At 40.7% G+C, this 72,089-nt stretch overlaps 1 protein-coding gene across 3 annotated transcripts; it reads right to left on the bottom strand.

The window, feature by feature from the left end:
• Positions 1-31,709: 31,709 nt before the first annotated feature.
• On the bottom strand, positions 31,710-69,334 carry KCNA4 (potassium voltage-gated channel subfamily A member 4). Of its 3 annotated transcripts, none has more exons than XR_013996398.1 (2): positions 68,928-69,334; positions 31,710-31,774 (listed from the first exon to the last, which is right to left on the bottom strand). XR_013996398.1 is itself a non-coding variant. In XM_081098630.1 (2 exons), exon 2 carries the CDS (start codon positions 65,091-65,093, stop codon positions 63,111-63,113), a length of 1,983 nt encoding a protein of 660 aa, XP_080954756.1. In that variant the 5' UTR covers positions 65,094-65,877; positions 68,928-69,328; the 3' UTR covers positions 61,166-63,110. The 3 variants fall into 3 exon arrangements, 1 of the variants encoding a protein (XP_080954756.1); XM_081098630.1 differs by lacking the exon at positions 31,710-31,774 and adding an exon at positions 61,166-65,877 and having other exon boundaries at positions 68,928-69,328; XR_013996399.1 differs by lacking the exons at positions 31,710-31,774; positions 68,928-69,334 and adding exons at positions 65,782-65,877; positions 66,583-66,814.
• Positions 69,335-72,089: the final 2,755 nt, after the last annotated feature.

Here is a 72,089-nt window from a genome sequence, read left to right as displayed (position 1 = left end):
CCTTACCATACTTCTCTTTCAAGTTTTACCAATAACTTTCTTATTACCCTGTACAGAGTCCCAGAGTCCAGTGGCTTTCTCAGACTTCTTTACCAAGAAGCTTCTGCTATATATGACAGTTCTAGTTAGCCCATTGTTTAGAAATGTCAATCCTTGGTGTCTATAGAACAAGCATTCTGATTCCTACTCTTCACCTCAGCCAGTTCTTCCAGGTATCTCTCTACTTTCTTCTTTTACATCTAACTGTGGAGTTCCCCACGATTCTATACATTATCCTATCCCCCTTATCATTTGCCCTGGAAAAGCCACTTTATCTATGACCTTCTAAATTGTTCCTCCACTTATACCCTTTGACTTGAACCTTGAAACTTTTTTTAAAATATGTTTTTATTGACTCTTATAGAGGGACAGGAAGAGAGAGAAACATTGATGAGAGAGACACATCATGGGCTGCCTCCTGCTTGCCCCCCACCCGGGACCGAACCCACAACCCAGGCATGTGCCCTGACTGGGAATTGAATTCAGGACCTCTTGGTCCATTGTATGATGCTCAGTCCACTGAGCTACACCAGCCAGGCAAGCCTTAAAACTTTTTTTTCCAGAAACCTACACGTTTTCACTTAACATGTCTTGTTTTCATCAAAAACTCATCATTTTCAAAATCCAATTCATTAGTTTACTCTGCCACATTCCCCAAAATTCATCTCTGTAAATTTTTCATGGACCCAATTATTTGTCCAGGAAATTAGGCTCAATATCACAGATTCATCTATGTTTTACCTATTGTTTGGTTTTTCAACAGGATATCCATGAACCTCCCCTAAATTTTCACTGACAATACCCTCACCCAGATTCTCATCATGTCATGGTTTGATGACTTCAATGGCCTTCACGTAGTTGCTCTGATTTCGGTTTTTCTTACAAAATGTTGGAAGACCAACCTTTAATAATATAATGCCTTGAAAACTACACGCCATATTTTTAAAATAAAATTTTTATTAGAGCCCTGGCTTGGTGGCTCCATTGGTTGGAGCATCATCCCATGCACCAAGGATAATGAGCCTTAAATCAACTACCAGCTTCACATCACACGGGTCATTTAAAAAGGGAACTTAAACTTGATTCTCTGGCTGTGCCACCCTCAAGCCCAGAAAGTCACTGGCAGAAAGTCCCCAGATCCTGAGGACTATGCACTCACAAATCAGCAGAAGATAATGTGGCCTATTTTGACCTTCCCAGACCTTACTTGATTACGTCATATTTCTAATGTTGTCTTAATGTACTTTGATGAATTGAATTAATTGTTCAGTTATCCCAGTACTAACCTCTTTTTTTAACCAGATTTTATCAAGTGTCTCTATTTCCTGTTACCCAGTGCTATTATGCCTGAGGAACGGTGACACCAAGGCATCAAGGCTGTTACAGCCAAGTTGATTCCCCCACTTTGCCAACAGACTGCAGTGCTGCACTGCACACCCTGTTACTCCACTGGAGAAAATCTCTGGGTTTGATATAATGCCAAATCTTTCCATGACATCAATGCCTCCTTTTTTTTACCTTTTCCCTCCTACATTGGAAGAATATTCTATATTATTCTAAAGAAAGGTATATTATTTAAAAAAAATAGCATACATAGTATAAAATTCTAGAAAACTTAAAGCTGGCTATGGAAGCCCTAGCCATCTGATCTGAAGAAATGCTATAAACTAAAAATCCCTTTCCCAACATCCTTCCCTCTCATAAATATATGGCACTTCTCTAATTGCCACATCATTTTTATATTTTTGAATAAATCTTCATCCAAAATTATTTTTTTAAAAAACACATAAGCACCTGCTATGAGAAAGGTCCTTGTAAGTCCCAGTGAGAGATTCAGATCTGAGCATGGGCTATGCCTGTGAAGAGCTTCAGATAAAAATAGAGCAGAGGAGCAGGATCCCCAAAACTTATATTTTAGAATTCTGTTTCCTTGTTGATTGAATGCCCCAAATGGAAGAACTACACACAATATACACACAAGGTAGCCCCTGGGGAAAACAGAGAGATTAAGTCAATTTTACCAGTCCTATAAACAATAAAATAATACACTCAGTACCAACCAAGAGCAGACTAAATGTATTCCATTACATTCTCCTGAAGAATTTCCATTAAAGGTACAAGAGAAAATGTCTCTATCCACAAAGTAATCTATAAGCAAAGAAAGAACATAGTACCTTTGCATGGAACACACGGTCTTAAAATATCTGACCCCAACATCTGTGATTTTATAAAGCAGGAGAATGTTGTAGACAGGAGAATTCCTGCTGAAAATAAGAAAGAGACAGAGCACTCTTCATTCCCACCATGTCGGGGGACTGCTCTTACGGGTCAGGAGTCTTCTACTGCAGTGATCCAATGCCTGCTGGACTTCTATGGCTGACTCATTATTCACAGCCTTAATGGACTAAATTTACTATGAATGCAGCAGAAAGAAAAGGGAGAAAAGGAGTTCTTTAACTTTTTTATTGAATTTGTTGGGGTGGCACTGGTTAATAAGATTATATAGGTTTTGGGTATAAATTCTATAATACATCATCTGTCTATTATATTGTGTGTTCAAGTCAAGTTTCCTCCCATCACCATTTATGCCCCACCCCCTACTCCCTTTAGCTCTGGTAATCACCATACTGTTGTCTGTGTCTATGAGATGGATTTCTTTGGTTGTTGTTTTGTTTTTGCTTAATCCTTTCATCTTTTTCTCCTAGGAAATAATCTAAAATAACTCAAATTCTATATAATAAAAGCCTAATATGCTAAGAATACAGTTGTTTGTTCAACAAATTGAAGTGTAACATGCTAATGATATGCTAAGGTTGCTCAACTGCTCGCTATGACATACAATGACCACCAAGGGGAAGACGCTCCAGCTGGTAGGTTAGCTTGCTGGTAGGTTAGCTTGCTGCTGGGTTCCAACTGATTGGGACTGAGCAAGATGGGTCAGACATGTCCTGGATCCTTCCTGTGGTCCCTCCCTGGTTGGCCAACCTCCCACATCCCTCCCTGGCCCCTATTGTGCACCAGTGAGATCCCTCGGCCTGGCCTGCACCCTCTTGCAATCTGGGACCCCTTGGGGGATGTCGGAGAGCCAGTTTCGACCCAATCCCGCAGACCAGGCCGGGGGACACCACCGGTGCATGAATTCGTGCACCGGGCCTCTAGTATTAAATAATAGTCTTGGTAATCTAAATTGCAATCCATCTATATAATAGGCTCTGATGTGATGTTATAAATCATGTTGTAGAACATGTATTCTCAATGGGGGCTTAAAATTGTTGTTTTGCAGGGGTGAAGAAAGTCTTGCTATTTGTATGTACAAAGCACAGATATACAAATAATACATAAACAGATATGCACTATATCTGTGATACTGAAAGTTCATTGGGGGATATTCAGGAAAAATAATCTTTTAAAAAGCTCCTTTGCAGGACAATCATGAACAAAACAATGTTGAGAAATACTATTAGAGAAAAACATTTACCTACAAAGAAAATATTCCTTATAAATGATTATAATAACCACAGTAACTATTGTTGCTATTATTACAATAGTAGTTAATCAAGGGGGTCCAGTGTTATGTGCTTCACATAAAAAACATGGTTTAATTCTCAGAAAGTACTTTATGAAATAGATGTTATTACTCCCATTTTATGAATGAGGAAATGGAAATTTAGAATGGCTATTATTTTACCAGATGAGAAAAAAATGAGGGTCAAAATTATTATGAAATTTAGTCAATGTAACACAACAGTAAAAGATTCAGACCCACGTCTAGATTGGTCTGAATTTAGTCTACGTACTCTTAGCTATTATGCAGGCTTCCAAATGGTGTAATTATGTACAAGCACTTACATGCACACACACACACACACACACAAATAGAAGCACACAAATGAAGTTATAAATGAAAATCCTTGGAAGTGGAAGTGCTTAAATTTCTCTGGCTTTTCTTTGTTACCAAATTTTCTGGATAGAGCATGTATAACTTTTAATAATAAAGAATAAACCAAAAAAAATCGCATAGACAACCCCAAAAAAAAGAATAAACAAAAAATGCTACATAAATAATAAACCTTGCCCTCAAGGAATATTCAGATAATTAGGGGGAGGGAAGACATGGAAGACATGGAAGCAAATAGTTGTGATACTAGTGGAATTAAGTTGAGTTCACTTACTACCCGTACCCGGATTTCTTTGGCAAGTTCCCCAAACTTTCTTTGAGTCTCAGCTAGTAAATAGAATGAGGATACCATGAAGATGGATATGAAAACTGTCATAAGAGAAGTAAAAAATAAACCCCTTCTCCCTGCAGCCTCACTCCCAGGGCCTAAATGCAGCTGCTAACAAGACTTCAGAGGCAGCCTCCCAGGCAGAGCACTGGGGACATGAAAGTAACCTTGAATCCCAAGCTAGGGAGTCCAGGCTAAATCTGGCAAATGTGTTCTTGAATAATCTAATGATAGTGAGCTCCATTTCCTTCTTTCCTTTTCTTATCTTCCCTTTGAACCCTCCACTTGTAGGAGATTTTTAAAGTTAACCTCAGGGTTCATATTAATTGAATTTCTCCTTTATTGCTTGCTGTAAAGATGGCTAGTGATGTCTCCTGTGTTGAAGGACTTATTAGCAGGGAAAATGGCACATTTTGCAGCCTGCCAGCAGAATTCAAAGCAGCCTGGCACCTGCTTTGTTCAATTAATAAGCAAGTAAGGGTTTTATGTGAGCACGCGTCCCCCCTTCCCCTCTCCTCATCCACCTTGAACAATCCTCAGAGCCAGACGGCTCTGTTCTATCTCCTGGGAAAGGCTTCCTCCCAAAGTCATCCTTCTCTGGACCTCCACTTGTTGTGGCCCTTCTTGGGCAGATGGTGTCTGGAAGGCATGATTGATAAACATGTTTAAATATAGAAGGCAATCTTTTCTGTTTGCCAAGCAATTACTCAACATCACAGAGAGGCCTGCCATGAACCAACAAAATAGCTATAGTTTATGATTGAACACGTTGAAGAAATGGAAAATTATTAAGAAACCATCAAATGTCAGGGTGACAGCAGAGTCTGGAAAACATTTACCAGTCACCATTCACCAGCAAAGCTACCAACACATAGCAGTGCTGAAAGTCACCTTGCCTCCTCCACTCACTGTATACTGGTACTCACAGTTTGGATGGAATCATGTCCTTTTAAGAAAAAATGGCTCTACTAAGGACTTATTTTAAACTAGCCCAGCTATGTCTCTTTATCAGAACCTGATTTGTTTTCTTCCCCACACCTGACCTGAATGAGTATAATGATCATGCATGTCATCATGTCTTTGACGTTGCATGTGTCAGGTGTTGTGTTAAGCTCTTAACATACATGGTATTGTTGAATCCCCACACACTGGTGGGCTCTGTATTATCCCCTGTAGTAACTGTGGAAGTTAAAACTCAGGGAGGTTACATTGCTTAACATTGCACAGCTTATAAGTGCTAGAGGCAGAATTCATGCTGAGGACTGTCTGACTCCAACTTGTGTGCTTGATCTGCAGGACTAAGCTGTCCCTCCATTCACCAGAATCCACTCAACTCACTGCAGGGCTCCCCAAGACCTCCTCATCACAAATAGTCAGTCCTACCCTATCATTTCTCTCACTCAAAGTTGTGGCTGGATGACAAAAATAATACATACTGGAGAGGATCTTCTCAGGCTTAGCAATGGTCTCAATTTTGGAAGAATAAATTATGGTCACTGCATATTATTTATTAAAAGAAAAAGGGTAGACTGGCTCATTTAATATGGAATAAAAAATGTCTAACAAAGGAGATCAAAACCAGATGTATGAGTTTTGATGTGGACTAAGTTAGCTGCAATCTAACTACCATGATAGTCATATGTTTATGCTCGTAGTATTAGCTTTAAAAAGAGGAAAAGACATGCCTAGAGTATGAAAAAGAGTCAGGTTCAAATCAACCAGAAAAAAATTTAACATCCATTCTCGACTGTCTTTTCTTCTTGGGGATCTATATTAGTGGAGCAGTGCTGGGTACATTTCCCAGAATTAGTTCAGGAGATATAATCATTGTGAAGAGGTGAGGGAGCAACAGAAATTTCATGAGATTAAAAGAAAAAATCCGGCTGTGCAACACGGTTGTTAAAAAGTTGAAGGACGATATGTATGTGTGTAAGTACCTGCATATTTATGTTATAAACATGGAAAGAAATCGAAATACAAATGAAGCCCTACATCTCCATTTGACTTTATAACCAAAGACGTCGCAGTACAAGGTTCTCCCATCATCAGCTTTTCCGTTAAGCTTCTCTGCATTATCCCCACCAAGAAACATGAAATTTCATAACACGCTGCTCCCTTCATAACTTCATATCTAGAGAAAAAGATTTGAAGATCACTTACACATCGATAGCCCTATTAACAATAGCTAACATTTATTCAACATTTAGTGTGTATCTTTCAGTAGGCTAAGTGTTTGATATCATCACTTACTCACAAACACAAGAGGTCTATGATATACTATTTACTGAACAAAGAAAAGCACAAAACTGTATATGTTGCATGAACACAACTGTGAAAATGAAAGAAAAGAAAGAAAAGCTTGGCTGGAAATATACAAAGATGCCATCAGTTGCCTTGGAGTGGTGGGATTTGTGTTGGAATTTTTTTTTAATATGTATATTTTTATTGATTTCAGAGAGGAAGAAAGAGAGAGCTAAAAAGCATCAATATGAGAGAGAATCATTGATCAGCTGCCTCCTGCAGTCCCCACACTGGGGATTGAGCCTGAAACCAGGAATTGAACCATGACTTCCTGGTTCACAGGTCAACACTCAACCACTGAACCACACTAGCCAGGCTGTATTATGATATTTCTGCTCCTTTATACTGTTTTAATACTTTCAACATTTTCAAAAATGTTATTTCAGGTATTACATATAAAACATAACTCATATAAAAAGCATTCTATACCCTACAATCTTTATTTTAAAATCTTCCCAGGCTTCCATTTTTCATTATTGTGCTGTTATATAATTTGTTTAATCTTTCCTCTTCTACATCAGACAACCTCTATCACGTCCCCAAACTTTTTTTTTATCCCCGTAACAGTGACATATGCATATATGCACATGGAAGTCATACAAAGAATTCTGTAAGGCTAACAGTGTACATAGACTAAAATAATTACAGTTGCATTTTGAGGGTAGATAGATATGATAGATAAACATGGATATAACATTACTTCCACTCTGACCCTGAGCGTGTAGCTATATAATATGAGTAAACACACAATTGAATAAGTTACCTAGCACCTTGAAGGTCAAACAGTAGATTAATGTATGTCTAAGGTATTGCTTTAGGACTGACTTGACCTTACGTGAAATTCTTTGCTCAGATTATTTTGAGCAATCTAAGAATATTCATGCAATTTGTTTTGCTTGGGGCAAAGCTAAGAATGTGCCCTTCCCAAAGTCTGTCAGCCTCCCCATTAGCACACTTCTCTAACTCACTTCTGTTTGCCAGAGAGATCCATTCACTCTTCAAAACACAAGGAAATGCTAAGGGATATACGGACAAATGAATGAGCTAATATAACTCGCAGGTTTAAGGAGGACTGGGAATTCCTGGGCAGCTGAACTCCAACCTTTCAGAGCGCACAGTGAAAAAGGAGATATTTGTCAGCAAAGAAGCCCAATCTGCCTAAATCTAATGATTCCTCTGCTGACCAAACAGATCAAGCACAATTCAGGGTTATTTCAACAAACCATCTACACAGGTAAACATTTTCTGCAGAGTGTGGCTCTTTCAGGCTATTGTGCAGCAATGCTGAAGTAATATCGATATGAATCAAACAATAAAGCAATATTGCGCTTGTGTGCTCAGTTGCCCCGCAGTTGAAGGAGACTGAGACAGTTTGAAGAGCCTAAATATGCTCTACCAAAAAAATCACGTTTTCCTTTAGGACAGTGGTCGGCAAACTCAGTCAACAAAGCCAAATATCAACAGTACAATGATTGAGATTTCTTTTGAGAGCCAAATTTTTTTAAACTTAAACTATATAGGTTGGTACATTGTTATTAACTTAAATTGGGTACTCCTAAGGCTTAGGAAGAGCCACACACAAGGGGCCAAAGAGCTGCATGTGGCTCTTGAGCTGCAGTTTGCCAACCATGGCTTTAGGAGATGCTAGCTTTCTGGTGCTATTTTTAGCAGCAAAATCTCTCTCCCTCTCTTTTTGTTTTTTTGTTTGTTTGCCCTTCTCTACAGAGATTCATACACGAAACCCCAACTTATAAAACGTATAACTAGAGCATTTCTGGCTGACATGTGGGGCCCAGCCATGCTAAGCATACCTTCCTCTCAGGCACTTTCCTATAACCCTAGGATGCATGTAAGAGAGACTCTCCCACTTTTGAAGAACTGGACGAAGGGGCAAAAAAAGACTGATAATGTCAATGTCTATGTCTATCTTGAACTGCTATATGAAATCCATTGGCCACAAAAAATATTCTAGCCCTAACCAGTTTGGCTCAGTGGATACAGCATCGGCCTGTGGCTTGAAGGGTCCCGGGTTCGATTCCGGTCAAGGGCATGTACCTTGGTTGCGGGCACATCCCCAGTGGGAGGTGTGCAGGAGGCAGCTGATCCATGTTTTTCTCTCATCAATGTTTCCAACTCTCTATCCCTCCCCCTTCTCCTCTGTAAAAAATCAATAAAATATATTTTTAAAAAATATTCTGTAGGAAGACTACTGGTGTTTATCTTTTGAGTGTCCTCCCACCTCAATTTCCACAACCACCCTCCCTCCCACCTCCTTCATCCTATACACCTTATCCCCAAAGTAGGAACCCCTGCCACCGAAGGCTTGGCTAATCAGAGCTCCCCAGGCCCATCCCTCACTCCTTACATCCTCTCAGCAGCATGCCCCTCCCACTGGAACAAATAATGGCATAGCCCTTGCCTTGAACATTGTGATGTTGCCACCCAGTCTCCATTCGCAGCTTTTCCCTGATACCATTTCCTTTCCATCAGTGTTGGCAGCCTTGATGGTCAGTTAATCACTGTGACTTGTTCCAGCTAATCCAGGTGGAGGGCTTCTGCCCCAAGATGGGAACATCTGGTCATAGTCTCTCCCCAGGGATTCTGAATCTAGAGCAAAAGTTCTCAAAGATAGAGAGGTGGAACTGGTTCTTCCTGGTGATGGCATCCTGACAAGACCACACAGTTGTTCCTGTCATTTACAACCCTGGTCCAGCCCTGGTTCCTGTACTTCTGTACCTTGTATCCCAGCTTTGCCCTTTAATTTGATGAGTTACTCCTTCTGATAAATTCCTTTTTACTTAAGTTAGATGGAATCTGTTGCTCACATCCAAAGAACCCTAAATGATACAAGCTTTTATATAACAGTTTCAGATTCATTATTTAAGTTGGCCCCCAGAAAAAACTCCTTTGGATCCAGATAGAAAAATACTATCAATCCCATTTTATAGGGAAAGAAATGCAGGTTTGTATTATTTATCTTTTTTGTCCAAAGTGTCATGGTCAGATGATGCAGCACCACAATTATTCCTACTCGAACACATCCTCTTTCTTGTGCCATGCTGGCTCTTGCTTAGAGAAGCACTGACATTCTGGATCTAGCCCTACCACAGAAATGTGCTTTTTTATGTCAAATTCCCTCAGAGCCTCCTGAAATTACCATTAATTCAAAAAGCCAAGCCCCATGGAATAAAAGACTGATAGAGGATTTATGTGTTTTCCTTCTCAGGGTCACTGATCTAAATATCATCAGGTATTCTGTACAGAGCATCTACTCTCAGCCATTATCTGAGTTCAATCTGATGGTTAACCTTATGTGTAACCCAAACTCTTATAAAGAAAAAAAGTTTAAATACATTGGAAAATTAATAAAGGGATAAAAATAAGATCATTAAATTTCCAAGCTTCAGGAGGGAACTAAATGACCCAGGACATAAATTTCTCCTTTGCATCTGGAATCAGGAGGAGATAAATTGTTACTGTCTTACCACGTTTATCAGAGCTACTTGTAAAATATAGTGAATTGAATCACAGAAATACTCCCAGGTTCCTTGCATGTGTGTGTGTGTGCACATGCACACACACACACACCTAGACGTCCAAGGACCTCTGGTCCAAGGTGATGAATAATTTTTCTTTTTTAAGAGGACTTTTTTTCAAAAGGCTTAACTCTAGTTTCAACAATATATCTAGAATTGCTGCCTCTTTTCCAATGAAAGAAGGAACTTCCCTCCATCCACTCCCCTTTCATTCATATTTTCACACTTCAGGTTGTCCCACTGACCACAGAGGAGAGGAGGTCAAATAACACAGTCAAGTCAGAAGACCAAACCTGGAGTCCACATTCCACCACTAACCTTAGTGTGACTTTGGGCAAACGGTTAGTCCCTTCTGAGCCCGTGTTCAATTCCATTTAAAATGGATAAAATAATATTACCTACCCTTCCAACGCATGAAGATTTTCAGATGACCATTGATGTAGATAAAAGATAAAGTTGAATGGGAAATTTGGCTATCATCTGATAGAGACTGGCTAGCCACTCAGCTCTATTAGATATTTTCCTTAGCTTTATAGAGTAATCTGGTTTATTAGTATACTAAGAGAGGCTCTATCTGCCAGGGGTGGCCTTATGTTATCTACCATGTAAAACCAGAATGCCCTGTTACTATTTCACATCAATAAATATGACTGGCCCTCAAATCATTTTAACCCTTCTCTGTGCTTGGTGAACCTATTTATATTAATTCAATATGGGCCTGTATTCAAATGAAGTCACACTTACATTCATACAGAATTTGCCAATGGCTCTGCATTCTCATCTATTCTACTCTTTGAGCAATAGTTCAAATATATTCTACAAATATCTTTCCCCAAAGACCTATAAGAATCTCCAAGCATGCGCATGTGTCCAAGAGCCATTGCTTGTCTCCTGTTTCTTGCCTGAAGAGAGAAACACAGCCCTTAAGACTGAACTTGAGCTCTTTCCAGCAGTTGCCAAGCCATGGGCATCTCTCGGGATAACTGGCACAAGTTCCACAAGACTAGGGGCAAGAGAAAGCCCCATTGCAAGATGTACTGTGCTTTGAAACCGGACATGGGCAACTTCTCCTGGGGCTCTGAGTATTTTCCATGCAAAACAAAGATGACTGATGTTGTCTACAATGCATGTAACAACAAAGTCCCACTAGGCACTTCCCCTGTGTTGCAAAAAGGGGGCCCGAGCTGACTGCAGAGAAGGAAGAATTTTAAGCAAAAAAATGATCAAAGTAAATTCAGAAGAAATATGATGAAAGGAAAAAGAATGTCAAAAGCAGTTTTCTCGAGGAGCAATTTCAGCAGGAAAGCTTCTTACATGCATCGCTCCAAGACCAGGCCATTGTGGCCAAGCAGATGGCTCTGTGTAGGAGGAAAATCATGGCCCTGGAAGGCAAATAAATCCTCTTCCCTCCTATCTTAGCTCAGGTAATGAAGGTGTTTATTCTAAAAAAAAAAAAATTGAACTGACACCCATTAAAATTAGCATTTATATTTGCTGACCCCCAACAGTTCTGTTCGTTTTAATTAACATCATTGTCAGTGTCCGGTGGTGAAGTTGGGCTTCCATCCCCCACCATGATGTTGCATACATTTCCACATTGCTTTTAGCAGAGAGCTCCACAGATTCCCCAGGCAAAGATATTGCCATGATGGGTGGTGGAGGAATAATGCCCTTAGCTTTCAGCTCCACTCAGTCAGTAGTCCCACAGGAAAACTGCCTGATGCCTAAGAGTTTCCATGTTCTGGTGAAGTTCTTTCAATTCAAACATATTTGATTCCCCCCCCCCCCCATGGCATATCCAAGGTGTCTGGGTGGATGTGTAAAAATGGCTCCAGGTTCAATCATTCTGGGCATGAATCAGAGCTTCCTCTCCTCCGAAGCTTAGCCACCTTGGGTCAGGATTCTTTATGCTTCAAATGAGTTGCCCTTCAAGCACCTCTTTGCTCCTCCCACAATCTGGCCTTTATCAAGGTCATCCTAATGCATCAGATGGATTTCAGTATCTTTGAATCTTAAAGAAAAGGAGTCAAGACCAATCTATTTTCCACCTAGAAGTGCTTCTTGCTCATGAAATTAGTAGATGTAAATAAACTCAAGCAAGAGCCATGCTGCCCAACTTCATTTGCAGCATCCAAGCTGCCAGAGTTCATAGATATTTGAGAAAATAATTAAAGCCATCCCCTCCATCAACAAAATTTAAGCCTTCTCCCTTCCCCTCACCACCCCTCCTCACTCTCTCTCTCACACACACACACAGTCACACAGCTATCATCTACAGAAAGCAGTTCAAAAACTGTAGGGCTAATGAAAATGTACCAAATAAAAATCTAGACTGAAAAATAGGATGGAAAATATATAGAGACATCAAATGAACAAGCAGGCTACATAATGAGCTGTTTGATGGAGCTTGGAAATTTAATGAGCAACTTGAAAAGTCATTTAATATTTTGTTAGAAAGGAACTTAAAGATCAGTTAGTCTAACCCCTTCAACTTTCTAGCTGAGAAAATGGAGATCCAGACTGACGAACTAACTTGCCAGAGGTCACACTGCTCCTCTGAGACAAATTTTGGACTAGAGTTTTCACATGATACCCTATGACCTATGATTCTCTATATGTATTATTTGCTTGAAAACTTGTTATTTTGATAACAGACAAAAGAGGTGGAGCCTTTTTTAATCAAATCAATCCAATTTTATTCATCATGATCCAACTCCTTGATGGAGAATACCCAGGGGGAAAAGTACAGAACTCATTCCATCCCAACAGCATGAAACTGTTCCTTACAGCCTTCACAAGTAATGATAGCAGCACTACTAATACTTATCATGCACTCACTATTTCCCACTCATCAGAAACCAGGCCAAATACCCTACAGTGATTGGTTTTCTCATAATAAAAAAAACACATTGGAAATACATTTAAAGAACCTAGGTAACATGTTCAAGGTTACTTGAATACGAAACAGAATATTAGGATTGAGGTCTGGGAAGGTTGGCAATACTCTTAAGGGAGAAGCATACTGAAGCCAGTTTTTTGAGGTATTAAACTGTTAAATAAAATTTTAAATATTCTTTAGACCACTCATACCTGTTTTGCTCTATTCCATGTCTCTGGTCTACACCTTCCTTCCACCAATCTATACTGTACACTGCTATCATATTCACCTTCCTTTGTGCCACACTCTCTCTTCATAACCTTCTATGGCTCCCCACACTCTATTTAATACCTTGGTGTGTAAGACCTCCATAAACTGCCCCAGTCTACCTTCCTAACATTAAATCCCATTTCTTCTCTATCAATTCCTGGCTCTTGTCAAACTAGGTAACCTTCTATCTTCAATATCCATCTTGCAATTTATCCTTCACTCTTCAACACTTACTGAGTGAGTGCCTACATGTGCTTGACATTGTGTTAAACCCTAGAAACAGAAACACCTAAAGCACCACCAGCCCTGGACCGAGGGCTGGATGGAGGTGGGTAAAGGGGGTGGGCAGGGAAATAGGAACATCTGTAATAGTGTCAACAATAAAAATAAAGTTTAAAAAAAGCTCTGAGTGCCCCAACCAGTTTGGCTCAGTGGATAGAGCATGGGCCTGCGGAGTGAAGGGTCTCAGGTTCAATTCCAGTCAAGGGCATCTACCTTAGTTGTGGGCACATCCCCAGTAGGGGGTGTGCAGGAGGCAGCTGATCGATGTTTCTCTCTCATCGGTGTTTCTAACTCTCTATTCCTCTCCCTTCTTCTCTGTAAAAAGTCAATAAAATATATATTTTTTAAAAAGCTCAGAGTATTGTTCCATAGCAGAATAAATTTTTTAAAATGTTTATAGTGTAATAGGCAGAGATATGCAAACAAGTTATTACAGTCAAGGAAAATGATTGCCATAACTCAAGCTGGTCAGAGTGCAGTGGGAACCAAGGAGAGCGCTGAGCTTTCAGGTTATAAATGTGGATTTTTTTGTGGGTTGTGTTTTGTTTTGTTTTGTTTTGTTTTGCCTTACTTGCATCCACAACCCATACTTGCATCTTCATGTAACTATATCCCATAGCATCAAGTTCCAATGCCACTTCCTTCATGAAGGTGTGCCTCATAACAATGTAGATATGTCTCTTCCCCCTTTTTTGTGAATGTCCCTTCCCCAAATATGTAGTGAAAGTTCCTAAATAAAAAATAAAATAAAATAAAAAGAATGTCCTACAATTAATGAGGTAAAAAAAGTTTCTAATAAATGAAATACATACACGTTTTACTTTACATATACGTTTTTTTGCTTTAAAATCTCTAATGTTCATGCTTAGAAAAGCCAAAAATAAATTTGCCAAAATTATGAAGGTAGTTGCAAGGGCCCCAGAGGTTTCAGGCTATTACTTCTCTCTGCATCCTCAGCTATGATTAGGACCTTTTATTGGCTTACAAATGGAATGAGAAATAGAGGGATGATAGAAGATTTCCTGGTGTGAATAGCTAAAAGGGAAAAAAGTAATAAAAAGTGTGTGTGTGATGTGACAGCAACATTGCCCAGAGTGAAACAAACAAGACTGTGGCAATGAAAGGTACACAGAACAAAGGCACCTGGGGAGGGCCCTGAGATAGATCTAGGGATGTACTGAAGAAACGCAAAACCATGTAGTTCCCAAGACCGGCCACTAGGCGTCCCAGCCTACTCAGTCTCTCAGGGCTATCTCTAGGACACAAGCTGATCAGGAGGCTGCTGCCTCTGGCCAGCCAGTCAGATTGCAGTTATCTGAGTACATTTTAGGCTTGGGCTTCTGGCCATAGGAGCCTTATCCAATTCATTTCCTGTTCCAAAGTGTCTAGAACACTCTTGGGCACACAGTAGGTACTCAGACATATTTGCTGAATACAAACAGCCACTTACATGGTTGTAAAGAGCAAATCTAAACTACTTCATAATAAACAGTTTTCCAGATCTTTTCTTCGACATGCTATATGGTAGTGCTTCGGGGTGATTCATTGTCCCAATCAACGAAGCAATAAATCTCTGCAATGTCTAGCCTGCAGCACACCCAAGGAATTTGTTCATACCTTTCCTCTACTCCTTTATATAGAAAAGGGAGTAAAAGATGTTAACTACAAAGTTGAATGAAGCAACAAGCTAAGAGGTGGAATGTTCCAAATGTGTTCCTGGACTTGAACAACTTCCAAGGTTTAACAGCCACTCTAGTCTGGGCTCAGCACACCGTCAAGCAATTATTGCCCAAGAGCTCTGAGTGACGAGAAGGCCACAGTGAAACCACAGCAGGCAGCCTTTTGATCTCCTACTCACTCTATATTTATTGGCTCCAATGGCTCTCTATCCTAAGCCATGAAAACACTTTGTAAAAGAGAATATGATCCTGGAGAATTAACTGGACTCTTCCCTGTGCCCAGATAGTAAATCATGAGACTAGATGGTCGATAGCTAACTAACCCTACTACCAAATTGCCAGCCCTGGTCAGAGGCTGTGATGCAAAGAACAGCACTTTCATACCACAAATAACAGCCAGACAGAGAAACAGACTTTTAGGACTATAAAGAGCCTTACAATCATTCAAGGCCAGTGGTTTTCTTTTCTTTTCTTTTTTTAAAATATTTCTTATTGATTTTAGAAAGGAAGGGAGAGGGAGAGAGAGTCAGAAACATCAATGATGAGAGAGAATCCCTGATCGGCTGCCTCCTGCACACCCCCCACTGGGGATCGAGCCCACAACATGGGCATGTGCCCTTGACCAGAATTGAACCTGGGACCCTTCCGTCAGCAGGATGACGCTCTATCCATTGAGCCAAACCGACTAGGGCAAGGCCAGTGGTTTTCAAGTGGTTTTAGTCATAGAGTTTTTGCTTCAAATAAAAACTGTCCAGAACTTTAGTGTAACTGAGGAAGAAAAAGTTACTCCTGGGGGGAGGAAATGGAAGGCAGTAGAGGCAGAATCTCTAGAGCTTCAGAAACCAGTGTTTGAACACAATCACTCTGGGCCACTCCTGATTTTACATATATGGGGTGTCTGAGGAGAAATTATTTTACCTCCACTTTATAAATGAGGACACTGGAGCACAGTTCATAACTTTTTATCAAGATTATGCAGCTCAGTCTCTTAGGAAAACAGATGGTACAAGCAAATTCGGATAATTTAAAGAGGAGTTAATAAAGAAACAATATACAAAGGTGTGGGCAGGGTTTCCAAAACAAATAAGGATAATGTGATACCCTGGAGTTGGTCATTGGGCCTGAGGGGAGGAGTTAGTTACATGAACTTAAAGAGATGCAATCTATAGTTGAAAGACACAGCCAACCATAGGCAACCCTACAAGGAGGAAAATAGAGGAAGACATATACAATCCCATTCTCCTCCTTCTTCCTTATTTCCTACCAGGGCTGCCACTGACTGAACAAACTGGAAATCAAACAGAGAGTCTATCCATCTATAATAATAAAAGCATAAAATGCTAATTAGACCAGACAGCTGAACGACCTTCCAGACGTCATTCCAGACGTCCTTCTGTACGAAGCCACCATGGCAGGACCCGAGGCTGAGGTGGTTCGGGGTGATCAAGCAGGCAGGCAGGCGAGCGGTTAGAAGCCAGCGGTCCCAGATTGCAAGAAGGATGTCCAACTGCCAGTTTAGGCCCAATCCTGCAGGGATCCCTGTGGGATCAGGCCTAAACCAGCAGTTGGACATCCCCCAAGGCATCCTAGATTGCAAAAGGGTGCAGGCTGGGCTGAGTGACCCTCCCCCCCCCCTCACCCCTGTGCACAAATTTTGTGCACCAGGCCTCTAGTGTATTCCATATATATCGGCCTCCTGGAGCAAAGAGAGAACAGCAGAAAGTGGACACAAAGGGGCAAACTGAAGGCATATGCCATGGTCAGCCAGGGCCAGACACAGAATTATCCAGATATGTAATGGCAAAATCTATATTCTTGATCACAAGAACTGTTTGGTAACAAAATCATATTGAATATTATTTCCTCTCCATTACTCCACAAATGATGGCCTGTCTCCTATTATAAACTAGAGGCCTGATGCATGAAATTTGTGCAAGAGTAGGCCTTCCTTCCCCCAGCTGCTGGCACCGGCTTCCCTCTGGCACCCGGGACCTGGGCTTCCCTCACAGCCCCAGCTTCATCCAGAAGATCATTGGAAGGATTTCTGGAAGGACATCCAGCCTAATTAGCATATTATGCTTTTATTATTATAGACTAGAGGCCTGGTGCACAAATTCATACACAGGTGGGGTCCAGCCAGCCTGCCCTGATGAGGGCTAATTGGGTCAGGCCAGCAGTGGGGAGGGGATGCAGGAGGTTGGGGGGGACCAATCGGGGCCTCGATCAGGCTGGTTAGCCACCTCACTGCAGGTCATAGCAATCAGTCATTCTGGTCGTTCCATTGTTCTGGTTGCTTGGCTTTTGAATATACAGATTTTTATAGATTACTGAGAATGAGGAGATTAAGAATGGTGGCAGGGTAAGTGGATGATGCACGGACATGTTCCCAGGACCAAACTGGTATTACAACTAAAATACAGAAAAACTTCCTGAATAATCAACAGAAAACTCATAGGAAAGAACCCTGACACCCGAGGATGAAAAGTGGAGACTGCATTGAGGCTGGTAAGAGGGGCAGAGTGTGAAAGGGCTGGCCGGGCACCCACAGACAGCAACTGAAGTCCCGGAGAGATAGATATATCAACTGTCGGGGGTTGCCACAAAGAACTCTGGGACCTAATCTCCAAGCTGGGCCCCCCAGCAGAGAACACCAAAACTGAGGGGGGTACCCACATAACATCTGGCTGTGAAAAGCAGCAGGGCACTGTCTGCCAGAGAGTAACATTTGAAAATTCAGGCACTCTCCTAAAGGGTCAATGCACAAAATTCCCTGTGGAGCCACTCACCTTATGCTCTGGCAGAGGGAGGGTGAGGTAGACTGGGGCTGTAAGAGCAGAAGCCAGAACTGGGGACTTTGGAGATAGAGCTCAGAAGGCAGACACCCAAGTTTCCTGGGCTGAGTCATTCCCTCACTCAGCTGAAGACATCTTTCCCACATAGACATCTGCCTTGCCTGGAGGGAGGACAGTTGACACACCCTGTAGGAAAACACCTTGGCCTGAGACCACTTAAAAGGTTAAAAATAACAATTAGCTTCCAGGCAGAAGCAACTGCCCCACCCTGTTGAAAAAAACTCTTGTCACACCTAAGGACCATTGCCTGGGGCAATTCAAGTCAGAATCCTATCAGTCTGTAGGCAGAGGCTTTGGGCCTTTGCCTGATCTAATTTGTCAGTAATAGCCTTTAACACTGTCCTGCACTAGAGATTGAGAGGTGTAGAGGATCTATCTAATACATAATCACAAACCCAAACAGAAATCCAAAATGAGACAAAGAACCCCCAAATGAAAGAACTAGTGAATTCTCCAGAAGAAGAGAAAAATGAAGCAGAGATAAGAAATTTATCTGAAACAGAGTTCAGACTCATGATGGTAAAAATGCTCAACAGCATAAAAAAAAATATATAGTAACTATGAAAAAAGAACAGTCTGATGTGGTACATCTACACAATGTACTATGAATACTACACTGCTATAAAAACGAAGGAACTCTTACCATTTGCTATAGCATGGATGGACCTAGAGAACATTATGCTAAGTGAAATAAGCCAGTCAGAGAAAGATAAATATCAGATAATCTCACTCATTTATGGAATATAATGAACGATATAAACTGATGAACAAAAATAGAGCCAGAGGAAAGAAAATATTTTAGAATATAATAGAAGTAATCCTGTTATTTGTAGGTTTTTAATATTTCCTACAACTTTAGTGATATACTATGTTAGTACAGTTTTGGTAATATTAGTATATTTAAAATATTTTTCTTCAAATATTAATGTTTATTGCATGTAGCATTATATTTAAAATCATTTTTCTTGCAATATTAATGTTTATTGCATGTAAATAGCTAATTATTTTGTATCTACAATCTAGTAATAGATTTATTTTATATATTGTAAAAAATCAAATAAATTAATTAAAATTAAAAAAAGAAATAAATGAAATATACTACCTGACTGCCATCAAGAATTCAAAGGAACTTCAAAAAATAAAAATAAAATAAATTACTGAGAATGGGGCTTCAGAATATTCAGCAATATTTTCAAGTTCTCAGACAACTTTAATCATGTTCTCTGAACACAAATATAGATTACTATAGTTGTCCTAATGTACTTTATAATATTAAAGTGAGATTTCATGTTTTCATAAATACTATCACATTTCTGTTCACACTGCTGCATGTCAGTTCATCTTCATTACATGAAATATTTAACATCCTAAAGAATGTTTGGCAGACACAGGGGACCACGCGTTGCTCAGTCTATGCCTGCAGTAGGCTATTTGAACCATCACTATTGGACAATGGTTCTTTCTTGCTGAGAGCAGATAGCAACTTTGGATCCTTCTCAGCATGAGCAACAACTTCCAAATGACCAGTGAGCACATAATAATAAGCCCATATTTATTCCTTTAGTGAAGAAGAAAGATACGTGAGTACAAAAAAAGTCTGTAAGAATTTAAGAACACAAGCCTGAATGCCCCAGCACATTGAGTGCCATTTTCAAAGACTTCTCTCCAAAGTGAGCTTCTTTTAGAGCAGGCAAGATACAATAAATACACATTGAAACAAAATACCTCTTTGCTCTAGGGAACAAATCTATCCTTAGTTACATTTGAGAATATACCACAGCATGAGGTAAATAGTTTTAAATTGTTACAAAATGAATATAATTTCACAATGAAAAACATTTATCAAAATCTGTTGACTGGACTGTTGAACGTTCTCTTAGGGTCACACTTATTCTGCAGGAAACCTGTAGGAAGTATTTTGATCCAAGAAGTTATTCTTCCTTCCAACAAAGAAGGCAAAAAAGATGTGAACAGAGATGAAAGGAAGAAGAGGGCAAGGGGAAATGGTTGAGTATGGACTTTGCTCAGAGAACAAAAAAAATAACGTAAAGTTTCTATGAAATACAGAACAGAAACAGACATCCTTTCTTTCTTATACCTCACTTTATTAAATCAGGGATATTTAGAAGTCATTCAATGTCTTTTCATGAAACTTTCAAAATAAAAAACTCCTTACCATGATCAACAAGACCCCATATGGTCAACCCACTGTTGAATTATACCATTTAATTCCTTGCCACTCTCCTGTTCCACACTCTAAGCCCACTGGTCTACTTCTAGTTCCTTGAATATTCCAAGCTCTTTTCTACCTCAGGACTGCTGGGCATTACTCCTACCCATCTTGGGATGCTCCCACCCATTCTACTTTGTGACTAATTCCTACCCCTTCCTTGGAAATCAGCTTCAATAAAGATCTTCTCTGAAAACTTGATTTAAAATAAGTCCCTTCTGTAACTCTATAACTCTGTTCCTTTTGCTTGCTTTTTCTTTGAACTTTATAGTTACACTAGAGGCCCGGTGCACAAATTCGTGCATGATTGGGCTCCCTCAGGTTGGACTGTGGAGATTGGGCCCAGCTCATGCCCCAGCCTTGCAGCCCCACAGCCCTGCCTGGAACCCTGCCTTGGCCTGGCACCGCTCCCTCACCTGCTCCACCATCCCGCCTGCGGAGTGGTCAGGGCCACCCCCTCCCTTCCTCCCCCGCCCCCTGTGCCCAGCTCCCTCAGCGTCTGGGATCTGGGCAGCAACCCTGCCCCTACCACCACCACTGGTCGCCGTCTACAGGTTGAGATCAGTGGGACGATCGGGCCCCTGCTCGCACCTGCCTTGGCTTGGTGCCACCTGCTCACCTGCTCCACCAGTGGTCCTGCTCTTGTCAGGGCCTATTGGGGCTGGCAGCGCCTCCACTGCTGCCCGCTGCCACCACCGTGTCGCTGACACCACCATGTTCTGCGCCACCCCCTGGTGGTAAGCACACATCATAGCGAGCAGTCAAATTCCCGGTCTCCCAGGTAAATGACAGCCTGAGGGGACAATTTGCATATTAGGCTTTTATTATATACGGATCTCTTTTGTTTATAATCCTATTTGTCTGTTCTATGTTTGGTTCCTGCACGAGGATACAATTCCTATAAGAGCAAAAACTATCTCAGTGCTACCATTCTATCCTCAGTGACTACTACGGTAGAAACCACACAGTGAACATGCTATAATATTTGTGGAACAAATGAATTATAACTCTTGAGAACATTTTTTTCTAGCCTATAAATCAGTGCAGTCTTACCCCCAGGACCTTCAAATCTATTTTTTAAAAAGCATATGAAATTTTGCAGTTAATAATCACCAAAGCTTATTGAGTACCTACATGCTATATCTAGACATAATTCTAAGCAAATATCTATATATGCGTGCATGTGTGTGTGTGTGTATGTGTATAAGTTTAAATCTTACAAAATCCCAACAGATTATTGGCCCCATTTTACAAATGAAGAAAATGAGGTTCTGACAGATTTAGCTACTGAAATGGAGTGCATTAAAATGGCAAGTGTTGGAGATGTCATGACAGTTGATTTATCAAATTTTTTCCAACATATCAAAGCAACTCGTGTGATTCAGATGTGTTTTTGGGGGTTGTTCCTGAGAGGGAGGCATGATAACAAAACATAAATGGGTACAGTCAAGGACACTGGGATCAGATTCCTTTTTTTCCACTTGCCACTTGTAGGACTATAGTAAAATCCCTCATCTCTCTTATCTGACCTCAGATTCTTCATCTGACCAAGGGGTTGGGACTAGACTGCAGGGGTGGGCAAACTTTTTGACTCGAGGGCCACAATGGGTTCTTAAACTGGACCGGAGGGCCAGAACAAAAGCATGGATGGAGTGTTTGTGTGAACTAATATAAATTCAAAGTAAACATCATTACATAAAAGGGTATGGTCTTTTTTTTTTTTTTAGTTTTATTCATTTCAAATGGGCCGGATCCAGCCCGCGGGCCGTAGTTTGCCCACGGCTGGACTAGAGGCATGATTTGGTGATTTATGTAACTTGGAGACCTGCCAAGAGGTCTAAGAAACAGCCTTAAATAATGAATACATTCTGGCATGATACTGACTACCAGGACCTGTGCTTTGTGATAACTGCTCCTTGATGGGTAATAATATATCGCAATATTGGGTTTTGAGTGTAGGAAATTTAAAATTAATGCTGGCGGGCAAAAGAGGCTGCTGGCTGGGATTAACTTTATAGAAAGAGAATTGGGAATGGAAAGATTCATGATATGTTTGAGTCAACAGAGAACTGAGATAAAAGAAATGCATTTAAATTCAATTTATATACACAGGAGACATTTGTTTTGTATCTCAAACCACCTTAAGTAGGGGGAAATGTAATATTATATCAAAACTAAAGTTAACATGGTGAAAAATAATACTGGCATGCTTTCATAGTCAAGATATGGGCATTGGTGGGAGAAGATGGGGAGGAGCGATTTCCCACCTATAAAACAAAGAGGTTAAAGCAAATAACCCTGTAGCCCTCCTCAGACCTCCACAGCCCTCGGATTCTGCATTTCCTAAGTGCTTACTGCACATCCTCATGGTCTTCATCCCAACACAGGCAGAGCAAGTCACACAGAACAAGAAAACATCAAGCTTCCTTCAGAGATTCCAATCTAACTACAAGATCACCCTAGAACCTAGGTAAAAACAAAATCTATATTTCTAATAAAATAATTCCAATTTTAATGTATCCTTATGTTATTGTATAAATCAAAATATACTAACTAAATGCCCCATTATTTTGAAGTAATGAAAATTTTAGAATTTTTAAGACATGAGTAGCAATAATATTGGGGGATCAAAATAAAAGCAAGTAGTCATTTTTATTCTGTTGACCAGGTAATATAAGCTTGGTGCATTGTAGTGGGAATGGGTTTAGAATGTAATGGGGAAGTTCCATGGGCAGGAAGTAGAGTTCTCTTGTGAGGCATATAATGAGAATGGAAAAGAAAAGAGAACAAATGACTGGTTTAGAAAAGGAGTAAGGTGATTCCTTTACTAGGATTCAAACTTCAAACATAGGCTAAAGCCAGTCTTCTCTGGAGTGATGCTGACCACTGATCAAGTTTCAAATATGAGGGAAAAACTGGAAGAAAAATCCCTCTCAATACACATGACAAGATGGACAGCACAAACAGTAATTGCTAGGAAACAGATTATCCTCAAACATTTTTCTTTTTATGAACTTGTGTTCATAAAATATGAAAACTCTGGTGGAATTTTCCCTCCAGAGACTTTTTTAAATTAATGGGCTGCCAGTAAAATCAAGATTTTGAAAAATAGTTAAATTAATGAAGACAAATATAAATTAAATTTTAAAATATTCCTAATATCTTAATGTAAATATAATGCATATTTTAAAATTAAATCATGCTCTTCAACTATCAAATAGATGAATTAGATTAATTAGGATCTAATTTATAAAATGAGAGAGGAAAAACCTGATCTATATATCATATGACAGGAAGTCTTATTTTGTGAGTAAAAGTAATATTACTTCTTTTGAGAAAAATTTCCCAGACATTTTAATTTTTATAAAAGACATCTTACCCACATGAAAAGAAATGTAAGATTTCAACAAAGTAGAGGTAACAAAATTATATGAATACTGGAAAGAAATAAAAGCATGGAAAATTATTCCTGCATTCATTCATTCAACAAATACTTCTTGAGCATTTCTATGTACTATGTCCAATGATGACATAAAATACAAAATGTATATGGCATGTATTTCAACATCCCAAGGAACTTATAGTAATGGCTAGGGGTGTGGCAGATACATATATGAATAAACATTGAAAAAATCAAAATGAATCTCCTAATAATAATACATACAATAAAGATGATAGGAGATCTAAGTCAGTGATCATTTCAGGTGATTAGAAATTATTACCAAGCAAGTAGCAAATAAGGTAAATGTTGAAGGATGTATAAATATTGAAGGACTTTCCAAAGGTATTGAGAGGATTAGAAATAAAAAAGATGTTAACAGAAGAAACCAACACAAGAGACTAAGAAAGGTATACAGGGTTAGAAAGTCTTGACTGCTGCAGTAAATATTTTATGCTTAAATTTATGGGCAATAGACATAAATTGTCATTTTTTTCCAACACGTATCTGACATAAAATCATGGGATCATAACACTTTCGGAGGCTGGTGGGGAGTGAGGGGTGGGATAGGTAGTGTTAAGAAGAATACTGATGCCCTGGCCAGTTTGCCTCAGTTGGTTGGAGCATTATTCCATACACCAAAAGAGGGCTGGTTCAGTTCCCAGTCAGAGCACATACCCAGGTTGCAGGTTCAAGGCAGGGGAGGCAACTGATCTATGTTCTCTTTCTCTTTCTCTCTCTCTCTCTCTCTCTCTCTCTCTCTCTCTCTCTGTCTCTCTGTCTCTCTCTCTCTCTCTTCCTCTCTCTAAAATGAGTTTTTAAAAATTATATATAAAAAAGAATAACAATCATTCCCTCCTTGCTCTTTCCCATGGATTCTGCATACGACTCCAAAACACCATCTCAACACAATATTCCAAGAAGCCATTGCCAAACTCACTGAGTTAAATGTGAAGTTTGAATCTTCATCCAGAATTTATTGTTTTTACTTTTATTTACCCTTCCACAACTCATATTTGACCAGAACAAGTTATCAACCTAGACTCCATGGTAGGTAGTAGTGGGGAAGAAAATAGAACCAAACTGAAGCAATAATGGGTTTAGAAATGTTAGAAGGAAAGACAGCCACTTCTATTCACTGAGATAGTGTCAGCTTTTGGAGTGTATAATCTTTATATTCTTTTATATAACATTGGTTTCTGGAGTAAGTAGTGTCTGAACCAAGATGATAACAGTGAGCCTGCAAAGGGAAGCAGAGATGTGACCAAATACAGAGCTACATCCAAAGTACTTACTGTATCCTATTATTCCCTTTCAGGTGCCTTGTAATCCCGGCATCTCAGTTCTCCCAGAACATGCCATGCTTCCTCATGCCTATTATATGGGTTACTCCCTTCATCAGATCCCCTTCTGAATTCTTTGCTGCTTGGTGAATTGCCTGCCAATCAAACCTAATCACATGCTGCATCTTCCAGGAAGCTTTACTCAACTGTCACTTCTTGCTGCTTCCTTGATATTTGATATTTTAGCACTTATGGACCATGTTTATTTGCTCTTATTCTTGTTCCTCAGGTCTAAAGTGATCTTCTTCATCTTCATACTATAGATATTCAACGGTGTTCCTACCACCTACTAGGGTGGTTACTAGTATAATTTGATTGAATACATGTATGCTTAAATTGAACTTCAGAATATATGATATGGAGTTTTCACCTGGTTTGTTTTATCATGTTCATATCATAATCTTAAATGTAAAGATTTTAAAGACATCATTTAGTGGGGTTTCTGAAATACGATAGTGGCTATGAGGAACCTCATCAAATGGCAGATTTCCTATAACTAATACCCAAAACAAGTAATCCTGAAAGGTGATATATGAGTTTCTGTACTTGAAAATATATATATGTTTAGTCTGGAAAGTTAGTGTCCCCCTTGAAACACAGTTTTAAACCCACACATCTTTTTTTTTAAAAAAAATCTATTCTTCTAAATATCTATTTCTTTGAGGGTTTTTTGCACTATCTGCATCTTTTTGGCCATATCAATCCGGGGTCATGTTAACACTGGGATGACCAGAGAGATACAGTTCTAGAATATCACCTCTGAAAGCCAGACATCACTGTACTGTGCCTGTATGCATGACGGCTATAATATGAGTGAAAACTGCAAGATCACAATAAAGGATTCATAGATAGCCTCAAGTTCAACTTCAAATAATTTCAATATGAAGCATCCTTTGGCTTGATGGCTTTGGCACAATGAGAACCTACCATGATCCAATCTATTGTTGAATTTTATATGTCACAACTCTAAGAAAGGGTTGTAGTATCGTCTCTGTTTTAAAGATGAAGAAACTGATATTGGATATGCTAAGCCCTTAGCCCAAGGTTTTCAACCTGGAAATAATGAAACCTTGACCTGAACCCAACACCATAAGAAACTACCAGCCAGAGATAATTATTATTATGTAGGAAATTGGTATTACTAGATAGCATCACTGTTATCACCACTTCCACCTAGCCCCCACACCCCTTTCCCTCTGACTATCACCACACTGTTTTATCCACTCATCTATGGATAGGCACTTGGGCTGTGGCCAGATCTTGGCTATTGTAAATATACCTTCTCATTTAAAATACTTGCAGTACTCTCATCCTATCCATTTGGGCTGGTATTCCCTTCTGACTTTTAGGCCCCTTTTCTAACAATGCAACAACAGCAGAATTTAACTAAGCACACTGATGACTAGAGACTTTTGTGGACTTTATGAATTAGTAATAAAGTGGAACAAATCTGCAAAATAAAGGAAAATAGCTCATCAAATTTATTCATTTATTTTGACAAGAGTAATTTTGTTTTAATTACTTACGATAACATCTCAGTAAATGTACTGTGGCATGTTTTTTTTCAAATTAATTAAGCCTGTTTTCCCACCAAAGCACTCTGCTTATACAAGAAAAGTGAAGAAGAAAAAAAAAACCACAGTTTTCGTTGAGATATTCACTCATTTTCTGGATTCTTTTAGCGGGATTCATAAAAAAAATTAAAAATGCAGTATTTGCTCCTTTTAAATACTAGTATATATTCCATAAGCTCATTTGGAGAGATAATTAGTATTGCTTTTAAAAGATAAATTTGGATATGAATTAAATACGGAGCTGAATTTGCTTCTCTATTTGAAAAGTGTTTTGAAACATGTTCCAAGAGAAAACAGTTTCAACTAAACAGTTTTTACTAATTCATTCACTTTCAGAACTTTAAGCAATTTAAAAATTGTCTAATCTAACACATTAATAGATGCAATATTTTGTATTTTACACCCCATGTATCAACTTAGAAAATAACTAAATCTTAATGATACTGTTGTAATTAGCTAATTATTAATAACAGGAAAGGAGCAAAGGGAAGGCCAGACATTATATGCATGTTCCCTGCAAAAACAACAAAAGTAGGGGAATGGACAAGGGGAAGATAAATGCATGCTCAAGTTGTGATGACTAGGGAAGGTGCTTGCTGTCAATCACACCTGGAGACAGTGATGATTGGCCAGAATGGGCGAGGCCACTGCAAGCCCAAAATGATTTGGGATGCTTAGTTCCCTGAACAAAGAATCTCATGTAAACTCCTTACATCTTCCCCTTTGATTCTTATGTATATAATAAGTGGTTAAAACTGCTATTTTCCAGAGCATTTTCTCAATCCATTGAGATTTTGCTTCCCAGCAATTGTTGTCAGTTTGGCTCAAATAGACTCATAAAAATTCTTATAGGTTTGAACATTTCTTACATGGACACTAACCAAAAAAAAAAGTCAAGCCTATACCAGGTGAATTTAAAGATACCATCAATGTCCAGAACTTTATCTTACAGCACACAATTATAATATATATTACTTTATTTTGTTCATAGAATGAACTACATAATCTTCACTGGTGAATAAATAGCATATTTAATTAAATTTATTGGGTGACATTGATTAATGAGATAATACAGGTTTCAAGTGTACATTTGTATTATACAAGATCTGTATATTGCATTGTGTGCCCACCACCTAAACAGCATATTTTAACTCATTAAAGCCTTTCTCTGACCTTGGGAAAAGATGGTCTGAATTTTGTGTTTCAATTAATGTGTTAGCACTGGTTCAAATAGACTGTGAAACAGTTTTAAGGAGCACTTTAGCAAACTTAAGATTCATGGCGAAAGTTCCACATTCTAATGTCATTTTCCCATCATGCTCTTGGAGCAAACAGAAGACAGCCATGTTATGGTTGACCACAAGCATTAATTTTATATGCATGAGTAACCATCTGGCATCAGGATGCCTTGTGAAAATACCTTCATGTTTGCATACTGTATTACATAATGATGCTCCAAAACCCCTTTTGTTTCTCTTTAAGGCCCCAAACTCCCATTTTGTTCACAAATGGTAGTGAGATCTGGGTAACTGAGAGTGGATTCTGCAAGTGGATAATCTATCTGTCTTATAGCTAATTCTCAGTACTACCTAAGAAACAGCCAGCCTGAGCCTAGAGAAGTAACTCAAGCAACAGGAAAAAAAACAGACCCGAGAAAATCATGGCTCTTGCCAGTGTAGCTCAGTTGGTTGGAGCGATATCTTGTGCACCAGAAGGTTGTGGGTTTGATTCCCAGTCAGGACACATACCCAGATTTTGGGTTCAACCCCCCATTGGGATGCGTGCAGGAGGCAACTGGTCAATGTAACTCTCTCAATCAATATTTCTTTCTCTCTCTCCCTTCCTCCCTATCTAAAATAAAAAGAAATTAAAAAGACAATTATGTATCCATATCTGACAAACTAAAGGAGATTTGCATTTTCTCTTTTAAAATAAGATTTTAAAACCTGAACAAATTCAAATAGCCAACATCTTATTACAATAACTGATTTAGCACTTGTTTTGACTGAATTGATGCTTTTGATCCTTTTTATCCCCCCCTCCCCAAAACATAAATAACTTTTGATGGATATTTTCCCTTGAATTGTTTCATGTTATAGACCCGTCTTATTGACTTTGTCTGAATTTATGCTTGCTTACAGCCCAAACACAAATAGACATAATTTGGGGATTATATAATCAATATATTTGCTCAGTGGAGAGCCCATTGCAGGGTGTATAGGGAGAGAAATATAAAATACATGGTCCCTTCTCTCAAAAAGGATTATTCATCATGCTATCATCTCTTCTCCCTAATGCATTAGACAATATGATTTATATAAAGATACATGAAAGCAAGTACACAAAAGTAAGAATATAAGCATAAGCTTATAAGTAACTCTGACACAAATGTTCCCTTTTGTTTTCTTCCTGGTAATCCACACTTTCATTTTTCCTAAGCCATGAATGAGAAAACAATATTCTGAAAACATATTTGAATTAGTTTTTTATTTTCTTCAATTGCAGTGTCATAATTATACAGCAACAGGCGCTGAATTTACAGTAGTAAACTATGATAGACTTTGCATTCTTATATTATATAGCTATGATACATACCTTGTTATAACAGTCAGAACCAGTCATCCAAATTTACGAAGAGGTGGAAATAAGAGTAGCCCAACAGATTATGTACAACTCCTAAAAGAGGGATAGCTTATTCTGTTCTCTATCCTGATTATTAACTACCAAGTCAGAAAAGCTCTTATTTACATTTATATATTGGGAACAAAGCAAAACAATATATTGCATCAACAACACAAGAACATAAACACAAGAATATGCACAATTGCCAAGGCTATTTTATGCCACTCTTTAAAAAACTGTAGCTTATAGTCTAATAAATGACTGGATAATTTGAATCTATATTGTTTTACAGTGGGCATCTATATTACATTGAATCTCTTCTGCTTCAACAAATTGAATGTAACACATAAAAGAAGCATCTTCATTGTTACTATTGTTAATGCTTTATTACACGAGTCTAGGAACATAATATAATCATTATTCAGATTAAATTACTTTGGATTTTTTTTTTTATATGACCAAGGATTAGACTAAAGCTTAACTCTGTCACAATGACAAAGAAAATGTTTGTAATCAAAACTGCAGAAAATATGTTTACCCTACAGAAGACTTTTAATGACTCCATCAATTGTTTGCAAATAGGAGTTTCTAATTACAAAAAGAACCTTAATTTTCTATAACAGGGCCTCTATTAGGAAGAATTCATTAGCCAGGAATTTAAGGAGTAATCAATCCAAGCACTGAGAAGGGGCTTAAAGGAACAACACTGAATTTATTTTTAGCACAATCCAGATATTTCACTGGAAACTTGGCCCATTAACTCTGAGTACCCAGCCTACACAGCAAATCTAGTACTAAAAATAAATAAATAAAATGGCACTTGAAGCAATGATTTTTATAATAGCTTTGGCCAATATTTAGTTATTTGACAATGGATGCTAACCAAATCACAGGGTGCAAAGACCATCTGTTGACAATGTGGTGTCAGCATCACCTAATGCAGTGGTTCTCAACCTTGGCTGCACATTAGAATCACCTGGGAATCTTTTTAAAATCCTGATTTCTGGACCTCATCCTCCTGAAATTCTGTTTCTTTGTTATGGTGTGGGGCCACAACATTAGTAACAAAGAAACAGAATTTCCTGAGGATAAGGCCCAGAAATCAGGATTTTAAAAAGATTCCCAGGTGATTCTAATGTGCAGCCAAGGTTGAGAACCACTGACCTAATGCCTTACCTGGTACATCAACTAAACAGCTCAGCTCCTGGGAAGATCCCTGCCCTCCCAGGCCCAGCACAGACCTCACCAATAGACTGTGTTGCTCTTTCCCAGCAAGCACAGACCATGGCCTTGGACCCTGTCTACAGACATCCCATTGGGTATCAAAAACAAATGAATGGAGTTAGCCCAAAAAATGAATCTTACTTGTTACCTCAGCCTTAGATTAAATGATTAAAACCCCTTCTGAATCACCCACAAACTTTCATATAGTCTGTTAAATCTTTGCTCTAGGCTGGATGTAAGAGTATTGAGAGAAATAAGGGGTTAGATGAGTCAGTCTAAGTAAGAATTCTAAATGTGTATTTAACATTTAGAATTATTGTTTGCAGAAGACAGACCCAAACTTACCCACTGGGGACTTCTCAAAAATGCCATAAAATACTTCAGACACACACAGCAATTGTCAAAGCACATAGCTATTTACTATTTTATTCTAAATCTGTGTGTGTGTGTGTGTGTGTCCCTTGTAGCCAGGCAAAATTATAAAGAAAAATAAACAGTGTACAAGTTATCTACAAGTAGACGATGTGGCATAATAACTACTTACTCAGCTCCAACTTCAAGTCCCACACGGAAATGCCTCTCTAACCAGCTAACCTCAGGGATTCCAGTAACAGAGAGCTTTTTAACACTTTTCACCTGGGAATGCCCTGAAGCCTTCAAAGTGTGTTCCAAAGGCCCTTGGCCTTAATATCACCTGGGAGCTTGTTAGAAATGCAAAATCACTACCCCCACTGAGACAAACTGAATCAAATTTTGCATATTAGCAGGCTACCCAACAAATCTGCATGCACATTAAAGTTGTAGACGCACTGATCTAAACCCTTAGAAGCCCCGACACAAGAGATATGTCACAAAATTCTAATACATTTTTAAAAATTCTCTTTTCTAGATTCTATAAACAGTATTGACCAAATTCTGTTCTGTGGAACAAAAATCCAGGGACATGCGCTACAAAATAAGGGAGGTAGAGGGTGGGTATTTATGTTCATACTCATCTTCTTATGAATTCACTGTACACAATAGCATATTGTGCTATGATAAACACTATCACACAAAAAAAACTACTTCTACTTTAACTAAATCTTTCAAAAACGACCCATCTTTTCAACTGATAACCATTAACTGCTTATGAGACCCTTTTGGAACTGCTACAGACTGTAATTTCCTCCAGCCCACAAAAATACACAGCACCTGGAGGCCTCCCTCAACCTCACCTTTGGGATCCATATTATGCTGAGACTGAGGAGCAGTGAAGTCCTTTTGGCATATTGGGTTAAAACTGAAAGAAAAGAAAAAAAGAAAAGAAAAATGAGAACTTTGGGTAGGACCCCAGAGTAACCTGTATGAAAGAAAATTTTTGCTCCACTAGACTGACTTCACAAGGTTCCTGTACACTTGCCTAGAGTCAAAATACAGACAAAGATCTAGAGTTTGAAGATGACTCTTGTCAATAAAGCAGTCCATGCTAAAAGCTTGGCAATAAAAGCTTTGGATGCCCTCAGCCTGATGCTTTAGTGTTAGAAGTTCTTAGAGTGATATTATTGCTTAAGATGATACATAAATACTAAGAAGAGTTCTTTCCTTGCTTGTGAATATCCTTAAAGAGAGTAAAAATGTTGTTCTTCAAAATGGGATCATACTTAACCTGTTATCAACTTAAAATAGACTGTTACAGATAAACAGTTGTTATACTAGTATGTAAGTCCATTAGTAACCACAAAGCAGAAACCCATAGTAAATACCCAAAAGATAAGGAGAAAGAAATATATCTGCATAGCTTCACAATAAGAATATCATTGCTCTCTGAAAACTGTATCAATAAATTAGTCAAAAGTAGGGTACTTCCCAACACTTAATTGGACTAACCATTCAGTACCACCCAAATCCATATATTTAAAGGAAGTGGACAGAGTTTAAGACAAGGTGAAACAAGAGCTGAATGAAAAACAACAGATGATAACAGGATGAAGAAAACCACTCAGGGTCCTTAGTCTCCCCACTCAACCCTTCCACCCCCATACATATCAAAACGTGGTTATAGGGACTCATATATTCTTGTCAAGTTTTCTGTTTCCATCTCTTCCAAAAGACATATGATGTGGTTCTGATTTCACAAAGCCCCACTCTTTTGTTGAGTTTAACTTCAACCTGTTGTTGAGAGTCTAGTCAGGGTGCCCAGAGAAACCCTATACGCTGTAACCCATGCATCACTAATCTGCCCACTCAGATGAGGAACAACTGATCATGCGATCAAGGGTAGAGTCCTTTCTCTCCCCACAAAACCTCTATCTGTTTGAACCCAAATTCAAAGATAGGAACAAAATAGTGCCAGAGCTGGTGCCTAGGGAGGCAGATGTTGTTCCTCTGAATCTTCATCACCAAGATCTCAGAGACTATGGTTCCTTTTAGGGGTAGAGGATCCCAGGCCACAGCAGCAAAAATTGTTTGACTCCAAACCAAAATTAATAGTGCCCTCTGATATGCTTATCTAGGAATAAACAACCATATAACCACTTAGCTGAACATTCCCCAAAATCTAAACACATACTCCTATATCATTAATAGCAATTAATAATTAAGAACTCTTAATACCTTATACTCTAATCAGATTTACCCACTTTGCGGCCAAAAGTTCAGTGCTGCAATTTAAAGAATACCAGACATTTTATTAATTGAGACCTGAAGAGGAAAAAAGGCCAAGTTACTAGTAATAAAGGTACAGTAACCAACTAGGTTTGAGCTCCACACACACAAACACACATACACACACACAGTGTATATATGTGTGTATATATCTGTATATATACAGGGTGGGGCAAAAGTAGGTTTATAGTTGTGAGTACACAAAACACAGTTTATTCTTGTATTATTATTTATTAATTATTGTATTATTTTCCATATGAACAACTGTAAACTTACTTTTACCCCATCCTGTATGCATATACTGAAAGCTTTGGATGCCCTCAGCTCAATGGCATGTATTACATACTAGAGGCCCAGTGCACGAAATTCATGCACTCGGGGCAGGGGAGGGGGATGGTGTTCCCCAGCCTGGCCTGTGCCCAGTCACAGTGCAGGAGCCCTGCTATCATCACCCACAAGAGGTAGGCCCTGCCCACCCATCCAGGGCTCATCGATGGATTGCCCCAAAGAGGTAGGCTGGAGCTGGGAGTCCTGCTTCTGTGCAGCGCAGAGCAGGGAGAAGGCAAAACCCCCAGGCAGGCCTCACTGGACCCTCAGGCAGGCCTCGCCTCACAGAGCCGGGGGACCCTCCTTGACTCCCAGGCAGGCTCTGTGCAGCCCACGCAGCATCAAGTCCAGCCCCGCCCACCTGTGTGCGCCCACTGTGCACACAGCCATCTTGTGAGGGCATCACAGTGTGAGGACCACTTAGGCTTTTATTAGTATGGATAGTAGGCTCCCAAATTGGATCCTAAGTCATACAATATATCCCAACCTTTGATTCAGAAAATATGGTCACTCTAACACTAATAAGAGTAGGGGCATGGGAAGGATCGTGACTCAAATTTGGTAAAGGTTGTCTGACTTTGCAGGTAAATAAGGAAGGAAAGCCACATGTGGGACTTCAATCTAGTTCAAGCCGTAAGTCACTGAAGGCAGTACCTCCAAATAGCTGCTCAATAGTGTGCAAAATGAGTCTATTTTCTAAACCAGGTCTTCAGTGAGCTGCAGTGGCCAATGGAGGTCAGACTGCTATTAAGATGGTCACACAGATGGAACCAACTGTGTGGGCGACTGTGGGAGACAACGGCTTCCAGCAACACACATCTTAAACAAACACCTGACAACTGCTTTTTTTCTTTGAAAGAAAATCTTGATTCCATGGGTTATAATTAATTCCCATCAAAGGCTTCCCCCAAAACTAGCCTAGATCTCTGCAAACCAACAACATGAGATAACTTTAACTGGAACCATCTTACTATCAGAAGTTAATTGCGGGGAGGGGTATAACTTGCCTTAAAAATATATAATTATTCTATTTAAATGGCATATACTGAGAAGTGTAAAAGCATCAACCCAGAGTGCCCTTACAAGAAAGGTTAATTAAGCCTCAACGATATATGAGCATAACCAGAGTCAGATTAAAAGAGACAAGACCTGAAATCCCAACACTGATAGTGCACAAGATACAGCACAGGAAGCCAGCTAGTGGGAAGATCAACCAGGAGATGGAAGCAAAAATCTCAAAACCAGTATCTCTATACGTCTAAATCCTCTTCCTCTTTTAATGATGAGCTAAAATGCCATGAAAATGTTTTAGGAACCCTTCTCTGACACCTTTCACACAATTCATCTCTAAACTCCAACAGCTCCTTATCTGGACCTCTCTCATGCCACTTATCACCTTTGCCTGGTCCTACAGATATTTATAGATCTCATCATTCCCACTAGGCTGTGAGCTCTTTGAAGCTGAAAACTAACATATATGAGGCACCTGCTCTGCATCAAGCACTATATTTGGTGTTTTCACACACCTTACCTCAATTTAATTCTATAACATCCCTGTGTGGTGTCTTTCATTTGTCCACTTTTGGAGGCAAGGAAACAGGCTCAAAGCAGTTAAGTTTTTGCTCAGAGTCAGATTTTCACTAAGGACTAGAAAGGAAATAGGAACTAAATTGAATCTGAAATTGATGGCTTCCCCGCTATAAAAGATTGTGTCTAATTCATCGTGCTATCCCTAGCATGGTTCTTTGAATATAAGAGATACTTAATAAGTCCTTGCGTTTTGGTTAGGTAATTTAGATATGTCCAGTGAATATGAATGACAAGATCAGCTGTCTATGTTTCAGGTCATCTCCTGAAATGCAACCAGGAAATAGAGCAACCAAATGACCAAATGTATCCTCTAGATTGTAAAAAATCCAAACTGCAAAAAGAGAAGAAAAGAAAATAATAGAAAAGAAAAGAAAAGAAAAGAGGAGAAAAGAAAAAGAAATAGAGGTAGTGAGCCAGTTTCTAATTTAACCTTGGGTCAGCTCCATAAAACCAGATATATTGTACCAGGACATAAGAACACGCTGTTCTAATTGACTATAGCATCGAGGCACACTACACAGATGAAATGTAGAAAATTAAATGGTACCGTGAGTTTGCTCAACAGCCCATTAAATAGTCTATCAAAATAAGCCACAGCACAGCTCTAATCATGCTCTCTGTTCATAAATACCAATTGTTTACCTTTTCACTATGGAAATTTCTTAATTGAAGCCTGAGTAAGAAGTATTCACAAAGATCATATGTTCTTCCCCTCTGAGGAGGAAGAATTCTGGGCTGCACAATTTCAACTGGAGCCACAGTTATAAATTTTATAAGCTTCTTGGAGAGCCTTAAGGTATTTTTCACTTTTTTTTAAAAAAAAAAAAAAGTCACTGAACTAATTTTGAAGTATCCAGCTCTTTTCTTAAAGTGTGTCAAAAATGAAGTCCAAGTAAGGAGACTCCCTTCAAATTTCAGAGTGGCCTCAAATTCAATTTAAAACTATTATTTATAATTTTATAATACAGTATGCCCTCAGGTTACATTGGAGATTCGTTCCTACGGCGCAACGTAACACAATTTTTGCCGTAAGTCGGAACCCACCTACATAAGCACCTAAGTTGCTCACATGGACGTAGTAAGGAAGTGAAACAGTAAAAAAAAAAATTTAAAAGAAAGATAACAATTCCTGGCCTTTACTTGTGGTAAATAAATAATAAAAAACATAAAGCACATATGTACATATGTTGAAATGACGGAACTTTTTTTTAATAAATAAATGGGAGATGGTGACGTAACCACGAAACAACGTACGTCGAATCTGACATAATCCGAGAACTGTCTGTATAGGCTCTGAATAAAAAACTAATCAATTAACAAGCACAGTTTTATGAAAAGCTGCATAAAAAACACTGGGAAAGTAATCTGATTAAGGATCAAAAATCTGTGCTTTTTTCACCAGGTTGCATAATCATTTTCTGCTATGTTTTAGTTTTCTCATCTCTGAAATGAGTGATCTACTGTGCTTTTAAGTTCTGTGATTTTACCCAGCAAGTAATGGTCATGGTTTTTGCTAGAACTTCTGTCAGGCACAATAATGGACCCCATGTATATTCATATCCTGAGTCCCAGAATTTGTGAGTTGGACTTTGTAGATGTGATGCAGTTAAAGATCTTGACATGGGGAGATTATCCTGGGTTATCCTGATGGGCCCAAAGCCATCAATCACAAGGATCCTTATAAGAGGAGGCAGAAGAGTCAGAGAAGGAGATGTGAAGTGGAGGTCAGAATGATGTTATTGCTGGCTTTGAAGATGGGAAATGGACAGGAGCCCAGGAATGTGGGCAGTATCTAAAGGTTGAAAAAGACAAGGAAATCGATTCTCCACTACAGCTCCCAGAGGGAATGCAACTCTGCTGATAACTGTGTGGTAGTTTTTAATTTTTATTATATTTTTATATATTTTTTTATTGATTTCAGAGAGGAAGGGAGAGGGAGAGAGAGATAGAAACATCAGTGATGACGGAGAATCATTGATTGGCTGCCACTTGCATGCCCCACACTGGGGATCAAGCCTGCAACCCACGCATGTGCTCTGACTAGGAATCAAACCATGGCCTCCTGGTTCACAGGTCGACACTGTGGTAAATTTTTTAAAGCAGCAGTGGAAAATTAATACAGACCTAATATGCTTCAGTATTATTCGTATCAGATATGCATCAAAATTTTGAAAAGGTAGTTTTCTTTCTTAGATTTGTCAATTGTAGATACTCAAAGGTAAAAATTCTCTCTCATCGTTGATGTTTCTCTCTCCCTCTCCCTCTCCCTTCCTCTCTGAAATCAATAAAAATATACTTTAAAAAAAGATTGTCTGGCCCTGGCCAGTTTGGCTCAGTGGATGGAGTGTTGGCCTGCGGACTGAAGGGTCCCAGGTTCGATTCTGGTCAAGGGCATGTACCTTGGTTGCAGGCACATCCCCAGTGCGGGGGGAGGGGGGGCGGTGCTGGAGGCAGCTGATTAATCTTTCTCTCTCATTGATGTTTCTAATTCTCTATCCCTCTACCTTCCTCTCTGTAAAAATCAATAAAATATATATTTTTTAAAAAGAATGTCTGACACAGCACAGGGTTCTGCATATAGTATAAGCTCACTAAATATTCCTTGAAGACTAAGAGCATATGGTGCTACTAGTGAAGTTTTTAAATCTTAAAATCAGTGACACTTATCAAATCATAACCATTTTATAAGACCCTTAACTGTCCACTAGCCAAGTCTATTATCTCCCTGCTGTAAAAGCAACTGCTAATATGATTGCAAATTAAATAATGAATGATAATTTTGTTTTATTCATGTTCAGAGACAATCCACTGCAGCCTATCAATACCTCTTTTTCCTACCTTTCCTGCTGCCCCATTCATCTATCCACCTAGCCAACTGGTTCAGCAGGGTTCCAGTCTACATTTGGAAGCACAAGTAGAACTGCCTAGTTGTTATATTATCATGACTAAGTTAAAGAATACTGGAATTAGTTTAACATGAGATGGAATGAGAAAGACTCCCAGGAGCCTCACACAATCAGTGCATTCACAGCAACCATGAGAAGGAAGAAGTAAATGCTTTGGGGGTAGAAGAGGAAGGTGCCTTGGGGGTTTAACTAGTATGAACATAGTTATGTGTGGGTAAATATATATTCATGAACATACACATATGTTTGTATTTTTATACATATAATCTTTACATGATGAAGTGGTCAAATACTTTGGCAAGACATTTTGAGGAGATGCATTTGCTAAAATTCTTTTAGGAAAGCAAACTGAACGATGGATGCTACAAAGATCCTAAGGCAGCTTCTAAAACAGAAGTCCCACTGAGACCAGTTCCAGGAGCTGTGCCAGGGTATAGGATACAGAACTCACTCCAGCAGCATCATTGAGATTTCTGTGCTAGGAGAGCAAAATTTCATAGGCAAGATAGTCAAAGCAGAGGTAAAATAACTTCTCTTGTGATGCTCAGTCCGTGCCTAAAGAATCTTTGTGGCTAAAAGGAAGAAGGGAGAAAAAGGGAGAAATGCAAATGCAGATGGGAAAATGAAGGAGGAAGAAAACTAGAGAGAGGAGGAAGAGAGAACAGAAAAACAGTGGACCCCAGAGAACTTAAAAATCAGTACTCAGGCATTCATATTAGATTTAGGAGGCTAAGTATGAAGATTTAAAAGAAAATATCTAAGAGAAAGATTTAAAAAACAGCATGCCTAAACTCACATTGTTCCTAACTTCAGCTGCTATGCTAAACTAAGGCTGGCAGGAGCAAAACTGGTCTTCAAAATTTGCAACTTCCAGGTCAGATGGTTGTCACTTAAAAAAAAAACCCCAAACAAACAAAGAAAACACTAGTGAAGGTCTCAAAAAGGTTAAATTTTGAATGAGGTACACAGAAAACTCTACATTTCATTTATCAACTTTTATAACTGAAATCCCTCTAAATGTCATGCACTATTTCTTTGAACCAAGGAAGTGCTCTGTCAGCAGACTGCTGGTCTGCTTATATGTCAGCCTGTATTTCTCCATAAATCCTCATATTGCTGCCATCAAAGTGACAAAATGGCGCAGAGATCAAAGTGACCTCTGGGGGAAAAGATTACCCATTCTTGATTAGAAGCAATTTCCTTTGGGAAAGAAATCATTAAGAACTAAATTTTTTTTAACTACTAAGTAATTCCACTTAAATATACATATCGTATATAAACTTTTAATGATATATTGGTTTCTTGCAGTGTTGGGGAAAGTTTATGTCCAAGTAGTAAGTGACAAAAGATGAATAAAATTTAAGGACATGACACAATTAGCAGGTGGCATTAAAACCAAGATTTGGTGGAAAACATCAAAACAGAATATGGAAAATCTAAATCTCCACCAACAGGTGAATGAATACACAAAATGTGGTATAACCATCTATACTAATAATAGCCTAGGTCAGGGGTGGGCAAACTTTTTGACTCGAGGGCCACAGTGGGTTCTTAAACTGGACCGGAGGGCCGGAACAAAAGCATGGATGGAGTGTTTGTGTGAACTAATATAAATTCAAAGTAAACATTATTACATAAAAGGGTACGGTCTTTTTTTTTTTTAGTTTTATTCATTTCAAACGGGCCGGATCCGGCCCGCGGGCCGTAGTTTGCCCACGGCTGGCCTAGGTGGTGTCATGCCCTCATGCATCACGCCCTAACATCATCACAAGATGGCCGTCACAAGATGGCCGTGCACACAGTGGAGGCGGGGCCCAGGGGCTACTCCACGCAGTGAGGCCTGGGAGTCCTGCAGCTCCGTGCGGTGCAGAGGAGGCAAGTCCTGGCAGAGGAGGTGGGTCGTAGCAGGGGAGGGCAGTTGTGGGCAATCAGTCCGGCAAGGGACAGCAGTTGGAGGTGATTAGGCTGGCAGGGGAGGGAAGTTGGGGGCAATCAGGCTGGCAGGGGAGCAGTTAGGCATCCACCAGGCCAGCAGGGGAGCGGTTAGGGGGCAATCAGGTTGGCAGGCAGTAGTAGTTAGGGGCAATCAGGCAGGCAAGCAGGCAAGCGGTTAGGAGTCAGTGGTCCTGGATTGTGAGAGGGATATCCGACTGCTGGTTTAGGCTCGATCCTGCCGGGCCTAAACCGGCATTTGGACATTCCCCGAGGGGTCCCAGATTGAAGAGGGCTGAGGAACACCTCCCCCTCATGCACAAATTTTGTGCACTGGGCCTCTAGTACAACAATAAAAAGCAACCAACTAGTGATACATCCAACAACATGGATGCATCAAAACATTATGCTGAGTAAAAGTACCAGAAACAAAAGAGGTTATAGTATATATCATTTATATAAATTTCTAGAAATTGAAACTAATCTGTAGTGACAAAATGTAGGTTTCACAGGTTGCTAGAGTCAGGAATCTTAATTGTAGTGTTGGATTCATGGGTGTATACATTTGTCAAACTTCAATAACTCGCACTTTAAGCCAATACTGCTTTTTGTACAAAACTTAAACCTCAATAGAGATGATTTTAAAAGAAAAAAATAATAAATAGAAAAAAAATAGGGTGTAGGTCTGATCTTGTCATATTTTCCAGGATAAATTAGCGAGCATTTTTAATTTACCATTTAAGGATCAATGGGTTGGATTTGCCTGGTGGGACCTGTTTCCTCAGAGCTTCACCCATCAGTTCAGCTACTTCACAACCACTAGATAAAGGGGAGGACCAAAATTCAGTGGAAGACCTCATGAATAGGATAGCCATTGCAGGTAAGTGCAAATGAGCAATAAGTGGTCCAAGGAAACAGTTTTATTGGGTCACTCCTGCTTCTTTTTTAAAAAAATTATATTTTTATTGATTTCAGAGAGGGAGAGGGAGAGAGAGATAGAAACATCAGTGATGAAAGAGAATCATTGATCAGCTGCCTCTTGCACGCCCCCTACAGGGAATCAAGCCTGCAACCAGGGCATGTGCCCTTTACTGGAATCAAACCTGGGGCCCTTTAGTCCATAGGCCAACTGTCTATCCACTGAGTCAAATTGGCTAGAGCCACTCCTGCTTCTTGAATGTGATTTTTCACATTTTACAGTGATATGAAGAGATGTCTGAAAGTGTCATCAACATGGCAAAGGACACAGAAGAGAAGTCTAAATCTTCCCAACTGTTTTTGGCAAATATTCCATTCTAGAGGCCAGATGCATGAAATTTGTGCAAGAGTAGGTCTTCGCAGCCCCGACTGCCTCTGCCCTCACAGTCCTGGCCGACTTGCAGCCCCAGCCACCTTGGCGGCTGCCTTGGCCCTCGCAGCCCTGGTTTCATCCAGAAGGTCTTCCAGAAGGTTGTCTGGAAGGATGTCCAGAAGGTCATTCCACTATTCTGCCATTCAGTCGATTTGCATATTATTCTTTTATTATTATAGATTGCAAATTCTTCTAGATCCTTCAGTTCTTGTCCCTGTCACCTCTCTTTTGGGCATTTTTCTTTGACTTTTTAATATTAGCAACCATATCATTGGGCAAAAAGCACACAAGAAATGATCCATAAACACACCATATGGTTCCTTATAAAAAGCTAAGTAAATGTTCTGAAAGAGGGTTGGGGTAGAGAAAAGGGTAAAAGGGGCCAAATAATATGCTGATGGACAGAGATTTGACTTTATACAGATGATGTATTATAGAATTGTACATTTGAAACCTATATAATTTTATTAACCAAATAGAGGCCTGGTACACAAAATTCGTGCATGGGTGGGGTCCCTTTGCCTGGCCAGTGATCAAGGCCAATCAAAGCCATCTTGCCCAGTCCCAATTGGCTAGACCTCAACAGCTAGCTAACCTACCAGTCAGAGCATCTGCCCCCTGGTGGTCAGTGCATGTCATAGTGACTGGTCGTTCAATTGCTCAGTCAGACACGTAGTATATTAGGCTTTTATATATAGACTAGGGGCCCAGTGCACGAAATTCGTGCACTGGGTGGGGGGGGGGAGAGTGTCCCTCCGCCCAGCCTGCCCCCTCTCACATACTGGGAGCCCTCAGGCGTTGACCCCCATCACCCTTCGATCGCCTGATCAGCCCCTTGCCCAGGCCTGACGCCTCTGCCAGAGGTGTCAGGCTTGGACAGGGGACCCCCATCTCCCCCCGATCACTGGCTCTGGCTCCCGCCCAGGCCTGAGGCCTCTGGCCCAGGAATCATGCCTGGGCAGGGGACCCCCATCTCCCTCTGATCGCTTGCTCCACCCCCCACCCAAGCCTGACGCCTCTGACCCAGGCTTCAGGCCTGGGCAAGGGGACCATCATATCCCCCCAATCCCCGGCTCCGCCCCCCACCCAGGCCTGATGCCTCGGCCAGAGGAGTTGACCCTCATCACCCTCCGATCACCAATCACCGGATCGGCCCCTTGACCAGGCCTGAGGCCTCCGGCAGAGGTGTCAGGCCTGGGCAGGGGACCCCCACCTCCCCGCGGTTGCAGGCTCCACCCCTGCCCAGGCCTAACGCCTCTGGCCTAGGCGTCCGGCCCAGGCAGGAGGGACCTGCAGTGTCAGCGGGGGGCGCTGCGATCGTGGGCTTCGCTTTAGGCCCAGGCAAGGGACCCCTAGCTCCTGGGACTGCCAGCTTCGACCGTGCCCAGCTCCCATCGCTGGCTCCACCCCTACTTCCTGCTATCACTGGCCAGGGTGGCAAAGGCGCCTGATTCTCCGATCATGGCTGGGGGGCAGGGCAAAGGCGGCCCCAGGGCCGCCTTTGCCCTGCCCCCCAGCTCTTAGCTCCACCCTGGGTTTCCGATCACTGTCAGTGGCAGGGGGCTTCTTCCTGCTTTCCCTTTCGCCTCCCTGCATTGTGCCTACATATGCAAATTAGCCGCCATCTTGTTGGCAGTTAACTGCCAATCTTAGTTGGCAGTTAATTTGCATATAGCCCTGATTAGCCAATGAAAACGGTATCACCGTACGCCAATTACCATTTTTCTCTTTTATTAGTGTAGATAGATAGATTGTAATTCATGGCACAGAATGCTCGGCACACACTTTCCCTCCAGCCCCTGGTCTTGGAGACCTCATGTCCTTCCAAGGCTCTGCTCACCCTCTTTAGCTGCCACATGAAGTAAATTGCATCATGTGTGTGGAAACCCTTTGCAGGCTCCATGGGTGTGTCTTTACTTTGCTGCAGTTCTGATTACCCCAACATAAGAAGAGACACCCTCATTATCAGGTAACACCATTGTGATAAGACCCCTGCTCAGCCTACTGCAGTGGTTTTAAATAGGCCATGGGTCGCCCTCGATGGTTTGGCTCAGTGGATAGAGCCATGGCCTGTGGACTGAAGTGTCCTGTCAAGGGCACATTCCTGGGTTGCGGGCTCAATCCCCAGTAGGGGGCATGCGGGAGGCAGCAGATCCATTCATTATCATTGATGTTTCTATCTCTCCCTCTGCCTTCCTCTCTGAAATCAATAAAAATATATTAACAAAAAATAAAAATAATAGGCCATGAATCAAATGTCGCTGCTCTCCATCCATCCAGTCCCCTCACACCCTCTTTTGTCTTTGGCCTTCCCCGCCCCTCACACACACACACACACACACACACACACACACACACACTCTGCTGGAGTCTGTAAAATGGGGTCAGAATTTCTACTTCAACCAAGGGCGATGCTTACGCATGGCCCTCTTCCCTCGCCCATCTCTGTCCTCAGTCCTGTGGGGTCTCTCCCTCCTTCCCCTCCATCTAACTTGGTGGGCCCTAATCTGCCCCCTTCTCCTGCAACCTCCTGTCTACAGCCTCCCCCTTTCTCCTCTGGGGGTGGAGCTCCCCAAAGGCTGGGCTGTGTGGGGCGGGGCAGGGCTGTACAAAGCGGGCAAGGTGGTGGAGCGAAGCAGTGCAGGCCATGCCGCTGATCGGAGCTGTGGGGGCGAGACCAGGTGGGGCCTCCGAGGAGAGCTGGAGTGACGGGTCATGGGGAGGAGAAAGGAAGGGCCTGGAGCCTGTTCCGTGTGAGAGGCACCGGGCCCCTTGGCTGCCCCCACCCAACAGGTTTTCTAGGCCCTTGCTCAGCTGTTACCCTCCACCCCTCACTGCCTCCCCCTTCCTTGGACTCAGTTTCTCCGACTCAGCCCCGCCCCCCTCTCTGCTGCATCCCGGGGAGCCTGAGGCTGCCCCTTGGATTTGGGCAGGTGCGCCTAGCCCATGCCCCAATAATGGTGCTACCCACTCTCCTGGAGTAGTTAGTGAAACTTAACAAATAAAAAGAAGCAGCTCTGAAGATTATAAATTGTGCACTGAGAATGCCACAGGCTGCGCAGGGCTGCGCAGTCCATAGCTCTTGGATCACACGCAGCAGCCTCCTGTGCCATCCGGTCCCTCCTGGCTCCGGCCCCGCCCGACTCTGCCAGGGGCTTGGGCCAAACCCTGGGAGCTTCCTGACTGCTCTCACCTCACACCTCACTTTCCAGTCCAGCCCACTAGCACCCACAGCAAGCTAACCTATCAGTTGGAACATCTGCCCCCTGATGGTCAGTGCACATCATAGTGACTGGTTGAGCATCGAATTCCCAGTCAAACCCGGGTTGAGTGGACAATTGCATATTAGGCTTTTATTATATAGTATGTCACCCCATTAATTTAACAAAAATTATTAAAAATGATTAAGCATAGTGAATTTAGGGAGTACTTTTTGACTACTTCTGCTTTTTTGGTGGTTTTCCCTAGATATCCTTGACAATGGAGTATGAAATGAAGCCACTCATACCAATCAGTGGATATGCCTACTTTCTGGTAAAGAAGTGCTTAGAAAACCGTACTTAGTATTATTATTATTCAAAATTTAATCTATATGCACCCAGGGCACACTTTAAGGGCTCTGTCGTCTAAGTATAAAGAAGTGACTGCTATAAGAAATGTAACTGATGGAGGTATCCGCAGAAAAGAATTGTCTTTGCTTATTAAAGAATCCTAATGTTACCCAAATTGACTTTGGAGTCTAATTGCTATTTGGAAATAATAGCAATTTTCAGGTACAAAATTTAAACATGGCAAAGTAAACATTCAAAAATCTTTTATCAATAGGAACAAAAACGTTAGACTTTTGAACCAAAGCGAAAAAGATACACCCATATACATGTCTATACAAACAACAAGGGAAATAATTAAGCAACTATTATTATACGACTAAGCATAGTGATGAGAACTTTTCTAAATAAATGGATTTATATGCTACATCAATTATACTTTCCAAAATCCTTAAAATATTATTTGACAATTTTCTAATAGATAAGACCATCAAATGTATTTGGAAAGACATCTTTTATGCCTTAAGGAGGAGAAACAATAGAGAAATTATCAAGTCATTTCCTTGCAGGTACATTAGAAAAAATATGTCCTATGACTGCAAGACATCTATGAACATGGCAACAGAAGTACCAACTTTAGCATAACTATTATTGATGTCAGTAATCAGCCAATATGAAAGCTCTGAAATCACTTGAAGACTTGTTACAAGACTGATACACACTCAACAGATACCAAATTGAGCACAGTTCAATACCAGTTGTTTCATAGGCCTCTGACTAGAATTGACCTACTGCTGGATGAAATTCGAGTGTGCCACATATAAAAGACGGATCCACAGAGGGGAATACACTCTATAATAAAATCATAGGAGATAAGCTTTAAATTCACAATAGAAAGCAATGTTCTTAGCTTAAAATTCAAGGCACAAAAAAGTAGCTCACATTAATGCAAAGATTTATTTTTTCAAATAATTGTAATAAACAATGGCTAAAAAGCACTGAGTCATAAGCAAATATAACAAAATGATGTAATCATGCTTCATGTGAAATTCTTGTCTATGGAACCGATAGATTAATGACACTATGAGTTGACCACTAAACTGGGAAAAAAATACCAAAAGAAGTAATCAATCCTTTGTCTCTTGGAGCTTATCATTTTCTCAGGAAGGAATTTTTTTAAAAAGCCTAACAGAGATCAAAATAACTTTAAAGCACTTTGTATAAACTACAAAATTCACAAGCACATACAATCCAGAGTCCATAAATATCCCAAGGGGTACTAGGCAGAAGAGAGTTGTGAAAAGTAGGCTAACTTAAAATATTTTCTTATTCTCCTCGCATTCTCTTCATAGACAGGGACAGCTATTTCTAAAATACTTGTTCTGGGGTAGATTTGTTATCAAAAGAAATCTGGTCACATGCTGTTGTCAACTGAAAAAAAAGCCATAAATAGTTCATAGCTCCTCTAATCAAAAAGTGAACTCTGTTTATCTACTCCTTGAATCTGGGCTTGCCATGTAACAGACTTGTCTGGCTAATGGAACCTTAGCACACAAGATGCAAACAGAGGCTCGGGGAAAGCTCATATCATATTTGCTCTCTTTGTGGCTTTTGGAAGCCAGCTGCCATGTGAAGAAGCGCATGCTACCCTGCTAGATGCTGAAGACACAGAGATTGATCACCCCTATCAATTTCCAGGCCTGTGTTGGAGGCCATCTGGGATCAAACGTGGGACCTCTGGTGAGCTTAATAAAAACCATCTAGCTGAACCCAACACAAATTGCCAACCTACAAAATTAAACCTAATATCTATTATTGTAGGACACTAAATTTTGGAGTGGCTTGATACATTGAAAATGATCCTCTATATTTATTGGAGATGCAACCGCGGTATATTCCCCTGACTGGAAATCGAACCCAGACTCTTCAATGGGTCCATGGGCCAATGCTCCAACCATTGAGCAAACAGGCCAGAGCTGATCCTGACAATTTTAAGCTCTTCTAAAGGGCTTCCCAATTTCAAATAGGTGAGAAGGAAGAAGTGGGCTGAGAGTTTTCCATTTGTAATTTACCCCTCAGTATTGAAACATCAAGTCAGTGAAAATCCAGAAAGAAAAGAAAAAAGAGAAGAAACTGAAGGAGAAGGAGGAAAAAAAAAAGAGGAGAAATGGAATGGAAGATAAAACCTGTGTCCTATTATTAAATATCCTTTGATGAAATTATTTCATAAACCATAGAGCAATTAGGTAGTTCAGGATACTATGTTGTCTTATGGGCAAGTGAGGGGCATATGATGGCAGAGTTAATAAAAATTAGAAAGCTGAAGGCAGGCCCTTTAGGTAGACTTAGAGAGAGAGAGAGGTAATTAACCTGATCACAATGAAGCAGATGAAAAGGTACAGGAGTCTGCTTAAAATAGGAGAGCAGAGAACCAACATGGACCACTTGGTTATGGGCTGCTTAAACATTTATTATCTCAAACTATTTGCTATATGACTAGGTAAAGCTAAAGTCAACACATATCCATTACATTATTGATAATAGTTAAATGATTAATGCTTGTTAAACTGCAGAGAACAGCAAATGAATTAGTTTCCAAATTTATTTCTTGCCCTACTAGATTCATTATTAATATGTCATAGTATATTGGAAAAGACTGCAATATCATTTAAAATTAAAATCCCTTTATTTAAAAACAAACAACTTTTTTCTCAGAAACTAGCTTTAAAAATAGTTTTAAATATTTATTCATGAGGCTATTTATCACAGTTTTGTTTGTAATGAAAAAAATAAAGCAATCTAGAAAATATCCATCAGACTGGAATGAACAAGAAACTGTGCAAATTGAGTCAATAGAATGTGGTGCAGATACAAAATCATGGCAAAAATATCAAAATAAAAAAATTATGTAGCAACAGGCAGAAAAAGGTAGTGATATTATGTTCTTGGAAAAGAACAACTCAGATATAAATATGTTATAATGAAAATGAGGTAGGGTAAAGATGCTTAGGGAAAAAGGAAATAGAGTTAGGATAACAAATCACCTCCCCACTCCTTATCCCTGCCCCATTTATTTTATACTAGAGGCTCAGTGCATGAAATTCGTGCACGGGGGTGGGGGCTCTCAGCCCAGCCTGCACCCTCAGGGGATGTCCGGCTGCCGGCTTAGGCCCATCCCCCCCAGGGATCAGGCCTAAACCGGCAGTCGGACATCCCTCTCGCAATCTGGGATGCTGCATGCACCAGTGACCATACTTTTCATACAGGTGAAAGGCATCTTGCTGTTGTATGGGCAGCTACATTTTTTTGCCCTGATTATAAAAATTAGTACATAAAATGATCCTTCTGAGGCAGTAGTACCATTTTCCTCATCTTATGGGTGGAAAAACTGAAGCAGAGAGAAGTTAAGTAATTGGCTTTGTCACACAGTTATAAGTATCAGGACTGACCACAAAATGTGCAAGCCAGAGTCCATGCATGTCATCACTGCATCACCCTGTTTTTTCAGTGTTAGAGTAGCTTTGCCAGGTTTTAATTTTTAAATCTAAGAGACTCTTCCCAATATATAGGGTAGGGCTCTTAGGCCTAGCCGGCGATCAGGGCTGATTTGAGGGGCGACCGGCGGGTGGGGTGATCGGAGGGCCTCTGCTGGCACCCGCCTTGGCTGGTGACCTGGCGCTGCTTGCTGGCCAATCCTGCCCACTGTTGCCAGTCACCTCCCTCTGTGGGGTGACTGGTGGGTGGGGCGATCATCGAGATCAGTCCGCCAGTCATTCCGCCATTCAGTCGATTTGCATATTAGGGTTTTATTATATAGGATGTTGAGACATAATATGATAATCTTTTAGTAACAAAAATATTTAAAATAATTCCTCTAGTCTTAATTACATAACTGTTTTCTTTATGATCACATGCCATTGTAGGTACATTTGATCATGGTATTATACTCTAAAATACCAACATGAGATAAACACACTTTAAAAGCAATGAGTAAATAATTTGGTTATCCTCATCCATATAAAGGAACGATTCAAATGCTCCCAGAGCCTCTTAAAAATTGCTGGAATGCATGGGGCACACCAACACCTCCTTGAATTTCCATTGTCATTAAGTAGCACAAGCCAGGCTAAATATGAAGCTTATCTTCTACTAGCATGAATACAAATGAATAATCTTTTGTCAGCCATGTATGTCTCCTTTAAAACACTTCAGATAAGAAGCATACATTAGTCACTTTGTTCAATCTTGATTTGGGCATGGACAAACAAGCTAATAGGCCAAAATTACAGAAGCATACAACTGCTTCTCTAGGCACAGTGATCCACCTGGTCCCAACTATATTCTCCTGTCTGATTTCTTTAATCCTTCACTGCCCCTCCTCAGGTTCACCACTGGCCGTACTGGATGCAGTTCAGTAAGGACAGAAATGATAAAACAATAGGTTTGTATTATAGTCATTAGCACAAACACACAAAAGCAAATTTTACTTGTTCATGATTAATCTTACTAGGAACTTCTTGCTCTTGCTATCTGTTAGAAAATTAAAAATTGCCCATAAATAGAACTTGCTTATAGGGGTAACAACAGTGTCAAAATAAAAATATAAAATATTTTATTTAATAGCAAAACCTTCTATATCTCATCCCCAATTTCTCATTTGACCATTTACTGATAATTAATGTTTGGCAACTAGTGTGATTTAAAAGATTGGAGGTATGGCAACATTCAAGAATCTGAACATTTTTTAAAATATATTTTATTGATTTTTTACAGAGAGGAAGGGAGAGGGATAGAGAGTTAGAAACATCGATGAGAGAGAAACATCAATCAGCTGCCTCCTGCACACCCGCCACTGGGGATGTGCCCACAACCAAGGTACACGCCCTTGACTGGAATCAAACCTGGGACCCTTTAGTCCACAGGCCGACGCTCTATCCAATGAGCCAAACCAGTTAGGGCAAGAATCTGAACTTTTTAAAAATGAAATTGAATTACTTAAGTTGTCTGCACTTTCCATTAAAGACCTTCCAGCTGCCTGTAATACTGCCCTTTAATACATGCCATGAAACCATCTTTCTGGTGAGAGTTTTACTACAAGATATTTTTAATATTATTCTATGATGACTAAGAGGTTTACTTTTCCATGGCAAACAGTAGGGTTTTGATATATAGCATGTCCAGGCTACAATAAATACTTCGTTAAATAATGTGAGTTTGAAATTTTAAAAAGCAGGAAAACATGATTACTGAGAAATTGCTCTACATGAGCAATGAAAAGAGAAATGTCTGTTTTTGTGTGCTAATTCTCTAAGGTCAATCTGTACAAATTATTAGTACTTTTAAGAAAAAGTTTTATTCTAACAGGAATAAATAATTCATGATTATTTAATGCCATAAAACCCATCCATTCAATACCAGAAAAAGTGAAACCTAGAGCAAAATTATAAAATCAAGATCTAAAATAAGAGTTAACAATAGTTAGGGTGATATATTTATGTTCAAATGTTTACATAAAGAGACCTTTTTCCTGAAAACATATTGCTTTTCCAGGGAGATAGTCTTTCAAATTGCCTAACTCTATTCTGAGAACATTCACACACAGCCTGTTAGACTATTTAATATGTTTAAAAAATAGGCCCTAAGTAGAGGTAATATTATATAATAGAATTTTTTTTAATCTCAGAAATGTAATCTACTTAATATAATATCACATTTCTAAATTACATCCTCTAGTTAAGAATAGAACAATCTGATGTATTTTAAATGCACTTGGCTTCCATTAAAGGACTTCGGAATGAGCCACATAGAATGTTTTGGCATCCATCCACCTCAGCCTCTTTCAGAAACTGCAAATAAAAAAGCAAATGGAAACCTGAGCCAACACCTATGGGATCTGATCAATACAGACAGGAGGCACCTCCTTCCATCTCCAATTTCCAATGTGTAAAAAAATTATTAGCGATTTCCTCCTTCATACTATAATAATGAGTAATTCAGCTACTTGCCTAAAAATCTTCAAACACTGACTATGTATCTGCTAATTTAGGTTAAAATATACATTCTTAAGATTTTCAAATACCTTACTAAAAAATTGGGAAGAGAAAAATCACCTTGGCTTTTAAAAATCACATAAATAACGGTTTCATTTTCATTTAATATGTCACATTTCTAAGGCACAGGAATAGTAGCAGTTTGCTAAACTAAAACATTTAAAAATCTCACAAAATAATGGTTTTACAATTAAAAGTATTTCCCTGACAGAATAGATAGCAACTGAAAACTCCCCAAATTTAAAGAGAATCCAGGATGTTTGAAACTAATGGCTTTAAATGAAGCAGAATTGAATCAATGGCTTCCCAATGCCAGACAATCAGCTTGGCTTTTTTGCTTCTTCACTGACTCCGCCAACTATTTTGGCTTCAAATAGAAGGGACTTCAATTAAAGATAATGGTTGTTTGGCTTGAAGGAAGACTAAAAGCTAGAGGCTCTAATGTATGTTTCAAAACACTCAGGAAGCAAACAGTCCTTGGGATACTTTTCATAGAAGTCTGAGTTGTTCTTAAGAAGTTAAAGCTGGTTGAAGAGAGCTGAAAATGTGAGTACAACAGTATTTCAGGTGTGAAAGCCAGAACTCCAAGAGGAAGGAATCAGACATCATATTGAAAGTAAATGGAAGCTGAGCCAACACCTATGAGATCAGATACAGATAGAAAGCACCTCAGAAAGATCGCTAACCTCTGCCTCAACTGTCCTGACTAAGCCAGATAATGATTCCATTTCATTTGGCTTGCCTAAGAAGGAATGTCCCCCCAAAAGAACAATCCTTTTAAAATTTATCCAAGAAAGAAACCCAGTTCTTTACTCAAGTCAAAAAATGTTGATGTATCACCAATGGCACTCAAACCTTTCCCAAGGAGAATGATACAAAAGGGTTTCTAAAAAAAAAAAAAAAAGTTTTTCTGTTGGCAGAAGAACCATGGTCCTGTAAAAAACCAACTTTGGAATAAAAATATAAGTATTGTCTACTACTTCACAAATGTGTTTATTAGTTTCAGTCAAATCTGCTTCCCTCCCTCTTTCTGTTACAATTTAATCACATACTATTTGAAAGCACTGACTATTGTTATTGCTCATACAAGAATCATTAAAAAAACTGAATTGTCAAGTTGAATTTGGTCCCATTTGTTATGCAGTTTATACAGAAGCTATTCAGAAAATGAAGCACATTATAGAACACAGGTTAAAATGTATTAAAAGTATCATTAAAGCATGATAGCTTGGCAGTTCACTTTTCCAGGAGAAATTAGATCTAGCCACACATATACTAGTAGATTCTGGGGAGAAAAAAATATTATTATTATTATTATAATAATAAACAAGAATCCACTATTTAGAAAGATGAATCTTCCCATAACTAAAAAATCCTTCTACATGGAGTGTGATTCTCTGAAGTGTTCACACATTTAGAGATTAGAAACACAGGCACAGCCCAGTCAACCTAGCATGAGCTTAAGAAACATCTGTTGAAAAATAATGGGTGAAGGAAAAGAAGTCCATGCTCCCTTTTGATTCTAATTTTAGCCCTGGTGAGGATCTAACAAACAGAACCTAAATTAAATGTGTCCCTTTCGCAATACCAAACAATTCTATCAACCTGTGAATTGTCCTAATACAACATTTCACTGTATTTGAATTTCAACTCTAGTCTGGGTTGAAGTTAGTTACAAAGGGACCGAACTAAAAATAGACTCTGGTGAGTGAGAGGGCTGGAGCCTGTCTGCCTTGTCAGCTCCTCTAGCCAGCAGTGAATGGAAAACTCAGGGGATGTCTCATCATGTGTAGACATTGCCCCTTAAGCAAATAAATGTAACAGCCAAAGCATGGCTTGGTAGCCTAAGGAATATCGCAAGACACATTTTCAAAGTTGGTAAATCAACTGCTTTGCCTAGGAATGGAAATGAGTATGCTGTGTCTAACAACATGTTTGTAAATCGAACAATAGTCAAAACAGTTTGCCCTTCATTTTCTTGATTAAATTCCTAATAACAACAGTAGCATCAAAGCAAGATTTTTGCTATTATCCTCCCAGCTCTCCACATGGGTTGTCTCAACACAATAATAAAGCATCTGGATGAAAAATGGGAAATACACAACCAATCATCCAGCTGTTTTCTAAAATCCCAGCCGTTCAGTAATAGGCAGGAAATACCTAGCATGACAACAGAACATAATAGAGCCACGTTGCAGGTGACTGTAGAAGCTTTCTGGGTACACGCTGGCATGACCTGATTTCAAAAATGGGAAGACATCTACCTGGATCACATACACACAAAAAGCTCTCCATGAGAAATCTGTGAGCCTGGACGGGCAGAAGCCTTCCTGAGCTGGGCTTTTATTGAATGAAGCAAAGGTCAGTGGAGTGCAGGGGGGTGAAAGGAGGTGGGGGTACCAAGCATTTTACATGTCTACCTCTGCAATTAAAAATAAAAAGCAACAGGCTTAATAACTGAAGGTAAAGGTTAAAAATGGAAACTAAAAAGGAGGTCTTCGAACACTTTATTTTGATCAAGTTTATATTTGGTCAGAACTTATATTAGAATATTCTACTTGTATTTCATTTCCAAATCCTTTCAGGGGTGCAGTAAAATATTTAAAAGTCACCTGACTTCCTAATCTCCCTTGCAAACCCTATAACACAACTACAGCATTTCATAACTGAAATGGAAAAAAAAATGTTTCCAACATATAATTTTCATCCTATTTTAGCAACAATGGCAAGACTTATCCCAAGCTCAACTGATCTCCAACAGTGATACCACAGACAAGCAAAAAGGAAAGGGTAATTTCTAAACAAAGCCTCTCCCATCCAAAGAATCAAATCAGTCCCTTGAGTGAGTAAAAATAGTCTGGTGTCACAAGATGATTCACACCTTAAAATACTGTATGTTGCTTCATCCCTGTTCTATCTAATCTAACCCTTCTTTCTCCACTGTTTCTCACACGGCCTTGAAGCCTGTAAAGTGTGTGGATTCTAGTAGTGAAATGACACCTCTGCTCTGTGGATGAGCAGCAGCAGCTGAATCAGCAAGGAGTTCTAATTGTGCTACGCAGATTTCATGATTTCTCCACTCCTTGAAGAAATGCATGCTGACAATAACCAACATGAACACATCATTCAGCTTTGTGTTGGCGACATTCACTCTCAGAGCTACAATTGGTTGTTTAATTCCATCTAAGTTTTAATACCGCACTAGAATAAGGGAAGAGGATGCATAGAGGTGCCAACTGATAATGTTTGAAGGATGTGAAAGAATCCCTTGCTCTGAAGGGAAAGGTGAGATCTATCCTTAATACGACATGCAGCTTTAATCCTCAGCAACAGTTTAACGGTTTTGTATGTGAGTGCTCTCAAAGACTAAGAGCAAAGGGAAGTAGGATACTGGGCCATATATATTATACACATGCTTACTAATTTTGGCACCAATAATAAGTGATCAATGTACTTTCCCAGATTCCCTGAACTAACAAAAACTAATAGCATAATCAAATGAAGTAGTTTTTAGACTGATCTATTTTCGCCATCAAATGAATGACTTCATTTAGGCATGACTCCTCAACCTTTGCCAACCTCCTGCCTACTCCCTATCCCTCAATTAGCTTTGTTTCTCCTTACATCCTGTTGTTACTCCAGCAAAAATGCAGTTTACTAGCTTCACATTCATTGGATCAGATCTGGAGGAAAGAGGTCAAGAATTATGAGGATACTTCTAGGAACCCAGAAGGAAAATATATTCTTAATATTCCTTCTCTCTCATCAAGATTCTAATCCTATATTACAAAGAGGGGAATATGCAAATTGACCATCACTCTGCCACAAAGATGGCTGCACCCACAATGGAGGCAGGGATTCTGTAACACAAGATGGCTGTGCCCAGAGTGGAGGCAGGGTTTCTGTAACACAAGATGGCTGCACCCATAGTGGAGGCCGAGTTCCCATAATGAGCCTTAATGAGCAATCAGCAGGGACCTGAGGCTGCACCGCCCCCCCCCCCACCCACTCCCGTGGGGCTTGACAGGGGACCTCAGGCTGGGGGACCTGACACTGGGCTGGGGGACCTGAGGCCGTGACCCCTGCCCAGCGGGGCTTGACAGGGGACCTCAAGGTGTGCCCCCCCCCACCCTGCCCCAGTGCTGGGCCAGGGGACCTCAGGCTGCCCCCTTCACCCCGGGCTAGGGGACCTCAGGCCATGCCCCCCACCCAGCGGGGCTTGATGGGGAACCTGAGGCTATGCCCCCCTCTTGGTGCCAGGGGGACCTGAGGCTTTGCCCCCCGCCTGGCGGGGCTTGACAAGGGCGGAACCGGCCAGGTCTGGATCTAGCCCAATGTAGGGGGACCGGCCAGGTCTGGGTCTCACACAATTTTGAGGTGCATGTGGGTGGGTGGGGACTGGACTTGGGTCCCGTGGTACACCCCAGATTCTGACAGGAGGAAGATTTTCCTATACATTTTACTAATTTTCTTTCATCTCTGACACTTCTATTATAGAGAAAGGGAAAATAGCAATATTAAAATATTTCCTCTAATTAATCTTTCATTGTGCACAAATTTCATGCACTGGGCCACTAGTTTGGTATATATGCATTTCCCTATGCTGTTTTCAAATATACTAAAATAATCTTCTAAGCTGATTAATAGCAAATGGGGCAAAACAGATCATCAAGCAATCTTTTCATTCCCTAATCAATTAGTAACTAAGATTTTCACTTGGTGTGCTGGAAGATAAAATACTTGTATCCACCAATTTAAATATAATCCACAAATTTAAATATAATGTGGAAAAGCCAGGACAAAAAGAAACCAAAGAGAGAGAGATTTCATTATTTTCTTAAAAAACATGAATAAATGAATCATTATTTATGGGATAAATTGTCCCCCAAATAAATGGCTCTAGCTATAGATAACAACCTCCAAATCTCATAATAATTTTTTTTTTAATATTGAAATAGAGATACTACTCAAGCTAATAAGATAGTTTGGAGCCCTGGCTTGGTAGCTTAGTTGTTTTGGAGTGTTGTCTCATGCACCAAAAGGTTGTAGGTTCAGTTACCAGTCAGGGCACATACCTAGATTGTGGTTTGATTCCTGATCACATACTGGAGGCAATCATTCAGTGTTTTTCTTTCACATCAATTTCTCTCTCTCTCTTTCTCTCTCTCTCCCCCCTCCCTTTCCTATCTCTTAAATCAATAGAAACATATCCTCAGGTGAGAAAAAAAAAGATAGTGTGGAACTTAGAGAGTCTAGCTTCTTCTCAAAGCCATTTTACTATTAGTTAAATCATCCAAAAAATTAAAATCCACCCCCAACAGTAATACCAACAATGGCATCAACAAGGAATGGCAAATAAACAAGTAAACATAAATCATACTATGTTTCCTAGAGATTCCATTACCTCTTGATAGATTTCAGTCCAGTGGGAGCCTTATTAATGATTTTCCACCATGCCTGATAGCAAATGAAAGCCTCATTTGGATTATGATCCCTACCAATTGGAGGAGAAAGAAGACTCACTCAGGTGATATCAACACCATTAGTGTTCTCCATAGGAACCATCAATCTATTCAGGTACGAGTGAATTAAGCTTATAAATAGAATAGCATGCATCCTCCATGTTAACTAACGTAGCCCCTGTTATTGAGAGAATTGAGAAATACAGCCCTGGTTTCCAAGATATATGGGATTTTCCAATTATTTTATAGTTTCGTATGTGAGGCTGAGCGATATTGGAACATTCATCAAAAAAGCAAACAACAAAAACAAAAAACAAAAACAAAAAAAACACCCAACAATAACCTTAGACATTTTACTGCTGGAATTGAACCTAAGAGAATTAAGAAAGTCATAGCAAACAACAGTTCCAACGAAAATACAGAAAGATAATGATTTCAAATAAGGCTATTTCTATAGAGCACAAAATAGATCCATGGAGCCAGATAGTCTAGTTTCCATGCAATATGCAACCTTTATGTAACAGGATTAATGTCCATGAAAAATAAAATAAACATGTTGCAATATTCCATAAAACATAAAAACCCTTCCTGGGAAAGAAACTTCATATTTCTTTATACCATCGGATGTTAAAGAGCTTAGCCCTAATAACACTATGGCAATATGGTACAGAATGCCAATTTAGAGTGCAAAGAAAGGCTTTTCAATCCTTAAGTCTCATCATTTCTCCCTAACACATGGGAATTATATACTTTCATTACACTCCAAGAAGCCTCCTTCAATGCCTTGGACTATTCATTTTGCTTGTCCATTTTTTGCGAGAACAAAGGCAGAATATGAAATACATGACATAAATGTATGGAAATTATTAATCTACTTATTCTAAAACAAATATAATTCTTTGGCTCAGCATTGGCACAGCTTTCGTTGATATCCACAGGAGCTATTTAACTGCTCTGACTGATTGAAGATGTGACTGACTCCTCAATAACCAGTAGCTTAAGAAGCTCTGAATAAAAATGCCTTCATGCTCTCTGACCCCAAATATACATCTCTGGTTTAAAGAATTCTTAAAAAAAATTTTTTTTCAAGTACATTTCCATATACTGCCAATAACTGGAAAAAAAAACAAGCATATTTTCCATATGTATTATTTATTTCTAATAATTACTATTAAGAACAATGATAAAACTATTACGACCAATGATAAAGTTGGTATTTCTATCATTTTCACAGAAAATGTTAACTTGTATATTCCTTCAGTAACTTATATGTGGCTTTACATCATTCGCCACAATAGTCACCTCTTGGTTATCTCTACTAATGGGAGGAGCCATGCCATAGTTGCTCCTAAATCCCTCATATTTCCTTTGGATGAATGTGGCACACTGAACAACAGACTTGGCTTCCCCATTAGGTTTTGCTTAGCTTGTTTGTTTTAGTGTATTTGTTGTTTCTTTGTATGTATTGGTTCCTTTTTATAAGGTTGCATTTTCTAGACTGGTTGTCTAATGAGAGACCACAGTTCTGAGCCTGAATAAAGCCAAACTAGGGTGAAAAACCAGTTGTGGAAATCTATGCAGCAAATAATTTGCAGGTCAGGAAGCAAAAGTTGACTGTGGATCAACTATCAAGATCATTTCACTCCTGGTAGTCTGGATACAAATCCTTCCAAGTTACCAGTAAGAGCAAATGGGTAAAAAAAATTAACTGTATGTCACCAACACCATGATCAGTAAATGTGAGAATACCCTTTCCTAGACAATAGCAAGACACCTTCCTTAGCACGTTGTTTGCTTTATATATCTATTCCTATTCCATTCCCACTTAGTATTACCCACCAGTCTAAAAGGGGGTGTTAGAGTTTCACTTAGAGCCACAGCTCATTAAATATATGTTATGTTCTTTAAAGAACCCAACTCATGCCTTGGGATTAATTTATTTACCATAAATAAAGTAACCATATTTTCTGAACCTCAAATTGGGCCATATGGTCTGATATGTATTAGCATACTTTTTTTATGATGAAGATACTGTAAGAAATTGGGACTGCTATGGAAACGGAAAACCGAGTCCGAAATAAAACTCCTAGCACAGCCCTAATCTTAATTTACATTTCAAAAGTGCATATTCCCATTTACTGCAAAAATAGCTCTGCTTTCTTCAGCCTTGAACACAAACCCCTCATTCAACCTTCTTTCAAATCGGAATGCTGGTCTCTGTACCAAAAAGTAGGATTACCTTAACCTATCATGGTTACATTGCCCTGGAAGACCCTGTGCTTCAAGTCAAGTTTCTTTGCAGGCAGGAAAACCAAGAGGTTCCTTTTGTCCATACCAAATGTCCCTTGCAGTAATCTGAATGACTTTTGGGTCAGGAAGATTTTCTGGAAGAGGCCCCTTTGTTACTGAATGACGACCCGTAATCATTCTAAACTGTATCAATAAAAAATAGTTTTAAACAGTTATAAAGAAAATTATAAACAGGGATGTTATACTCTGCACCCTGCACATGAGCATATCACATGTTCATTTGAAAATGTAAACCAAACCTAAGTGTTATTTCCCACTTTACCTAGAAACAGCTGCAATGTTAGTGCTGAAGATGCATCGCAGTCCTGAAAATCCACAATGAACACCATTTCTGATTCTCTTGGGATGTGGGGGTACTAGTGTTTATGATTCTAGTGCAATTAAAAATAATTTTCTATTGGTTGGTGTTGACTTTCTAAAAAAATGAAATATATATATATATGTATATATATATATATATAGTGTGTGTGTACCTTCACTTAAATCTTTCTTCTTCATATATTGGATTCTATTTCAACACATGCTTAATGAAAAGATGTTTCACAAAGCTTTAGCAATCCTGTTCAAAACAAAATTGACAAGAAAAGCAGCAGCACTGTGAAATACTACATGTGTCTGAGCATAAAATGAGTTTTCCAGCACAGGTCGGAACACTGTGTTTACTGACAAGATTGCACTGTAACAACGCCAGAAATCAAAATGTTTACTTACCAATTTGTATTCAACTGGAGACTGAGGAGTTATTTTTTATTAGTAGTAAGTGAATTCCTTCCCTTTAGAAGTTGTTAGAATAAATAGCTTCCAAGTACACCCTATTCATTCAGCTTAGTTTATATTCTAAAAACTCAATCCCATACTCCTGGTGCTGCATTTAACCCAATAGTAAGGCTTTAAAACTATTTTGTTCTTGTTACTTAACTATAAAATCAAGGCTGGTATGACTTGAGGGGTACTTAGAAAATATCAAGCTAGTCTGATACTTCCTACGACTCAACAGAATTTTGGTGCTAGAAGGACTCAAGCGATAATGTAGCCCAATAACCCAACTTTACAATAACCCAACACAAACTGAGAATTAAGGAGATGAAATGATGTGCCCGTGGTCAACAAGCCAGCTCTGGACTCCTAGACCACCGGTCATTCCTCTGGCATCCACGAACTCCCTTTCACAGAACTGAAGGGATATTTAGTCCTCCTCTCTTCTCCATAACTGTTATGCATAATTGTTTCCTTTTCAAGCAATTAATTGCAAGAGAGAACAATGCATCCACCCTTGAAAAGATTCTGATTAAGATGACCCTCAAATATTGTACTTTTGGTAACATTTATTATCATCTGAAAAGCAACTTAAGAATCCCAGATCCCAAGAATTCAAATCTCTAAATGGGTCACGTCTCTTTTATCTTACAACCAAACATGTATGGTGGCCTCTAAGAAGATGAAGTTGCCTAAATTAGTTACAAATAGCCCCTGAAAGCACATTTCTCAGTATAAAATTGTCACAAATGGTGCTAATGCATTTTAACTAGCTTTGACTTGGAAAAATTCTATAAATCCATAACTACCTTCACACATTCTCTGTAAAACAAGTATTCTGCACAGAAGTGCCCCTATACAAGTCTTAAGGGCTTCAATGCTTCCTTCTCAGAATGGAATCAAGATCCAGACATCCTAAAATTAATGGATCCTGCAGGGGGGAAAACCCCATACATTTAGTGGTTACCTAATAAAAGCCTATGACTATCACTTTTTTACTCTTTTACCCTTAAAAAGAAACTATGTACAATAAAGGGAAGCCCCAGGGTCCCCAAATGATTGTATTTCCTGGGTTCTCAGAATTGTTAATTCTAAAACATGTCAATTAAATGTAATATAACTTTTCTTATTTAAAAGAGTGTTGTAACACATTTGTAATACCTTAACTAATAATAATAATAAAAAAATAAAAATAAATAAAAAAATAAAAGTGTTGTAGAACCAGTGAAATACAATGTATTTCCTTCCAAACATAGCCAAGTCATTGCTAATGCTATTATAGAATGTTCAATAAACATCGAAGCTGGAGAGCATGCATTTAAACTATTTTAAGATATAACCAGACCTAGTTGAGAATGGCAAAAGAGAGATGGTACCTTGTCCACAGGGTCATCTTTAAACCATGGCATGCCTGAAATCTTGCCCCAAAAGAAGAAACTGCAACAGTTATTTAATGATAGGCTCTCTTGTGTGTCTTCAAATCAACTCCTTGTAAGGAGCCTCAAATTAAAGAAATTACCCATGATTTTCACAGCATCCTAATAAAGCAGATGTAACTTGCGGGCTCTTAATCTCCTAGAGGAAGATTAAAAGCAATTTAAACATAAAATTGGACATTTACATGGAACTTATTTCAGAGTTTTCACATGTTTTCATTTGCTTTCCTGTAATAACTGATGTAGCATATGCATCATGTGCCCTCTTTTTTTGCTATTGAGGAAACTGTGGTGCAGAGATTAACAGGGTGACTTTTCCAAATAAATAGTGGCCAACCTACATAGGCTTACAGGGCTAATGTAATGCTTGTTACATTTTTTGCTTCTAATCCAAAATATAGAACAATGCCATCTTTGAAGTCTTGTTTTGTTTTGTCACTCTCTATTGCCCACTAGAGATATTTGGTCTACACATTCAATCAATTCCTCTGTTTGCTGCTTTTCATTCTCCAAGGTGTTCTCAAGAGGTGTTGCTCTATAAGTGGTGGGGAAGAAATGGGGAGAAGGAAGTAGCTTTGCTTTTAAACCTAACATTGGATTTACTTTGAATTTTAAGTATCATTAAAAGAGAGGTAAATTTTATATTATTGTCAGATGATGGGCTGGGGTTAAAAAGCTTGATAAAAGTTATTCTAGGTCTTTTTTTTTTTTTTTTCAAAGTTCACAGTTGTTAGAGTTCATTATGTACTGAGATACACAGTATCTTTTTCCCAAACCTCAGGACAATCATTTTATAAAGAATGGAAGTTGAAGAAACACTGGAGAGAATAAGGCCTATTACATATTCTGAGTTTGCTAACCTATATCTCATTATACCTTAATAGTGCAAGCCCAATCACTAGCTGTTATCTCACATTCTAGAACACCTTGTTATGAGTTAAACACTTATATGTGTCATAAATTCCTTTAATAATGATGGTGATGTCGAAAGCAAATGTTTTGACACAATTCTTTCTTATACCAATTTTAGCAAATGGAGTGCCAAATTCTGAGGTGAATCCCCACATTTTGCTTGTATGTGGCAGCACAAAGAAATAAATTTAATAAATCTATCATTTATGTTATACATTTAATAGAAAGCTCTTAAGCCATAATCACTGTAGCATCTGGGCATCTATTTCTTCATTAATTCTGTCAGCGCATGCATTAGCTTTGGTTAAATTATTCTGGACTTAAAGGCAGAAGAATAGGATGGTTTCAGAAACATCATTGTAATAGACCGATTTCAAAAGAATTCAGTAGCTAAATTCAACGTCATAGCCCCTTTGCAGATCAGTTATTTAGATTTAAAAAGAGAAGGGAATCTGTGCGGTTATCTGCATGGCATTTAGTCTCACACAAAGAAAAGAAGAGAACAATAAAATAGGACTAAGAAATTATTGTTCCAATGATTGTCATTGAACTTTTACATTAGTAAACATTCACAGTATGAAGTCTCTCTCAATCTCCAGCATATAAAGTAGTGCAAAGAAAAAAAGAAAATTCCAGTGCTGGGATTTCTGAACAAAACTTGTTACATTTTCTCTGATGTCATTTCTCCCATACTGTTAGGCATTTGCTCTCGTATCTTCCCAAAATTAATAATAAAATATAAACAATTTCTAAAGACCCCTGCAGCCTTTTTAAAAGTTAATTTCCAGTTAAAAATAAACTTTAATTAAATCCAAGATAGAATTGTGACCTATATGCTATTAAATAATTCACTTTCTTTTTTTTTTTTTTTTACATAGTAATTCTTAACAATTTTTTAAAAACAACTACGGAATTCAAAGACATGAGATGATATTAAAGCACTGATAAATGACTGTTCAAATTCATTAGTTCTTACATAGTAAATACTTCAAAATGCCAACTTTTCCCATTACTGCACGATTACTAAAAAACGTTGACAATTTACTTACACATACACACACGCACACAGCACACACACACACTCATTCCACATAGCCATCTTTACTTTTACATCCTTTCCAGTTAATGTGCAAAATTCTTGCATCTTAATAAAAAATATAAAGATTGAGTTGCTCCTATTTAAGCCTCCCTCTTCTCCAAGATGCATCATTTATTTGATATGTAATACAAGTTTATAACAATTATGCCATGTATAACCATTAAATGGTGTACTACTGTATGCGTTGGATTCATTTGCATATTTCATTTTCATAACTGCACTCTCTATGCATAAATATATTTGGAGATGCTGGGCTTGGGGGCGAGGGGGCAGTGGCGCACGGAGAACAGGATTCACACATCAGTCTCCACAGCCTTCGCGTTAGAGCAGTTGTTTTTATCTGTCTCACTGTCATCCCCCTTTCCCTGACACTTCTCCTTGGCACAAAGAGATTCCTTAACTCCTTCTTCCATCTCTAGATACTCTGACTTGTCTCCCAGAGAGGAAGAAGTAGAGCTCCGAAATTTCCTCAGCAAATTAGAAGGGATGTACGGGCAACTGACTGCATTCTGTGTCAGTTGTGTCTGTTCCTCATTTTCAGTCTCTCTGTGGTAGAAATAGTTAAAGTTAGAGACAATCACTGGCACTGGCAAAGCAATGGTTAAGACACCCGCAATGGCACACAGGGACCCCACGATCTTGCCCCCCACAGTGATGGGCTTCATGTCCCCGTAGCCCACAGTTGTCATGGTCACCACAGCCCACCAAAATGCATCTGGGATGCTTTGGAAATGGGTGGTAGGCTCATCTGCCTCAGCAAAGTACACAGCGCTAGAAAACAGGATGACCCCAATGAAGAGGAAGAAGATCAGAAGGCCCAGTTCCCGCATGCTGGCTCGGAGGGTGTGGCCCAGGATCTGCAGGCCTTTGGAGTGCCTGGAGAGTTTGAAGATCCGGAATACCCGGACCAAACGAATGATCCTGAGGATGGCAAAGGACATGGCCTGCTGCTGCTGCCCGTTGCCACCGCCCTGCTGCTGGGCCAGGTCCGTGCCCAGGGTGATGAAGTAAGGCAAGATGGAGACAATGTCAATGATGTTCATGATGTTTTTGAAGAAGAGCGCTTGGCTGGGACAAGCGAAGCAGCGAACCACAAACTCAAAGGAAAACCAGACAATGCAGACTGTCTCCACAATGAAGAAGGGGTCGTTGAATACCGTGTGGCCCGAGCTCTCGGGGTGGGGCGGCGAGGTGTCATTCAGCAGCCCACTGTGCCCACCCGCGCTCAGAGCCAGGATGAGATCCCTGTCGTCCCTGAACTCGGGCAAGGTTTCCAGGCAGAAAATGACAATGGAGATTAAGATGACCAGGACGGAGACGATGGCGATGCCCCTGGCCGGACTGGAGCTCTCCGGATACTCGAAGAGAAGCCAGATCTGCTTTTTGAATTCATTCTCGGGCAAGGCCCTGTCCTCCTCCTCCCTCACGAAGCCCTCGTCCTCCCGGAACTTGAGCAGGGCCTCCTCCCCCAGCTGGTAGAACTTCACCTCCTCCGTGAAGATGTCAAAGGGCACGTTGACCGGCCTCTTCAGGCGGCCTCCCGACTGATAATAGTACAAGATGGCATCGAAGCTGGGCCTGTTCCTGTCGAAAAAGTACTCGTTGCGCAAAGGGTCGAAGTACTGAGTCCTCTTCTCGGGGTCCCCCAACAAGGTCTCCGGAAACTGGGCCAGAGTTTTCATCTGGGTCTCGAAGCGCAGGCCGGACACGTTGATCACCACGCGCTCGCAGCAGTCGCTGTAGCGCACGGCGCTGTAGCCCCCGCCGCCCCCGCCGTCATCCTGGGGCAGCAGGTCCGCGTAGGAGCCTTCGTCCCCGGGGTGCTCCTCGTCGCTGTAGTAAAACCGCCCCTCCTCTTCCTCCTCCTCCTCCTCCTCCTCCTCCTCCTCCTCTTCCTCCTCGTCGCTCAGCTCCCTCAGGATCTTCTCCTCCGAGCCGCTGGGCATCAGGTCGGTGCAGTGCGGGAAGCTGCTTGGCCGGTGGTGGCCTTTCTTTTTCTCCGGCTGCTGTCGCCGCCGCCTGTGACGGCGTGGGCCGCTCTGAGGGTCATGGGAGGTGCAGGCCCCCCGAGACTGGTGGTGGTGGTGGTGGTGGGAGCCCCCTCCGGGCCCCCCGCTGCCTTCCACGGCGGCCGTGGCAGCTGCCACAGCAGCTGCTGCCGCTGCCCTCGAGTGGGCCAGCCTCTCCCGCTCCCTGGCCCGGGCCTGGGCCGCGTAACCGTAAGGCATGTGACTGTTGCACCCTGAGCTCTCCGCACTCACCATCGCCACCTCCATGGTGCTGGTTTGGGGAAATGGCTGGTTCCAGTTGTAGAAGAAGAAGAAGAAAAAAAATAGGGCAGCGTTTTTCTTTTCTTGCTCACCAAATGAAGGTAAGTTTGGAGCCCTCAAGCAGATTGCTTGGAAGACTGAGGGTATTTTCAGTCCAACTTTGCATTTTCTGTTTTTAAATCAGCACGCCCCATGCTCTGTCTTCCCAGGGATTCGACATGGCTCTTCAGAGCTTGGCTGGTCCAGGTGAACAGCCTAGCACTCTCAAGCCTAAGTCAGATAATGTCCGGGTCTCCCAGACACCTGTTTGGGGTGGGTGTTCAAATTTGGAAATACATCTAGGATATGGATGGTGATGCTGCTGCAAGATTCAAAGGCAGGAAGTCTCCAACGGCCAGCAGTTGTGACTAGAAGATGGAATATATTTTTCTGCCATGGAAACTGTCCAAAGCTCGGTCCATCAGATTTGAATAAAATGCGAATAAGCCTTTCGTCTCAGCACTTGCCTTCCAGTGACTGCTTAACCCATGTTAACCCGAGACTTGAAGTACCTCCGGCCATCGTCCCTCACACCTATCGGGATGATCCTCCAGGCTCTTCCCTTAAGTTCATCACAGGCTTCCTGGACCCAGGGGCAATGCCAAACTATCAACAGAGGCAAAGACCTTGGGAGGTAGAGAAGGTGCAAGATGAGGTGTCAGCAGGGGCAAACCCAGCTCTGAGGTCTCCATAGAGATCAAGAAAATGCAGAGTATCCTTCAGCTAAAATCATGCAGAAGAAGCGCTTCACCTGAAAAAGGAAGGAAAACAAGCATGGAAGAAAAATAAAGAGAAGAATCAAATCATAAAAAGCAAACTGAGCATTTCCTTCACATACACTTCTTTCTCTTGTCCTCGAGCAAACCATATAAAGCACCAAGCAACCATAAATTTCCAAGGAACACGGGGCAGGTTGTTAAATCTCCTTCTCACTAAACATCCTTCTTTCCTTCTTCTTTGGATGTTATTTCAGCTCAGGCTATTTTCTCGTCACTCTCATCATTCCACAATAATGCTGTCGCTTTATAGCTATTTCCGTCATGCATTGATCTTAAGGAATTTTAAAAAAATTTCCACTCGTAAATTTTTCTGAATATAGTGTCCTTCCCCTCACCCCCCTTGATTCAGGATTAGAGAAGTCGGAAAAACAGTTTGCTTTTTTAAAATCCAGGCTCCAGCACTTGAACAAGCTTCCATCACTTCGTCTATAAACTGAGGATAATGCAATCTCCCCATCCCACCTTTGTAAGGATTACATGAGATAGTGGATGGTGATCGAGTAACACATTGACTTGTACATAATGATATCAATAAACACTGGTAGTTACTAATTACATGACAGTAATCTAAGCTTTGATTATCTATCTATCCACAACCAAATGTGTATGTCCTTAAACCACTGTTTGAAGTAGGGGAAGGATAGCATACAAGGACATCAGGGCATTTGGAGACTCACCAATGGCCTGTATTAAGTTGGTACTTCCTGACTCCCTGAAGCATGTCCCTGCCACCCACAGTCTAGGAGCTAATCCCAGTTTCCACTTCTCTAATAATCATTTTCTCTCCTTGCAGTTCCTCCATGTTCATCTCAATGTTCCCTCCTACACTCTTTTCAAGGGATTAGCTCCTTATGTTTTAAATCCCAGTTTGTGTGGACTTTGTTGTCAGCCTATTATACTCCCCTTTTATTTAATCCATAGCTCCCATCTCCCAACTTTCCCCTTCTCTCTTTCTCTTTCTCTTTCTCTCTCTCTCTCTCTCTCTCTCTCTCTCTCTCTCTCTCTCTCTTTCTCTCCCTTTATTTCCAATCTACCACTGCCAGATCACATCTTTCTTGCAGCCTGCTCTGTCCCCACTGTCTCTTGGTATTCCTGGCCTTCCTTCTCCCTTAGTTTAGCTTTCCCAAGGTCCATCTAACTCATCTCCTTCACCAGAATCTATAAAAGCTCCTGTCCCAATCCTCTGTCTGTCTTGCTTCTTCCATTCTTTCATTCTATCCCATAGGGTCTCTAAGAATGCAGAAGAGTGGCCCCGAGAATTGGGGAGGATAAGGACTATTAGAATTCAGGACATCTACTAGCCTCTAGTACTGGAAGCACTTGGGGTGCAAAAGAGAAATGGTTTTCTGGAGCCATTAAAGGGATTTGGCTCTTGACCACCTGCTGCTTGCTTCTTGCTGAATCCCGTCAGCCTAGAAGCTTAAACACACTGAGTTTTATGAAGTGACAAGCAGGGAAGTGGCAAAAATATATCCCTTCCCAATCAGAATACATTCTCCTAGGGTAAGAGGCAAGGTTGATTGGGACACGACACTCAGGAAATATACCTGTGAAGGTGCCTCAAATGACATTCTTCCTTTGCCTGACTCCTAACGTCATCTCATTCTCTGAAATGTTTACCCTCAGGAGGCCTCTAAATCGCTGTTTCCACTGTGGAGGGTTAGGCTGACATCCTTTAAATTCTTTCACAGGCCAAATAGCTCGAGAGTTTGCTCAGTTACTTCCCAACTCCCTCCAAGCATTTAAAACACACTATTTAAATAAAGCCCCAGTAGAACCAAAGTGCCTCTAAATTTGTATACTATGTATACCCCTCCCCCATCCAACCGACTTTCAGAAGGTCATTAATCAGAGGGGCTTCTCATTCACCATGAACTCTGCAGGAAGCCTAGACCTGCCCTGTTTTTGCTGTCCACCAAATCATTTCTTAAGTTTTAGTTTAGGTTTGCTAGGTTTGTTTTATCCAACTCCCCCAGCCTACAAAAAGCAAATTGCCCTCCTTTTAACTGGCTACCAGATACCTCACTATCCCTAATCGAGAGAGAGAGAGAGAGAGAGAGAGAGAGAGAGAGAGAGAGAGAGAGAGAGGAGAAGGAAGAGGAAAAAGGAGAGGAGGAGAAAAGGGGGGAAAAGGAAAAGGGGGGGGGGAGGAAAAGAAAAAGAAAGAAAAAAACCCTTCCACCCCGCAAATCAGACTGGTTTAAAATCTCTCCTCCTCCCCAAGGTATTCACATGAGGAGAATCTATCCAAGCCAACTCCCAGGAGCCTTTATGAGGGACACTTTGCAGGAAAATTTCCCTTCCTCTTTAACACCATCAAACTAATAGGATTTGCAGACTACCAATTCCCTGGTCCCCCCAACAACAGCCACGCATCCTGTCTCTCCTCCTTCCATCTCCCAACAACAAGGCTGTTTTCGTGTCTCAGGGCTAATTTCCACACCTGTCTTAGGGTGGTACCTAAACCTTACCAGAGAGGAGGGGGGGGGGGGGGAAGAGAGGACAGATTGAGAGAATCAGAAAGGCTAACAACCGTGAGAAATAACACACTTCAACGCACGCCATTTATACAGTCCCTGTGTGTTGCTCAAATGCTCAGAAAATGCTCGCGAATCCAAGTGTTGGGAGAGGCAGCAATTCAAACCCGTCCACCAGCTGTTCCCACAGGAACGGAACCGGTGAGTCTGGGATGAGGCAAAACGATGCTAAATCTAAATACCACCTCGTTGGGAAACGACATCTTTAATCGCGCCCTCGTCTCCAGACCTAGGTTCGCGCTCGGGCACGTTAAGCAGGGCGCATGCACCCCATCCCTGAGATTGAGAAAATAACAACTGTTGGCCCCCCGGAGCGCCGCGCAGCATCTGCACCTCCCTTCTCCCACCTCCTGGTTTATTTTTAACCGCCTTCCATTCATGCCCTTCTGTCACATTCCCGATATTATTTGTCCCTCAAATGTCCACTGCTTCTTTACAGCCAAAGGTGGGAAAGGGAAGAAAGATACGAGAGGCATCACACTTACCCTTCCCGGGAGGGGTCCAGAATAAACATAAAGACAATTCCCCGGCTGGCTTTGATTTCCCCCTTCAAGCTGCAACAGCTGGAGGAGGGGAAGAACGATCCTGGGGGTGGGAGGAATCACGCCTGGGTGGCAGGTGGAGGCTCCAAAATATCCACGGAACAAGTTCTGTTGCCTGGCCAGGGGGGCACAGAGTCCTCGCTGCAGGAGCCCAGGTGTGCTGATCGGGGCTGCCCCGGGGAAGACCCCCCAAGATTTCTGGCTCCACTGGAGTTCCGCACAGGAGGGCTTGCCTGGGAAAGGACGTCAAGGTTCCCCAGAAAAAGAACAAAATCCTAGACAGCAGCAATCACTTGTTAAGCCCGGATTCCTCCTCCAACATCCATCCCTCTCGCTCTCGCGCTGGCTGCAGAAGCAGCACACGCCTCCTGGGCCAGGAGCGCCGGCGGGGGCGGGGCCGGGGCGGGCCGGGGGTGTGGCGTTCACGCTAGTCGCCCCGGGCGCCTCCCTCGCCGCGGGGCGGGCGCAGTCACGACGCGGACACTGCCAGAGCCCCCTCCACCCCCCCCCCAAAAAAAAAATGCCAGTTCCCCCCTCCCCCCGGTGCCGAGGCTGGGGGAAAGACTGGGAACCATTCCAGGAACCCCTGGCTGTCGCTCCGGCGGCGAGGAGCTAATCCCGGAGGGAGAGATGTCCTTTGGAGCTGAAACGTGGTTCCAGACGACAGAGCCGGAGCCCCAAGAGAGATCGGGGGTCCAGTCTTGACACCAGGGTGCTTCTGGGCGGCTTCTCTCCCTGTCCCGCTGTCGCTACAGCTCCCATGGCACCCCCACCCCTCTAAAGGGCTTGTGGGCTTGGGGGCCCAGGTGCATTTCTGGCGGGAGCCACGGGCCCGGAGTCCAGGCAACACCTGCGAGCTTGCCCAGACCCCTCGGTCTCCGCTCCCCTGGCACAGAGTTTGTCCGCCTCAAATCGCGGGTCCAACGGGTCCAACTCCAGGGCACGAGGAGATGGACTTTATGTGTGTTCCACCCAGAGGAGGAATCAGGCCCAAGCTAAAGGCTCCGCACGGGAGTCACAGGTCCGAGTGGGAGGAAGGCTCAGGGCGGGTTGGAAGTCCGGCTTGGGAGGGGGGAGGGGGGGGGGGCGAGGAATGCTTTGGAAGAAGCGGAGGAGGCCTCCGTGAACCTGTTGCTACAAAAAAAGAAAAATGACTTCTGCGTAGTGGTCGGATCTCTAACCTCGCCCACCTCACTTAAACAACAAAACCTGTTGTAACCCAGGAGACAGGCGAGTGAGCCCAGGGCGGCAGCCTCAACCCTGGATGGACTCCCAGGTTGTTTATTAGGCGCGTGACATGCCCCTGGACCTGGATGTAAATATGCAATTCCCACGAATACACCAAAAGAAAGGAGAGCGGTGAGAAGTGCGAACTTAAGGCACACAACCAGAAGCTCAGATGGTGACCACGGCTCCCCGCACCTCCCCTTGCTCCCCTTGCTCCCCGGGAGGGGCCACGCACTGGCGCACTTACCCCGCAGGAATGCTGAAGAAAAGTCGACCTTGGGCGGGTCGGTTGGCACCGAGGCTGCCACTGTAGTCCTCAGCTGGCAGCTTTGTTCGAGGGCCTTATTGGGCCTCCTCCTTTTGTGGCGCTCGATTAATTATTAAGAGAAATATTCCCGAGCTGAATTATAGATATGTCCAGCCCTCACTCGCCTAACCACTGCTGGCTCCATGAAGGACACCTGGAAGACGGCTTTTCTTTGCTATTTAATTAATTAAATAAATAAGTAAATAAATAAAATATTCTCATTGTAAGCAGTGGAAAGAAAACATTAAAAGGGAAAAAGAGAAAGAAAACGAAACAGGTGCAACCTTGGTTTTCCTAACTTCTCCCAGCAAGTGCAGCTTGAACTTTTGTTAACAAATTTACTTGTGATGCCCTGGCCTTAAGCACAGTTGGGGAACTGAGAGAAAGGTGCCTCCATATCAGCTCCAGAGAGAGAGGCTCTTTGCCTCAATTCATTCATTCACCACTATTGGTCATTCCAGCAAATAGGGAGGGTAGATTTCTCCCAAAGTAAAAATGTACTAGCCCAAACCCTATCTATAGCTCCACACTGTGATGTAGTCACTGTGCAGTTTCATACATACCAAAGGCAGATAATTGAGTTTCTGGTTGTCTCATCAGAATGATGTTTCTTGGGATGATAGAAGGCAGGGCTGAGGATCTTGGGACTAGCTTCCCAAAAGTAATTAGTGAGATCAATCCCAAACAACTGTGGAATGCTTTCAGGCAGATGAAAACAGATGGAATGATGTACAAAAGATGACAGTTATATTGAAGCTTGGACATTTTCATGGGATCATGTTAAAACTTTGTGAATTATGCTTCCATGTGCCATTTATCGTTTGTTCCTATCACAGCCCAGAGCATTTTAAAGTTTAAAAGTTTAAAGTGCCTGAGGACTTTAGAAATATCTGCACTTCTTAGGCATCAAGAATCTGAGTTATGCCCGGCCATTTTGGCTGAGAGGTTGAGCATCGACCTATGAACCTGGAAGTCACAGTTGGATTCCCGGTCAGGGCACATGCTTGGGTTGCAGTTTTGATCCCAGTGTGAGGCGTGCAGGAGGCTGCCAATCAACATCTCTCTCACCATTGATGTTTCTATCTCTCTCTCCCTCTTCCTTCCTCTTTGAAATCAATATATATATATATATATTTAAAAAATCTGAGTTACTGAAGCACAGGGAGAATGTAGTGAAATGCAGCTGAGGAATAACTACTCTCAAGGAGATATTCAAGTCATACAACAAATATTTAGTGATAACTTGATCAAGGCAAGTAACTCTTGTTCAGTGCCAACCTAGTACCCAACTTTGGGCTAAGTTCTTTGCATGCATATTGTCTAATTTTATCTGAATAACTAAACACATTATGTAATAGATACTATTATTGTCAACATTTTACAGAGGAGGAAATTAAGGCTTACAATGGTTAACTAACTTGCTCCAAAGTGATATAGCTAATTATGTAGAGCTGGGCCTTAAACATCGGACTGTCTGCAATGTGAACAGATCTCATGCTAGCGATGATAATACCATGCGATCTATGCCCATTCGTTGTCATAAATTAGTGGCTATATCAGATGCATGGACA

The sequence above is a fragment of the Myotis nattereri genome (genome assembly GCF_964212035.1).
Source record: "Myotis nattereri genome assembly, chromosome: 9".
In the NCBI taxonomy this organism is placed as follows: Eukaryota; Metazoa; Chordata; class Mammalia; order Chiroptera; family Vespertilionidae; genus Myotis; species Myotis nattereri.
Note: the sequence above shows the minus strand (reverse complement) of the source record. Positions and strands in the feature narration are given on the sequence as shown.

Coding starts and splice junctions, on each gene's coding strand:
- KCNA4 (XM_081098630.1), bottom strand. CDS start 65,093: ATGGAGGTGGCGATGGTGAGTGCGGAGAGCTCAGGGTGCAACAGTCAC.